Source organism: Aythya fuligula, chromosome 10, assembly GCF_009819795.1.
Source record: "Aythya fuligula isolate bAytFul2 chromosome 10, bAytFul2.pri, whole genome shotgun sequence".
Lineage (NCBI taxonomy): Eukaryota > Metazoa > Chordata > Aves > Anseriformes > Anatidae > Aythya > Aythya fuligula.
Window position 1 is genome coordinate 4,178,593 of NC_045568.1, and position 72,089 is coordinate 4,250,681.

General features: G+C 40.2%; 1 protein-coding gene across 1 annotated transcript; it reads left to right on the forward strand.

Moving 5' to 3' along the window:
• The first annotated feature begins 569 nt into the window (after nucleotides 1–569).
• On the forward strand, nucleotides 570–55,533 carry EFCC1 (EF-hand and coiled-coil domain containing 1). Its single transcript, XM_032193864.1, has 8 exons — nucleotides 570–1,262; nucleotides 2,616–3,022; nucleotides 39,330–39,475; nucleotides 41,522–41,654; nucleotides 41,957–42,122; nucleotides 48,027–48,185; nucleotides 51,498–51,567; nucleotides 53,137–55,533. The coding sequence occupies exons 1-8, from the start codon at nucleotides 570–572 to the stop codon at nucleotides 53,268–53,270; spliced, it is 1,908 nt and encodes a 635-aa protein (XP_032049755.1). The 3' UTR covers nucleotides 53,271–55,533.
• Nucleotides 55,534–72,089: the final 16,556 nt, after the last annotated feature.

Sequence of the window (72,089 nt, forward strand, 5' to 3'; positions counted from 1 at the left end):
CCCTGCCCTCGCTCCATGCACGCCCAGCCCAGGCCCCTGCGTGCTGCTGTGGCTGTGCCTGGCTCTGGTCCGTGCCCAGAGCCCTGGCGGCACCTCGGGGCCGCACCGCAGTCCTGGCCCCATCCGCTGCTGCTCTTGACAGGACTTCTTGCGTGGCCCCGGGACCCGGCTCGGCACCGTGCCCTGCCGCCCCACGGCACAGCCAGGACATCCCCGGCCCGTGTCAGTCCCCGCGGAGCTGTCGGGGCTGCGCTCACCGAGAGCCGGCCGCAGGCTGCTGCTCAGGCGGGGCGGGCAGCGACAGCACAGGCGGCTTCCGAGCGCTGGACCAGAGCTGCTGGAGACCGGGCACCCCTTTCGCTCACACCTGGCTTTTAAAGACCCCGAAGGGGACGGACACCCCGCGGGACGGCCGCCCTGCTTTGGAGAGCTCGCTCCTCCGCGCCCCGCTAACTTTTGATGAACTTGGCGGGGGCGGGCGGGGGCGGGCCCGGGGCGGGGGCAGCGGCGGCGGCAGGGAGCGGGGCCGGGGCCGGGTTGGGGCCGGTGCTCGGCGGGCTGCGGGCGCGATGGAGCCGCCCGAGGGCTGGGACCCGTACGGGCGGCCGGCCCGGAGGACGCAGTGGCTGGTGAGCGCCCTGGCTTACCACTACGGGCTGGACCGCGGCGTGGAGAACGAGATCGTGGTGCTGGCCACCGGGCTGGACCAGTACCTGCAGGAGATCTTCCACCACCTGGACTGCGCCGGCGAGGGCCGCATCCCCGGCGAGGATTTCCGCACGCTGTGCCAGGTGCTGGGGCTGGGCGAGGAGGCGGCGGCCGACCCCGAGGAGCGGCTGGCGCTGCGGGAGGGGCTGGCGGCCGAGCTCACCTTCCGCCAGTTCCACGCCCGCCTCTGCGGCTACTTCAGCACCCGGGCGGGCAGCGCCCCGCGCCGCGCCGTGCCCCGCCTGCCGCTGGGCCGGGAGAGCGAGCACATCGAGACCCAGATCCGGCTGCGCAGCCCCCGCCGCCGCCGCCGGGACGCGACCGGGACCGGGGCCGGGCAGGGCTCTGCGGGGCGGCGGGGAGGCGGCGGGGGCTCGGCGGAGCGGCGGCCGGCGGCGCCCTGCTCGCGGGAGTGCTACGAGGAGATCGTGGCGCTGGAGCAGGCCGAGGACCGCATCGCCAAGCTGGAGGAGGAGAACGGCAGCCTGCGGGAGCTGGTGGAGGACATGCGGGCCGCCCTGCAGAGCAGCGACGCCCGCTGCCTGGCCCTGCAGGTGAGTGCCCGGGGCCGCCCCCCAGCCCCCAAAGCCCTCCGGGCCCGGAGGGAGCGGGGCGAGGAGCCCGGGGCAGAGCTGCGCTGCTCCTCTTCGGCGTTAACCCGTGAGCCAAGTTAAGAGCCAAGGTGGCTCTTAACGTTTCTCCGGGACTCCTCAAGCAGAAGTGCTGTGCTTTCACTGCTGTGCCAGGGGCTGCTTCTGGTACAGGTGGTCAGGGCATTGATTCAATGCCTTGATTTAATTGATCAGATGGTAATAGCGTTTAACTGATATTATTCATTCAGTGCATGTGGGGAAGCACTGGAAACCATCCTGCTCAAACTGCAAAAGCCTTACAAGGCTTCAGTGTAACACCACTAAGTGTGACACGTTGCTTTTTGCTGCTGCACATCAGTCAGGCAGTTACGTAGCAATCACACGCTGCTGGGGTTTCTCTCCAAAGAAAAAACTTGTGGATGCTTACCCACACACACACAGCACAGGTGGTTACTCACTCTTACACGCTTCGGAGCTTTACCTCAGAAACACTGGCAGGCGGTGTGTTTCCTTCTGAGTGCAGCTGGTAGAGCCCAGGGCAGGAGCCAGGTCTGTCACGGGCTGACAGGCCGTCCCTGGCTCCTCGGCAGGGCCTCTCTAGTTGTGTGGTCTCTTTCTGCTGTATTGGCTTGGGTGAAACAAGAATATACTTAACTGCAGTTAAACCACTCTGGCATGAAATAGCATGGACCAGGCAAAACACTGAAGGCTGTTTCCCAGTTGTTCTGGTGCCTCTAGTCAGGTTGGCTTTAACATAACACAGCACCCATGGAAATTTGCTCCACGTGTGCCATTGCCACTTGGTGTTAGCTGTCTGTCTTTACAATGCCAGCATGGCAGGTAAACGATACTTTTACCAATTTCAACTGGGATCACCAGTCAAAGACCCCAGAAAGAATGAGAAGAGGACAGAGGTCAGGGCTCCAGAACACCACCAGCCGCTCTCTGTCCTCTTCTACTGAACACAACTTTAAAAAATGTAATCAGAGGTATTTTTCAGAATAGTATTTGCCTTTTGAGAACAGACTAAGATAATGATGTTACAGCTATACAGAAACTTGTGCAAGTAACAAATTTTCCTTTTGAACAATTCAGAAAAGTAAATTTATAGATACATATTTAAAAAACTCTTTTCAAGAGGTTTCTTTGTCTCTGTATTTTGCAAAGGTAACCAGTATATTAATTGCTGTTCAACCATATGTAATTAATAACCGTAACAACAACAACACAATCCAACCATTCAATCTTGATTAAAATGTCATTTGTTTTAAAATACATTAATTTGTCCCTGCTTTATGCTCCCGTTCAATATAGGTAGGACTGCGGAAAAGCCACGCTAACCATAAGGAAGAAGGGACCTGTTTTATAGGGAGTAAGAGACAGTTAACACAGGACAACTCCCAGACCAAGTGCCTTCAGAGTGTCCTGAAAGAAGTGGAACTCATCCGGAGCTCCAGGGATGGGCAAATTGAAGAAGCCATTAGGTTCAACCAAGAACTGGAACGAGAGCTGAAGAGCTCTCAGGAAGCATTAGTCAATCTGGAAGACTGCAACCGTAACCTGAAGAGGGAACAAGCAGAAATGAGGAAGAAGGTTGAAGAGGCCAGACATGCAGTCCTTAACAGTCTGGGCAAAGTGAAGGAGCTAGAAGTGAAGGCTAACGAAGTGCCACACTTGCAAATATACATTCAGCAGCTAGAATCAGAACTGCAGCACTACAGGTAAGTTTGAGTCTGCCAAGTAACGGCTACCAAATCACGGTATGTCACCACATTTTAGCTTGAAGATCACTGGTTATAGCTTAATGAGTGTTCCCAAATACATCTTCTAAAGTACAGGTAGAGGAAAAATAGGAGCTACTTATCAGTCGTGTTGATAGGGATCCCAACTGGAACCTGCACGTTTAGTAGAAGGTAGGTTAAAATAAGGGAGAACAGACAGCTGAAGTCACTCCTCAAACATGGGTAATAGGACTCAACGTAGTAATACTTCAAGAAAATTTCAACAGAAATTGCTAATGGTCCTTCAGAATCTGTTTCCAAAACACTTACTTTTGACTTTAACTAACCATGATAAATTCAGTCTTTTCCCATTAGTTAAGTCACACATACAGAAACAGCTGCTACCAGGCAGCTGATGCTCCGTTTCTTATTGAAGTTGTTCAATTTGTCATATGAATTGGAGAAAAATGCACAAGGCCAGCTTCTGCTCAGCTGGCTTAAACTCTGCTGTGACGTTATCACTTGTTTACTCATTAGAATATGGAATGCTCCAGAAGAAAAGTTAAAACACTTCCATTAAACCATGCAATAATGTAGTGGAAGTCTCTAGCATAAACTGTATCATCCAACTAGAAACCACTTTTGTGCAAGCATAAATAAACGTTTCCAAGATTAAGAAAGTTGGCCACAAATTTAATGATACACTGGTTTTGTTGCTTTTTATCTCAAACTTGAAGCCATTGATGGAGTGCTAGGTAGGCAATTCTGCCCCAGTTTTCAAATTGACCTGTGGAATGAAATGTTGTTTAGATTTTTACTGACCCAAAGTAAAGCTAATATTTATATTTTTTTCAACGGTACTAAAAGTAGTGTTTTAATACATTGTCTATTCTGATCTCCTTGTCTCTTCCTAAACTGATACTTCCTCTGTTTGCTTATAAGAAGAATTCGTAGTGAGTTATTTGTAGCATCATGGCTATTGTACTGTTTTATGAAGTGAGGAAATTCTAAAAATAATCATTTTATCCGGTGTCTTTCTATAAGCATTGTGTATGTTAATATCTGTGTGGTTGCAGAAGATAAAAGCATTTCTTTAAAAGTCTATAGGATTTTAAAAACACCATCGAGGCACGTAATGTCCCGGATGACTGTCATTTACAGGGATATCTGGATGAATGACACTACTACCCATGCTTCTGAGATTGCACTATTTATCTAGTTTATCAAGTTCTCCTTGGCATGAGCAGAAAAGGCTTAAGATGAGCTCTTGTCCTGCAGAATTGCTTTTCCAAAGTATGATGAAACATTAAAAATCACTTTTGAACTGGTAAAAATAAACTAATTGAAGACAATAAGAAATGCCAGCTGGGCCTTGCAGAGCAGGAACTTTTACAGGTCACACCAAAACAAATAGAGGGAGTTAAAAAATGGAAATTTTAGGGGTTTGTCTTTTTTTTTTTTCTTCCACATGCAAGACCCTTTAATGGTTCTTGATTCCATATCAGTAGCCATAAAGCATTCCCATCTCCCTGTCTATGTAATATGGCTCCTGACTTAAACAGCTTAAGGACAGAGCCACCTAATAATGACTGTGACTTGCATGCCTGGGATCATATTCCCCAGTGTGTGGAATTCTCTAATAAGAGCAGTGCAGGGATGCCCATGCAAGCAGAGAACCAGGTAAATGAAGCAGTGCAGAGCTCTGAGTTACTGCGATGGAAGAGCTTACCACTAGCTTGGCTGTCTCCACCCTCTGTAGCCATTGGCATCAAAGCTTGTCCCACTCACTGTACTTGCTCACAGGTGCGCTACAAAAGGCAGAATACTTCTGCTCATACAAAATCACATTCTCCTGTTGTGCAGCAGTCCAAAACCCACAAGCATAAGTTCAGGTGAGGTGCAAGGAAGCACATGTTGAGGGTAAGACAATGAGTTGGCCAAAACATAGAGATGGAGAAACAGCTGCTACATCCTGCAGGTTTCTCAGACTGTCAATGGACAAATGGATTTCTTGTAATTTTATTCAAGTTACTACTCCAATGAGCGGTTTCTCCATTTCTATGTGCCACAAAAAGTTTGTAAGCATAAGAGCAGGATATCTAGGTTTGGCAAGAATTAATGCTGCAAGGCAGCAGCACAGAGAAATGCATGGGGATTTGAGTACTGCAAAAAGCACGTAAGGTTGCAGATTTGTCTCCTGAGAATTCACCTTAATTGGCTTGGTGTGACCACTATTTTACTCCAGGCAAAGCCTAATTTCTTTCAGAGAGGATCATGTGCAGGAGTGAGACTTTTCTATGACTTTTATGTGCTACTCCTCTTTATACTTTCATATTTCTAAAGTGAAGAATAAAGTAATTCCTCCTTCAGGTTCAGATTTCAAAGATCTATAAACATCTAAATCCCACTTCTAGAGTGGGATCTTACACTAATTCACTATCAGTGAAGCCTGGAGCCCCATCAACCCTAAATTATAATGCCTAATTCAGGAAACAACTTCAATCCTGAAACACTTTCTTGAATAGATGCAAACTTTAAAGTACCACCAAGTGTTTAAATGTTTTTCTGAATTGTTATAAACAACTGCCCTTTCTGCCTACAGATCCATATTGCTGTAAATTTAATGCAAAAACTTACTATGAATCTGTTTGGTAAAAATTTGCTAACCTGTGTGACAAACTTCTGATTTGTATAGTTGCCTGTATCACTGTTTAAAATGATCCTATCGTGTTACAAGGTTCCTAAGCCAACCTAGTAGACCAAAGACTTTTCTTGCCTTAAGTTGCACAATGTATTCTTACAACACTCCATGCAGGCCTCAGGTTTTAGTCCACTGTTTCCTCCACCACTATAAATTTTTACTAGCTTTTATTTTTAAATGCCTATCAATTTAATGAGTCAGTTGAAACAATATAAAGGTAAATTTTGAGAAAATTCCTTACTGAAAAGCATCAGTTAAATTCATTTCAGAGGAAAAAAAAAAAAGTCATAAGAAATTGTATTCTTTATCATTTGGTATTATGTCAAAAATGTGTAATTCAGAAGGCCAGTACACAGGAAAGTTTACAAAGTTAGGTGGGCCTCATTTCTTAAGCAGTGCTGTTCAGAGTTACTCTCATTTTGTACTGGCACACTTGATTCCATCTTCCTAGGTATAGGACATTTCATTAGTTATTACTGACGCTCAGCTCTTTTGGTTTTGCACTGCTTTCCCGGTTTCTAACGATGACGCTGAGACTAACCTCCAAACACTCATTCCCTCTCAGCCTGATGTCAGCTGCACACCTGCAAGTTAAATGCATAAATGAAGGTACTGACTAGAGCCCAGGACAGACTAGTTACCTCCACCTGATATATCCTCTTAATCAGAGAGCAAATCATTAACAGGTATTCCCTAATTTTTTTCCCAGTAAACTTTGTTCCTCCTCAAGGTGACACCATCTGTGTATTCGAATATAGTTTTATGATTTATAAATATTATTTATAGGAGTGTCACATATAAAAATGTTACTACAATAAAACTGTCACATCTACTACTCCTAGTTATCCATTCAGCCGTTTTCCCTGTCAGAGAAGGAAATGAGATTGGTTTGACATGAATTGTTCTTGCCAAATATAAGTCGTCTCTGTTTTCTACACTACATTGTAGGTGGCTTAAAAATTGATCACTTAATAAAGTTTACAGATTTTTTTTCCAGTTAATAGCGTTAGTGGGAATAATGGAATTTAACAACCTTTTTCTTTAATCCCAATGTAGCACATAAAAGGAGAGGTCATTTAGAATTGAAACAGACTTCATAATGGAGATGTTCACAGAGGTTTTATGTTGCTCTGCTAGACAGCAGGACAGTAATTACATAGGTCAGAGAAAGGGGTCATAAAATACCAAAAATGCTTCCCATACATATGGTCTGTCTCCCAAATTACTTAATTATCCATCAGCATTTATATGTGTTAATGAGCAGGAATCCTTTTTACTTGGAATGCAAAGTTGCTTGTTTTATTCCCTCATTCTCTTAGCATTATGAAAATGAAGGCCTCCAGCATTATCTCCCCCATCTATTTCTCTGACAGTCAGCAATGGTAGTTTTTCTGAATAGTTATGCTATATGTTATCCTACAACAGCAGTAGTTCAAATTTTCTTCTCTTCCAGGAGACAGTGTCCTGCTCTTTTCAATAACTTCTCTGATTATCATTACTCTCTAAAGTGTAGCAAGATGGAGCAAACAGATCCAAATCAATAATCCAAGAAAAGGGGAGGAATATGGAAATGTTCCTACCCGATACAGAATCGGCTCTGTTAAGTGAAGAACGAAAGGCTCTAGGAAAGAAACAGTATCCACAAAAGAAGGTATATGTAGAAGTATATACAGTAGGTTATTTCCAATCTGAATGATAATGCACGTCTTATATTTAGGCATTCTAGAACTGTTCTTTTATTTAAAAATTAGACATTAAATAAAGAAAAACTGGACAACTTTTTGCTTGAGTAGTGTCATCAATGTCAACTACTTGCTGATTGTAAAGTGAATTGCACTTTGGAAATTTATCAGATGGCACAAAAATTGAATGGAGCCTGTGTGTGTATATATGCTGGACTACACAAAAGACTGCATAGATCCACAAACAATAAGTACATCCTTGGACAAGAGCAGTGACGGCCAGGGAACAATGACTGATGACAGTCAATAAGAACAGTGACAGGAAACTGAACTCAAGAAGTTCAGAGACATTAAATAAACTTTTTTTTTTTTTTTTTTTATAGCCCTCATCTGTAAGAACACTTTAACAGATAGCTTTAGATGAACTTGTCATCTCATTTTATTTTCTGATTTTGCTTATATCTAATATTCTACTCAAGACTGTGAGAAGTTATAGATTACATAGAAGTTTGCCAACAAATACAGAATTTCAGAAGTTTTTCAAGAAGTTAAAAGTATCAGGCTATTATGTGCTCATCATCTGAACCTTAGGCCACTTGCATATCCCTAGTCATAGAAAAATCATAAGCCGAACAACCAAATCAGATTACTACTCTTTTGAAATACTTTAAAGGAAAATCTTATAATAGAAGGTATTGCTTTATATGGTAGAAAGAACTGTACAGAGCAATTTAAATATTTTAACTTTACACTGAAGAAAATGTGTAGCACCTGGTTCTATGGAAGTATTTGTTTTATTTCAAACTCAGTGGTTTTTGTTTTTGTTTGTGGTTGCGTTTTTTTTTTTTTTTTTTTTTTTTTTTTTACAATAATATTTGCTTCCCCTTGTAATAGCAAAACCTTTACTTCATATCCATTCAAATTAATGCAAGTGCACTTATCCACACAGAACTTTGTCTGCTAATTCTGACAGTTGAAATGTAGCCAGTTTTCTGGCCTTTTTCAGTGCTGGGATCATAGTTACAGTACACTTGTCCTTGGAAAACTTTCCCTGGTTTCTCACTAGATCCTCCCTTTCATCTGGCTTGCCTTATTTGCTGTGTTTGGAGTAATTCATTGTGAGCACAATAGCAGTGGCACATCTGTGGCCACCGTGCATTCACTTGGGTGGACATGCTTTCGCCATGTCCGAGGCTTCTCTGTAGCTCTGAGGAGCTACATGTGTTGAACTCGCTGGAGCTGTCACTTGGCAACCCCCATTGTACGTCCCTTCCTAGAGACTGAGATGGTAAAGTGTGCCACAAGCCTTGCTGTAGTCAACAGTAACAACAAGGTAGTCCCTGCCAAAGGAATTTGGTCAGAAAACCAATGCCTTCTACTGCCCAAACATCCTAGGTGATGTTACGTATTAGCCATCTTGGGTTATGCTAGCAAAAATCAGTGATTAATTTCATACACTAAGACAACTCCTTAAATAAAAATAACTACTTTCCCATACGTACACCTTTCAAATCATTTTGTGAAAATGCACTCCCTTCCAGAGGCAGCGTGCACCTCTCTGAACGCACTGTTACTGCACTCCCTCTTACTGCAGCAATCAAAAATAAGGAGAAACGAACCTAGATCATGAATGGCTCGGCTGCACCCCTCTGGATTGCTGGGGTCAGCTCCTGTCCTGCACCTTTCTATGCCAAACAGTGGCAGTGTGTCACCTTCTGCCACGAAGGCTTCTGCCTGGTGGCTGTCTGGCCAGTGACAGGACGTCGCTGCCCTGTGCTGCTGTCGTGCTTACAGCCCTTAGAGTTGACCTCGGTACAGTCTGGCTCACAGACACTGACACTTCAGATCCTGCTGCGTACAGATAAAGGCACAAAAAACTCGATGCATCAGGGTTATTCTGGGACTGGAGTTCTCAGCTTGACAAGACTGGAATTTATGCATCTTTCTTGACCTAAAAGCAAGCTTGCATCAGTGTATGAGAGCCATGTAATAAGAACAATTATATATTACCAATAAAAATACACATTGCAGCCTCCTGTCACAAAGTGCTGCAGCTCATGAACCTCACTGGGGAGTGAGGAGGACTGTGGCACCTGCATAGTCGCTCACCTTGACTCTCACGTGCATCCTAAGCAAATCTGACAAGTTTTTAAGCTGCTTTTATGCAAAAAAAAGGAAAGGAAACTGGCCCAAGCATTTCAGTTGTTCCCCATCTCCCTATGTTCTGTGTGAGTGGGTTGCCCTGTGCTGTGCCCTGCTCATACACTTATGTGGCCAGACCTGCTGAACTCAGCAGGGGCGTTCCTTTGCTTATAGGACTAATGAGATCATAAGGAGGCAACACAGTTTTTATGGATTGAAATTCTACCAAACCTTCCTAAATGATGCTTTAAGGAGCCAGCAGTGTTTAAAAAATCAGATTTTTCTTCAGGTTCTTAATCCTCAGTTTTGTAAGATATCATAACGCTATATATTAAAGTAATATATAAATAAATATAAATATAAATAAATAAAGCTATATATTAAAGTGTTAAACCTGGGTCTGCTAAGTTCATCTCCCTGGACATCAAAATATTGAAACAAAAATACCAGGGTCTAGGTCCTGAGAGGACCAGAGCATTGGCAAGTACTTCAGGCAGGCCCTTAAACACGTGTGTAGTATAAAGTATTCAACGGCTCCACTAAGCCCTTTCAGAGCCTAAACTGAAACAAACAAGCCAACCGTATCTCAAGTGGTTTTCGTGCATGTCAGTTCTGCCATCAACTCACATAAACTACTCTGAAAATCAAACCAGGCTGTTATCTATACTCAGAAACAAGCAGGGAGTTCTGCATTCCTTTACGCCTTTTACTCCACTGGAGGTAAAAAAAAAAATAATTCCTTCCCTTTTAATTTTCCTCACAAAACCTGAAAATTACTTCATGAAAATGAGGAGAGGAGGAATTCTACTAAACTAGTAAGAACCAATTGTTTACTCTTAGTTCCTCATCTCTCTGTCAGGATACACAGTAGGGTAGTTTGTAAATAGATGCTGATCACCCAAGTTTTCAAACAAATTAAATGAATTTGTTCAGCTAAAATAGTCTGTTCCTGAAATACAGAGGGATCTGCAGGGGAGGAGGCATTATCTCTTGAATAGATCCCCAAAATGACAATGATGTGACAAGATATGAAGTAATCCCAGAACAGTTCAAGGGAGATTTGCACATTGTAGCTAAAAGTAATTTTTAATTTATGTGCCAGGAAAAATCATGGAATCATGAAACTAGAAATGCCAGAGGGAAAAGCCCACTTGAACCTCGCCTTTGATTCGTAAGGAGGACGTTCTGCTTCAGCAGCTTCTGTCAATGGCTGCTGGGGTTAGCCACCAGGGAATGAAATTACCCTAGCCTCTCCATAGGCTCACATGCAACCATTCTGCTTCAATCATTAACTTAAGTTCTCAAAAATCACCTGTATGTAATGTAAATATTAAGTTATCTAGACACCCAGGGAAGTATCTAGAAAGCAAAACTAGTTGACTCCGTGTCTTCATTGAGAACGTGCCATAACAAAAACCCACAGCCCAGCTAAGTTCTTAAACCCCATCCTTGGGATAGGAAAGGCAAAATCAAAGGATCTGGAATACCACTGCGTTGCTTAGCACACTTCAGCAGTACTCGCATAGAGGTGGACACTCATTCTGTGTATAAGTCTGCCCAGACTCTAAGCACACTGGGGGGTGAGCTAACATGTCACTGATGTTAGGAAATACAATATAGGCAATTTCTATATTTTCAATGACAGAATACCATTATTTAGCACCACTGCAAATACTTACTGAGTGCCATGTTCTGTTTGCCTGTCTTCTCATCGTAGTCAGAACTTGTGTTGAATCACTGGCCATAGTTAGCCTATACCATTCTCTTCATTCTCTTGTACGTTTTTTCAACTTTATCAGCACCTTGTCTGCATATCATACAAAGCGATTAAAATCTAGACTGATATTTGCCTTTCTAGTGGCTGGCTGAGGGTCTTCTCTTTGCGATATTTGCCAGATTTACCAGGTATTCTGCATCTTAGCTGCTCAGAACTGTGGCCACTGAACAACCTAAAGAAAAGTGCTGCCCTCAAATTAGAAGAAAAAAAAAAAAAGCTAGAAGTGAATGTTCTGTGCTGTAATTAAAACTTTGACTAAGCAGTCTCTGCATCTAGTCTTAAAGTTTTACATTCTGAAATAATTCCGAACTGAAAAAACAGGAGAAAAAAAAAAAAAAAAAAAAAAAAAAAGGAAATTTCTAACTTGCATTTGAAGGGGAAGAGGGAAAGATGTGGATGAGGCTGATCAACTGGTCAAAGTATTTGATTCAGTCCATTATAGACGGAAAATATTTCCCCAGTTCCAGATGTGTAATTAGCTGCGTGCTCAACTCAGGCAACCTGGAAGGCGTGAGATAGATTAAGAATATAGCTTCCAATTTTATTCACAAAGATAATTCTGTATCTATGGGAAAAGGCACTTGAATACTTTTATATAGCCTTCCGTATTGCTCCTCTGAAAAGCTGAAAAATTTGATAAAAATGAATAGATATGTGCGTCCTTATAGGATCACAAAGTTTTGGATCAACTTCAAAGACATGAAAACTTAAAGCAAGGAGCAAAATTTGTTCATTATTGCAGGTATCCGCATGGCAGGATACTGACTGTATTCTGTCCACAAATGCCATTTCATTCAGTACCCTCACAGGAACATTATAAAAAAAATAGGTCAGAAAATAAATGTCAAATGTAAGCTTTGAGCATGACACATCTTTAGAAATATACTTCTGTAAAACAAGTAACTTCAGCCTTCATAGCATAGTCCTTAAATCTCCTTGAAAAGAAAAAACCACAGCGTAAGGGCTGTGACTGGCTGTTGCAGTCCCTCCTTGTTTGTGGAAAAAAAGCCCTCCAAAGGGTGCCTGAGTTTCTAGTGCTAATTGCCGTCACATTACACACCATCCATTTCAAGAGAAGAGGTGCCAAGTGTTGGGAATCAGCTTACATCAGAAAGACCCCAAAGCTGTCAATAAATCCACAGAACAAAATCGGGCTCTGTGCTCTGCTTTGTGAGAAGTCTCTTCCCCACATAGTGTTTCAGTGCAGGTCCACGATGTCACATTAATCATAACCCTAAAAAGCTGGTATGCACAGCACATCTGCTCCGCTTTTATTCTCCGTACTTGACCCCAGCACATGTCCTTGGCATTAGTTCACGTAACATCAAAGTATCTGGTACTGCGTATGGTGAGCTCAGCCAAGTCAAAAGCACAACTTGGTCAGGTTTAAGCTGGGCTGGGAACGCAGCATTTCCACGCTGCTGAAGCTCTAGGTCTAGAGCAGCACTCTGCTTCGCTGAAATTCAAACAATCAAGACAAAGCCAATGCTTATGAAAACCACAGAACAGTAGGTTCTGTTATCCCTGTGTGTCAGCAAATATCCAAGGTGGGGTTTCCAGCAGGACACATGCAGCTGGGGGTACGTCCATACTTTGGGGCACAGCAGTGTGTTGACTCCCAGTGAGTCTTCTCTGGAGCAGAGGACAATGTGGCATCAGCACATCCAAACACCAGCTCTCTTGAATTAATTCAAGTGATTTTTACACCATACAACATCGCAACACCCTTAAAACCATAAGTCTGATAGATGGTCTCTGCTGCAGAACCAAGGGGAAATGAGGGGGCTGTTTGCAGTGGTTTAATTTAGTGACAGATCTGGCGTGAGTGAGGTAAACAGATGGACTGCTCTGACAGCAAGTGCTCCGAGTTAATTCAGACCCTGGTTGTGATGAGATTGGCTCTGCAGTAAGGGAAGTCTTCTGGCTGTGAAATATTGCCACCACTAGAGGAATATTCATGGGTGAATGCACTGGCTTTGAACAAAAGACCTTTCAGGGTAGCCAGAGTGTTGATATCTTTCAGAAAAGTTATGATTGATCTCCATACAACAGAGTTATCCTGGGGACATCAGTCTTGTACTTGCTACTTTTTGTCCCTTGTCAAAACAAGCAGTTTCTGCAGCATGGTGTCCTTCATAGAGGTTCTGCAGTATTTTCTCTTGTTCTCTCCCCTTTTGTTACCTCCTTGCTTTGCTCTGATTTTTTTCAGTTTCCAAGTGATGTTTTCAAATGCATAAAGTAGGAAACTTTAAAAAGTACATAAATTTAAAGCTTTTTAGATATACAGTATGCAGTACGTGAATTATTCAATGGGCAACTATATGATGCTTTGGTTAGAAAGGTCCCTCATTTGATGTTCTATAACAGAAATCACGGCTTCCAGCCATCCACCACAGAACCAGTGGGGCACTTCGTTAGTCAGTCACATAACATTAACACACAACAGAGAACCCTCCTAGCCCATCAGGAGCTTACAGCTCACAGCATGGGAGCCCCACGCATGTCTCATTCAGTAGTTCTCTGCCTACCCCCTTGATCTCACCCCTCAAGGTTAAAGAAATAAAGCTCTCAGCCTCCTCTAGTAATAAATAAGCTGAGGGACATGAGAGAGCTCCTGACTTCCCAGGTCCAGGTGCAAACACCAGTTACATTCCTGGTCCATAACACAGGCATGACTACAGAGGATAAAATATTTCTTCCCTCTCTGTGCTTGTGCCAGAAACCTGGCAGGTTGGATGAAAACAGTCTGTGGCATGCTGGGGCTGATGCTCAGCAAGGTGCCTGAGAAAGCACAGGCACTTGGATGTGTCATGCTGATGTGCACCCGCTGCTTGCTCTAAATGTGGCTTCCAGAAGGGAGGAGGAACCATGTCTCACATTGCTTTTCAAGTTTTCTTCACTAGTTGTCAGAACAGGCAAGGAGTTCTGCTGCTCCGTCAACACTCAGGCATCTACACCAAATCTCAGCAGAGAGAATCTCTCCATCTTCCCTTTCTTCCTCAGCCCTAAAATCTGGCAGTGGCCAAGAACATCCTGTGCTACAACACCATACAAATGATAATAGAATAATAATAGAAAATCACAACCTTGATCTCAACTTGAACGTTAGTAAAAGGGATGCAAAGCTGTCACTTCAGTGCCTAAACATGGAGTATGGTGGTTCCCTAGTGTCTCTGGCAGACCCAAAGGCCAATCTGTGGAAAAAAAACCACAGTATTTGAGAATACTTTGCTGTGCTCATGGCTAGAAGTTGTTTTCCTGTTCTCAGATGTCCCGGTGGTCTTAATGAGAAGAGTAATAATAGCGTGTTTTGTTTTCTGTTCTATTGGATTCTCACTCGATTTAAAACAGGTAGATCAAGGTAATGAGAATAATTACTTTTGTTTATGTTTAAGGTGTAAAACACTGAATTATTAATTTAGTATATATAACAAGCACCAATGTCTAGAAGCTGTACAAAATAACTTTTATATCCATCAATATATGCCAAAGAACAAGTAAATTTCATAACTAAATTAAAAGAAATGCTAACTCAAAAAATACTTGCTGCCCACCCATTAAGGCTTAAAGTGCAACAGTGTAGTTCTAGTCTTAACTGCATTATGTAGAATCCTTCTGCAGTTGCCTTCACAGATCAACAAAAACCACGAAGCGAGTTGGCTAGCTCTGGACTGGGACAGAGCTGCTCCAGTTCAAACAACACAGAATCAGAATTAGAGCTTGCCAGTGGATTTTGGTTTTTATGGTCTAGGATCTGAATTCACATCAAGTAATCATGATTTAAGATCTGAAATCCTGAAAGCTTGGAGGCATTTAGATGTGTACCCTCCATAAATCAGATAAATGGTCAATCCCTAAGGCTTGGCACTTGTTGTGAAGTAATAAAAGTCATTTATATTTAAAATAGATTGTTGCAGTTCTCCAGCCTTATCAGTTAAGGCTGTAGTTTTGAAAACAGCATAGTCTTGCATCAAACAAGCATTTTCTTCTAGTTAAGATAAAGGTTGCTTATAATCTACACTGTTATTAGTCATAATAAATTAATAATAATGACCTCTTATATCAAATGAAGTTCTTTTTAGGACAGAAGATTATTAATGCTGGAAAGGGAAATGATTATTTTTTCTGCTTCCAAGCAAAGTGCATCTGTGGCAGCCTCCCTTGGGCTACCTAAATCAATGGTGCTGTTTTAGGAGCAAGCATGACGCACAATACAGAAGTCACTGGGAAGCAATTGCTGCTTTGCTGCTCCACGTACTCATGTTGTAATTTCAATTCTATTAATCTGCGTTTACCTGTCAGTACATACAGCAAACACAGAAAATAACCCTGAACACAGCAATGACTCCACAGCACACAGCAGAGCTCACAAAAGGCCCCCAGAACCCTCCAGTTTATCTAGTCAGTCCCTGAAGGCAGAGCCGAACTGACAATTTCTTTCCTTCGTGTGGCTCTGTAAAGAAAAGGCCATGGTGAGCAGGAGCGGAGGGAAGAAAGAGCAGTTTTGCTCATTACCGTGAAAAAGGAGCTGTCAAAGTGTCACCTTCTTTCCTCCTTCCTCCCTCACCAGCCTCTTTTTGACCCAGGGAATGGAAGCCTAAATCAAACAGTCAGGATGAATGATGGAACTGCACGGTCTGTACTAAACAAAAAGGGAGGCTGTTGAGGGTGGTAAAAAGGGGGCCCATCCGAAGGCAGCAGACAACACTCAGCTGTTTGTTTCCTCCATTTCATTATGACAGAGGCTGGTGCTGAAACAGCCGTGGTGGGAAGCTAGGCCCCCTTCGTTCTGTATCCATAAACAGTGTCTGTAAGGTTCCCGCATGCATAAAATGAACTGTAAGGCATGGATATTTATTTTGTGGTCAAAGGGAACAGGATTAGTAGGAGGATCGGTGTAACAAAGACCTATTCTATCAGTCAGGCTTCAGAAAGGGTCAGAGTGCTGGTTTGCAATAAAATTTTAATACCGGCAATACAAATGGCTAATTTTACTGAGGTTCTGCATTGCAGGGAGAATAGTGTCACGGCTCACAGCAGGCAAGATGAATGTGAACTGGGAGAGCGGCTGAAACACAGAAAGAATGCTAGGTACTGTATTGCTTTTAAAATCGAGTCTTTGAATTATCCATCGGTTCAACATGCAGATGGCCTAATTCACTGTCACAGCTTTATTATGTTGGTGAAGTTAAACCAATGCTTCAGAATGTTTGTTTAGTGTTTTAACCAACCTCAAAATAAGCACGCCTTTCCAAAGACAAGAATCTTCACAGGACTCAGAGCACATGCTTCTTTGTTGTGCTACATAAATTACAGACATTTTCCATCACTTCATAAACAAAACTGTAAAAACAGGATCTGGCCCAGAATATAGTTACATGGTTTAGCCTGCATATCCTTAAAGAACGTTCTTCCCCACCTCTCAATCAAACAAATGCATACTGCATACATCACTAATATATGTAGTGAGTGATACGCATTATACATTTTTTATTTTAAAAATAGTAAAATGCATTAAAAGAAAGGGTGTCCTGTTATATGTTAACAAACATGATATCTCAAGATATTTGTCTCTTATTAAAAATGCTGCAGAAGATACCATAGTTCAGAGGCAAGTCTGAATTCATCTCTGGAACTGAAAGCAGTGAGGTTCCACCTCAGTAACTTGATTCATCTCTTCACTGAAAAGCACACTTCAGTCACAAAGCTTGGATTCAGATCAGAATATCCGCTGAGGGGGAGCTGGAAACAGAAGTTCTGTTTCTTCCCAATTCTAATCATGACTGGTAGTCTGCCTTGGTTTAGTTCTTGAAAACATTTTTTGCTTAGTCTGTATTTTAGTTGGAAAGACACGCTGCTTTATATCACATGGTAAGGAAAGCTACAACAATGTGGTTATCGTTTGATTTTTATAGAAAAGAGTAATGAAACTTAAATAAAAATGACTGTAATATTCATGATGTTAAAAAGAAGGACCAGCTGAAGACAAGCTGAATGATCTTAGGATATTGAGCAACTGGATGATAAAATGGCAGGTGACACTTGCCATGTTTATAAAAACTGAGGCACTTTAGGAAAAAAACAGTTCCAGCTTCACAGATACAGTGACGGACTCTGAGTTCATTATAACCATTCAGGAATATCTTTCACTCTAGGAGCGTATCAGTTCAGTTGCTGAGTTGCATTGAGGACAGCAAATACAATATTAAAATTTATTAGGAAAGGAATAGGGAACAAAAATATTACGCAAGCTCATAAAAACACCAGCAGACAGAATTATGACCCTTGCATCTAAAAAAGATGCACAGAAAAGGCAACAAGTACAAAAAAGGGCATGGAAACTATTTTGTCCAACTGCAAATTTCAGCCTGAAAAAGAAATAGCTGAGAAACGCGATGAAGGTCTGTAAAATTTTAATCAAGGAGGTGAGTAGGGGACAATTGTTCAGTCTCTCCCAGTGCCAGAACTATGGGCCGTCATATGAAAGCAGGAGGTAGATTCAAAGCAAACTACAAAAAAGTGGTTCTTGCCTGGCAGGTGAAGCAGGTGTGGAATTCCTTGACACTTAATTTGATGAAAGGTTGCATGGATTAAAATAGTAACTAAAATATTGATTTTTAAAATTCTTCACAAGTATTAAATAGAAAGATGACATCTCTACATGAGTCACCAAGCAAGTCCACACACATACTACAGCATAACAATGCAACAGAGTATGTGATTTTTAGGGGAAAACTATGTGGAAATATTCTCTTTGAACTTTTAATACACATAAAATGACAAAACATAGTTTGATTTTAAGGGTGTCTCTAACATCGCCCTGTATTCATCTGGAAGAATTCCAGGTTATTGCTCTACAAATCATGCATACCTCACACATCTGCAATTTAAGAGGGCCTAATCTCTAAGCTTAGCCTTGACTCACCCTTCAGACCATAGTTTTGGAAGAATCATTGAAATTCTTTCCTTTCCATCAGTTTCTCAAAAAAAAAAAAAAAAAAATATATATATATATATATAATGACCGCAGTTATAGGCAGCTATTACCCACATTATTTAATGGTTCTAAAGTTTCCTTTATGTTGAAAAAGATGAACAGCAGATTTACAGATGCTGTTCAATCATTTGTGCAACTGAATGCGAGGTGGTTCCAAGTATATTTCTGAAGTAGTGTTGCTACCAAATATCACTGATACCTGGAGATTACCAGGATTAAAATGAACTACTGCTCTGATAAGAACTTCTGAGTTACAGTAATAAATATTAGCTATAATTTTGGAAAAATCTGTCCCCTTTATTTCAGTGTGTTAGCCAGACGCTGACTTTCAGCTTTAGTTGAAATTTTCCCATTAACAATCTATCTTGGGATGTCTTGCACAGTCCTCATAAGTACCTGTCTGTGGGACATAATGAATAGGATATAGGATTAGATAGCTGAAGAGTCCCACCAAAATCTATTATGACAAAACCCAGCAGAAGTCCCTGCCTCCAGGTCATGCTTTCACACTCCAGACTCGGCTTGACGGATGCCTATTGTCCAGTCTCAAATCGCTTAATTCATTTCCATTCAAATCGTAGAAGTTCCCCACTGAGCTGGAAACCAGCATACACTATTCAATGGAGTTGTCAGGTTTTGTGTAGGAGACAACCATACCAATATTGCAAAGCTCCTCTTTATCCGTTCATGCACACAGCAAAATTTAATCCGAAAATCTAGGCTTAGAGTTTCTGCCATGCTGGCACAGCAAATATTTTCCTGCATGTAGCCAAATAATTGGAAAGGATCATTTGTAGGAGTGTCAGCCCACTGATCATCATCATAGTCTAAGAGCTGAGGGCAAGCAGAGCATTTTCAAAATACTGTATCTTTATCAGAAATAGAATATGTGCTTGGAAAATAGGGAAATATGTTTATTTGGCCTTTGTGCTGTTTGCAGCTGTCCTATTAGCATGTTGTTATTGCTATGCTGACATTTTCTCACTTATTCCTGGTTGCTTATTATGCACATACGTATGTGTTGGTAATGATTCTCTTCAGTAATTTAAAGGCCTTTGCAGTACCTTACACTCACCGTGCATATGTGAATGTATCACCTGTACCTGCCCATAACTGCATGTCTGACTTGGTTTCTCTCATGCTGCCACAGACAGTCAAGGGGACAAAATGGTGTTCTATAGGTCTGAAAGAGGGATTATTTCAGGACTATCTGGACTAGAAATGAGAAATAGAAGAAATACAACATTATAACTAATTGAAAAAGGAACAAAGAGGTTCTAAAATGCATTAATGGGGAATCCTCTCCCCCTTAAGAGCTCCTACAAGAATATAAGAACAGGCTGACTACACAAATGGAAGAGGATCAGATAGCTGTCCCATAAAATGCAAAGCTGAATGAGATTACCTGATACAAATTATTAAATACATGGCACACCTTCAGACCACCTGATAATTCACTTCTGTCTTTAATATTCTTTAGTGAAGAACTAATTCCAAACTGAGACTAATATCGCTGCTTAGGAACACAATGAATTTAATTTTAAATAGTACTGCTCCAATACCATTAGGCTTCTGTTAAATATATACTGAGACCACTCAAACTGTACCATTGAACTTATTTCAGCCATTGAAATAATTCACATCACCAGAATAGTAACTATTACATTGTACACAGATAAGAAAGAAACTTTGCATAATAGATCTTATTACTTTGTTCTGTACAAAGGTGGCCAAGGATATTTGCATGTTTTGAAATCAGATTATAATGTTTGTTATTTCAGAGATCTGTTATTATAGAGGACACTGTATCTGTTAAACTAGAAGATATGAAAACACAGGCCATACACAGTAAAGGATGCAGTTCTATTTGGAGTGTGACAAAGTGATAATTAAATTAATACAAGAAATACCTCATCTAAGATCTGTTCCTGTCAGTGTATGCCTTGAGGAAGGCTGCGTGCCATGAATTCTGGAGAACTCCCAGCATGAATTTCAAAATACACATTTTTTAAAGTGAGTAATACTTTAGAAGAATTCCAAGGATAATTCATCAATTTTGCTGAACTGTAGTTTTCCCCTTTTGGTAACTTAATTCTTAAAAATTAAAAATATGTCACAGGGATGCAAATCTATTATCCACAGTTTAGAGTTCTTGTATGCTTAGAGAACTTTATCCCATTGTTATAGGTGCTGTGCTGACAAATACATATAAATACATAACATCATACACTGCTTTCCTAAAATATTTTAATAGGTTTTATATCTAATGTTAAAATTGAGTTCTAGAGCAATTTTCAGATGGCCACAGACCCATAGGTAAAGAAAAAGCATTCAATTAAACTAACCTAAACTTGGATTCCAGTGTTGTTGCTCAGGAAATGAAGCCATGCACTAGATGAGACTGGATTGATGGCAGTTTGAGATCTGTATTGGCATTACACTCAAAGTTTCTGTTCTGTTTTTATACAGCTTGTAGAAGAATTAAGTCAAATATATCATCTCAAAATGATGTTACTCTGATTTCAGCATTTCTTACATAGGATTAGAGAATCTCTTAAAGAATATCAGGCATCATTTGGAGAGGTGCTAATCGTCCTCAGAGCCTGCTGGTACTTGCAGTTCAGTGACTGCCAAGAGAACGGGCACCTCTCAGCTGCCTGTGGCAAACGCATTAGCCACAGGAGGTGAGGCAATCCAAACATGTCCACAGAAGACACAGCCACTAGAGACAGGATGATCTTTATGCTTACTATTTACAGATTAAGAAAACAAACAAACAAAATCTTTAGGAGGTTTTTAAGGCATAGAAAGCATAGAAAGAGTATCTTTCAAGCTGGCCTCTCACGAATGCGTTAAGATTTGTGAGCTTATGTTTTTTTCTGTAATAATGTCACGAGATGACAGATCGGTAACAGGAAGAGCACCGAACAGGGCAGCACCATAGCTACAGCTCGAAATCCAATTTTCCTAATAGAAACTGACAAAACCTACCAACTAATCCCACCCTTGGGGGGGGTGGGGGAAGAAGAAAAGAAACAACACTGTTCTGCAAGCAAGATACCATGTGCTCAGATGCAGTCTTTAAAATTCAATTGGAGCTTGGAAACAGTAAATGGGATTTCTTCCTTAAGTCTTCTGTGAGACCTCTGGAGCCTTCCCACCCACTGTACATAAGCGCAGTTGGGTTTTATTGTGCCTCGAGCAGTGGAAGCAGTCTGTCTGCTCAGCATGAGTTGCTGTCACCTGTCTGCCCACTGTTGTGAAGTACCATGAAGTTTAAGAACAATAAATTCTTGTTAGGCTTACATTTTATCCAGCTTTCTGTAACTTGTTATTGTATTAGACAGTGATGTAACATCATGACTACTACTTAAGTCAGGCTCCAGGAGGCTTAAATGGAGCCACTAATATCATTTTATGATAGGAAATTTGGATTCGATGTTATGAAGCTCCCAATTGGTGGGCTTATCTCTGTTTAAGAAGGTATGGAATTCAGATTACCATTTTTATTCAGTAGCAGCTGAAAATCTCAGTGCTAGCTGGGCCCTTAAATCAATTTTACAAACAACCTCTGCTTCGGGACACTTCCATAGTTCCATTCAGTCCCTCACACAACTATTTTTTGCTTCATAAACAAGCCATAGGAAACAGGCCAAGAGGAATATCACATCATTCTGGGCTTCTCTATGAACATCACACCATTTTTTCCTACACAAGCTTGTGTCTGCTTCACATGCATTATGGTGGGCAGAGCAACAAGGACACCTTGGGTGCCCAAATACTCTGAATGCACAAGTTTAGGGAGCAGTTCTGTCACGTTACAGGGGTGTCTCTGGTATTAGAATTGTACAGTCCTCAGTCCTTCCACAACTTGTGCTACAATTTTTTGCATCTAGTTCATATAAAATACAGGAAAATTATGTTTCTTTGAAGCGGCAGCCCTAGAAGAAAGGAGATAAAGCCTTACTTGATCTCTCAGGTTTTGAGCCAAAAGAGTACAACAGCAGAATTCAATTACAATTTTCTACACACCGAGACATCACTGATGCTAGCACGATTCAGTCATGTAAATCCTGTCCACACCAGTAGCACACATCCCTCAGACTGTGATTTGCTGGAACAGCCTCATTATTCCAGGAGCAACAGCATCATTGCAGGCTCTGTGCCAGTACTGACACCAAATACAGTTAGCTCCAGCAGCAAGAGACCCCAGATTTGCAGATCTGATGGAGTGGCTCCACTGAGTTGCCGTGTCAGTACTGGAAGGGTAAGATGCACTGAACAATATTCCAGTTTTCTCCATCTAATAACCAGCACAACATGCACAAAGCAGACATGTTGAACAAGCAGCTCTTGTTTTACCAGCAGCTATCAGAGCCCTACATCTAAGTGTCATTAGCAACAGGAAAGTTGTAACAAAATCAAGTGGAATATTAATGTCAAATTGCACGTGACTAGCAAACAAAAAACAACTATTTCCTAGATTCTTGCACAGTGTAGTTTGGAAAATACACTAATGGAAACACCTCCACAGATTCAAAGTGCCTGGACTTCATTAAAAGGCTGCATGCAAGAAACTCTTTGGAAACAACAGCAGGCATTGAAGTTCTGCCATAAGTGACGATGTTGCTAAAACCTCTGCTACCCAGTAACGATACACGCTGAAGTAACCTTTGATCCAGCATGGCCTTTCTAAGAAAGGAAGTAAACGATGGTCTTAAGGGATCCCGGGAACTTGTATACATGCCTTCATGGCTTTCCTACTGCTCTGAACCCAGAAAGCCCAATTCTCATTATTCTGAGGAGTGTATTTAAATAACACTTTTTAAGACAGCTGCCAGGAATCTCACCTCAAGATATTTCCTGTCATCACCAGTACAAGCACCCAAAGGCTGCTTCAGGCAGGCATGCATGACATGATTTTGAAGTCACCTGAGCTAGATCTGCATGTGATATATCCGTTCTGTCTGTTATTAATGATGTATTTCAGTTTTAACTACAGAACCGAGAATGAAGGGCTTCGCTTCTCACTTTTAAACAAATGCTTCTGCTAGAAAATGAAGTTTATGTACAAGTTTTTGGAGGGATGTTTTTCCCACCTCACTCCTCCAGCCTAGACCTTTCATCTAATCTGGAGCCAATCACTTCTCAAACAAGCATTAATGGTGGCCCTTACATCTGAAACTAAGGTCACTTCTATTCCCAGTAGGATGTGGGCCTGCAAACAAGCTGTATTTATCCTAAATATCCCAGTTCTGGCCAGGATTAATGCAAATCAGTGAACCCTTGCTAATGCAAACCAGACTTCTGCATACTCATGAGCTGCTGTCGTTAATCCTTCAAGGACATAAATGTACAGCTGGCTTAGTTTACTGCTAGCATCTTTTTCTTTAATGACCCTCCAGATATATGACATTTATGTACTCATGCCCTATTTCAAAGAATTTATAACCAAAAGTCCAGGCAGAGCATGTTAAATTCTGCCATTAGCTGTTATTGCCAGCCTAATCACCAGAGAGTATAAAAATTTGCTGGTAGAGGATTATTAGCATCTCTGTTACTGAACAACAGGGTACACTACACAGCAACAAATCACCATATAATGAAAGACTGTTGCAAGTTCCTTCAAGAAATAAGTACAATCAAGATAATTTTAATAACTATAAGTCATATATATATATATGAGGGTTTGGAGGGAGAGGAAGTGTCTACTTAAAAGATTCAGGATGAATGACACAAGCTTGGTACTTGGCACTGTATTGATTTTCCCCTATTTAGTTTTTTAAAGCATCTACAGAGAACAAAACCAAGAAAAATCTGCATTCACTGCAGAGATACACTACAGAAAAGCAGTAGTAGATCTGAACACAAATGGTATCTTTAGGTTCTGTGTGAAGTGTACAGACAAACTCCGGTCTGTTCAATAGCTTTAACTCCAACACATAAATAAAAACAGCAGGCTTTGTTGTGGCACTGAGCTGAGAGAAACATGAAAACACTGCAGCATATCAGGCCTGTTTCTGCTCTGATTTCAATGAGACTGTTTCAGATCTACAAAGCCTCTTTCACTCAAACAGAAATTTTAAGGAGTGTAATGCCATGCCTGAAATGCTTCATGAAGTTCTGGTATGTAGGTAGGACAGCTTTAATATTTAAAATAGCAGCATTGCCAGCTAAATGGCATGGATAAAAGGCTGGGGTTTGTGTCTGGTTTTTGTTTTGTTTTGGGGAGGTGTTAAATTCTTTTGGATTGTGAAAATTTTGAACTTTATGTCATATAGATCTTGAAACATGATGCTTTTAGTTACTAAAAATCTGTCAATAAAACTCAGGAACATATTCTGCTTTCATTTTTAGCCATTTGTGTGTTGTTATTATGTATTAAATTAGCACTGAATATTTTATCCCTAATGTTCTCATATACAAACACCACACTGTGAAGGCCAAACCTAACTTTTAAGGTGGAGAGCTACAGAAAATCTTCCCTATCCCTTTTCAGTGCTTGCAGCAAATGTTAGAACAACTTCTCCAAGACATTTGAACTCTAAGGGAGTTTGAGGATGGATCAGGAAGGAACTTTGATGTGAAATCTATAGATGATTTTCTTTTTCAAATATTTCTGCATGTCAGAATTCATCCTAACCTGTCATAATACAGCCACGAATCCCAGGATACAAAATTATATTGTAGGATGTGAAAAAGCTGAGGGGAAAAAATTAGGTCTCGTATTGGATGCAAGAGAGATGGATCAGCATTAGGAGTGTGGGATCCCTTCCAAGGCTAAGGCATATGAGAAATTTCCAAAAGAGTTGCCCAAGGCAATAAAGTAGAAAATATGGTATAAAAACCTGGCCCCAGAAGTTTAAATATTAGTCATCTACTAAGAACTAAAGTGAAAGGCTAACCATATTTTTTTTTGTAAATACCGAGGATTTTTATTTTACTATAACCCTGTAATGTTAAATTTAATCATTGTTTTTACAGTAAGATAATACAAGTGGTATCACCTACGGTTTCAAACAACTGCATTTATTTTAAGTCTTCCTTCTAGTGCTGTGTTACAGTTGTCTGCTTCTAAAAACTCTTTCCTGTTTTTCATACAGATTTCCCTCTTTTCCTGTGTAAATCTATTGAGGAAACTCTATGAAAACAAAAGGAAGTATCTGCTTCCAAATACCTGTAAGACTGTCCAAATTAATCGTCTTTGCCCACTACGGGGCTCCTGTTGCAAGTAGGGGCTGACTGTGCTGCGAGTAGCACCGCGTCCCACGGAGGTAACTGGCAGTCCAGTCTATGTGAACAGCCCCCGTCTAGCTGATGCAGCAGGGCACTGCAGGCAGGAGAATCCAATAAAAGGGAAAACCTTGCACTTAACTACTGTTGTCTTTAAAAAAAAAAAAAAAAAACCAAAAAAAAAAAACAAGAAGCCAAAGCCTTTTGTTAAAATAATCTGGAGTAACATTGACTGGGAAAACATGAATCATGGTTACCCAACCTTCCTACGAAAAATTTTCCTAGCAACACATTCCATCTGGCCCCTCTCCTTCACCTCATTTATTAGCTCTCCTGCTTGAGAACTGCAGTGCTGCACTAAGGTCTGTGACGTCCACTTCCAACCATACATTTTTCAATAGTAAGACAGTAGCACTGAGTCCTGCATGATTAGAGATCCTACCTAAATAATGCACCTTTTAAATACCGTAATGTTAGCAAGTTCTGTAATACCTTAAGTATGCAGCAGCTGAAATTGAATCACTGTCAGAATCATTTTTGCATCACTTCAATTATCTTTAATGTAGCTCTGATTTGCTTTAGACAAATCTTTCAGACTGCAGAGCTAGAAAATCCAAAACAAAAGTAGAAAATATATTTCAACCTAATTTAGTGTGTTTCTGGTTTCTGATAGTCTTCTAGGCTCCACAGAACCTGATGATATTTGTGACTTAAGCACTGCAGTTCTGGTGGATGTATGCGTATTGCAAAGAGAAGCAGAGCAGCAGGCACTGCGAAAGGATGGAAGGTGGATTTGTTTCAACTTTTCATACCCTTTTTAAATAATCTATATACAACTTCCAGCTCAGCTCTTATTTCGATCAAGTTTTCTATTTGTTCATTTATAATGTAGCTGAAAAAACAGGGAGGAAAAAATCAGTTATTTTAAGTTACTAATAAAATCTACCTGATCCTTTCTCCCCAAAAAGGAAGTCCTTTTATCATTTACATTATAAATAATTCTACTCAAGGGCTCCTGTCAGGATTTCATTGGGCTTTTGTCCTAATAAAAAGGGAACACGTCTCACCTGGGTAGCTCTGAAGGGTCTACATGCAATTTTAGAATATTATCACAATCATATGATATCAGTGCTGGATAAGGTACAAGAACACTAGGTTTTGCTCTTGCTAATAAAAACATTATTAATCTAGTCTTTATCCCAGTAGGGTGTACTGATTTCAAACAGATTGGGTCATGATTTCCTTACACTGACACAATCTAAACACAAGTAACATCGTTTACATCATGTGGCACCAGTCCTGTGGTCTGAAAACAGTCACTTTTTATAAACCCACACACATGAGGAGAGTATCAGAAAACCAGCCTTAACAGTGTAATGACATTTCAAGAAGTGAGAAACCTTGAAGATCCAGCCAATAACCTATACATTTCAAGCAACACTGTCTGCTTCTAGGGACTCAACCAATGCTAATATGACCATGATCACATTTTCAGTCCCCATCTTTGCTGTCTTGTCACACACCCAAGTTACACCTCTTAAGCATCTTTTAATGTATGCTTATTCCATAGCCTATTTGTTTAACCATTTTAGCTCACAGTACCATGAAATTCCACATTTTGCCTACTGAAGTCATCCATAAAGCCTAGAATTTTGACATACACTCATATTAACCTATCTTACATATATGACATCTATTTTTTTCCTGAAAGAGACAAAAAAGTTCACCATACTTTTTTTCCTCCATTAAATATTTGTAGTAATTTATGTTGAATTTCTGATAAACTGATAGAAGAGAGCTTTTCCTGGAGGAGTACTAAGCATTGCCTATGCCCCATGTGAATCCCAATACTACGTTATTGAACAGCTGAACAGTATGGAAATTAATGCCTTATAACCATATCACAGAAACTGCAGAACAGCTTGTAAAGCAAAAGCTTGAGGAATACTTGTCTAACTAATAACCTCAACCTGGTCAGGTCAATTGTTTGAAAATGGCAATAATGAAATTTTAGCAAAACATTTACAGAAACATAACTAATTATGTAAGGATTGCAAATGATACCGTGAAATTAAACTGTAACTTTAGTTTGTTTTGTGTCAATGAGACTACATATTTGGTTGAAATTACACAACCGCTCAAGTGCTTTGCAGTTGTGGGAATAGGTATCATGTAAATATAAATTTAGATGACCTTTAAGTAAACTTGACAATAAATACAATACAAGCGTACTTGGCCTGAGGTTCCTCAGATGAAGAAATGCATCTATCCGTTGAGGTTACACTGGGATAAGCAGAGATCCACCCATGGATAATGCAGCCAAGCCAGAGTGCTAAACATGCAAAGTCAGAAATCAGTTCTTACACAGAGGGAGCAGCTGTGTACAGTTATGTTGCATTTCTGTCATTGGTATTTCTGTTTCCTAATCACATTTCTTATACAGCTATATAACCAATAAAAGACTACATAGAAGCTGATATATTTGTTGTCAGAACGTGTCTAATAGTGCAGGAATAACAGGCAATCTTTTCAGATCTCTCTGAACTGGCAAATAACTTACAAACATTTAGGAAGGAAAGTAATTATTTGGAGATTACTGTAAAGGCAGTGTTATTTTTTGCAAGTCACCTACCCGAACATGAAAGCTCAAAGGAAGCAATGGGCATGCTGCTTTCAGGAAACTTAAAACCGTTTCAAAAAAAAAGCATCAGAATAGCAGGCACAGAGCTCAAATACGAAGGAGCTTGGATAATTAAACAGTATCTAGTAAAGAAATAGCCCTCTCTAAAGATCTAAGGATGTTTTGAAAACATTAGTGGGATAGAAAACACAACGTGGTGAGGTAATTGTTATTCTTGTTTCCTGATACAGGATCTGAGAAATATGGAAGCTGTGACTTCCCCACGGTCACAGCAGAAAGTTGCTGGCACCAAAGCTTCATGCTCAGGTCTCAGGCCAGCTGCTCCCTTTGCTCTCCGGGCTCAGCATTCACCACAGGACAGCTCCTGTTTGTGGGGCACCTGCAGGGACCAAACGACTACACAGGACAGCATGTAATTTCCCCATGAGAGCTTAAGTATCTGAGATACAACGCTGATGGTCGCTGCTCCTCCTGTTAATGTACATTAACATGATGTTTTCCTAAATGCTTATTAAGAATTAGTCAGCAATAACTTGCAGCCAGCTTAAGGCACATCTTCCTTTTCTGCCTCTCCAAACCCATGAGGCTGTAAGTCTACAAAGCTCTGAGATAAGAACCAAAGGAACTTACGTGCCAGTAAATACAGATCTTCAGAGTTTCTACCACTTTAGGTGGTACAGTCTTGCATGCATCAAACAGAAGTGAAAAAACAATGTTTTATCAAATGTTTTAAGCTCTAAAAGCTGAACTCAGTAGGATCTCCACCCTACTGATAAGGACTCCCTGACTCTTCTTAGGAAGAAGACTTTTCTTTATCTAGCAGACACTAAAAGGATCACAGGATATTTGATCTTTACTGACATACACTGTAGCACTTGGGAGATAAGAGGAGGATTCTTTGGGATTAAATAGTACATGTCTAAGTGATGGAATACGTGAGGTCTTTTTTGTTGTTGTTATACAAGCAATGGCAGAAGATAATTATCTACAGCACACAGCTCTGCTGCTCTTGTTTATCTGCTTTATATCAAGTATCTTTCTTATATCTGTCAGTGTGTTAGAATTTTGTCATATTTTAGTTACTATTGTTGGTTGTAGGCTTTCAAGAACCTGTAAAATATGAGTCAGGACACCAAGAGAGAGAAAAAGAATTCTGAAAATTAAGGGTTGCAGATGAGGAAGGAAGAACAGACTTAGCAGAACACATCCACAACTCATCTACGTGCAGTTATGTAACTGCCTTTTGTTTTTACATGCCTCCACTGCTTTTTGTATGGGCTGGACTGAAAGGAGATATCAGAAGAGTCCAGCAAGAGGTTTTACCGAGGGGACTGTCTGTCTGACTAGAAGCAAAGAGGACTGTAAATCTTGCATGAGAACTTGTTCTCAGACAGGCTTCAGCCTCATTTCAGACCAATACTTCCTGGTTACAAAGAAGTAAGTTTACTTGCACTGCTTCTCTGAAATGGAGTTGTAACATACTGCCAGGAAAGCATCTTCAGCAAACTCTAGGCAGAATAATCTATGTCCTATGAACCTAGCTGAGAGTATGGTTGAAGGATGTTGACCTGAGGAAGGGCAACCCATAAGATGCAACATCTATTAAAGGATGAAGCCTGGCTCAGATTCAAGTGCTGAAGTGACAGCCAGCAGGATGGATCCACACCCATGGGCAATACCATCCGGCCCTCTTTTCTGCGTGAGGACCAACTGCAGAAGTCTTCTTAATGCACCTGCACATAGCCTGGTGCTCCTAAGTCCTAATGTACCCTCTCTACTGAGTCTTGTGGGTTTGGGGAGTAATTCTAACACTGCCAGCATAACACAAACTACAGTTATACTAAATTAATTGCTCCAGTACAAAAGGAAAGGAAACTCAGAGCTGCATGCAAGATAAGAAAAATGGAGTAATGGATCTATGACCTCCATTTCCATGCCTAGTTGGAAAGCTGAATCCAGGTTTTCACTCAGATTTCCAAGTTTTGGGGAGGCTTTAGCAAATAGCTATTGTTGTAATGGTTCAATCAAGGACAAGTGATACTTGAGTTTTTCCAGCTTTAATTAAACTTGTGTTGTGTGCATCCAAGCTCCTGAAATTCAGATATTTACACTGTCTCGCTAGCAGGGTGTGGCAATAGAGATCTTTATTCCAGTGGATCAACATCTGGAAATCATTTCCTTTATTTTGTCACAAAAGAATTCCTTAAGGGGGCAGCAGTATCTGAATGACATAATTCCAAAGTGATGAATGCTTCTCCTGGATAATTCAGTAACGATTAATCATAAAATACCTCACGCAGAACAAGAAAGCCATATTCATCTTTATATATATATACTCAGAACTACCACCACATGATATAGTTCCTTGCTAGGTATAGAATTTATAAGAGCACCATAATTACCTCATCTGTTTAGCCTAATTATCAAATATATCTTCCATTCAGCAGCCCAAATGACTAACAGTTTATTAAGATTGTTAAGATTCAAAGTCAAACAAGGTTAAGGAAATATCAAACAGTGAGACTCGGCTCTCAGGCTGCATTTCAGAGCTGAAAGGAATGTATTCTGCAAGTCACAAGAAGAAATCTGTCCGTGCAGTTTTAACTCAGCTTCCTTATTCATTTATTTGTAATAAATATAAGAATGCGTGTGTATCCATGCATAAAAACATCCATTTTGTGCTTTGGTGGGTCTTGCTTAATGCTTAATTCATCTTTACTATGAAAGTGGACTGAAATGCTACCCTGAAAACAAATGACTAGTTCCTCATCACAGTATAAGATAATAGACAAATATTACCATAGAAGTCTTCAGGTAATTTTAGGTGCTCACTCTGACATATAAATGTTCACAGTACCCACTACTTTAGAGCAAAACACATGAATTATAGCTTCAGTGATTCCATGTTTCAAATACAGTTTGCATACCCCATAGTCTTAAATTTCACTGACAAAAAAATCAGGATCCAATTATTATCTGTGCATACTAACACAGTAATTACGTGTAAAAAGCCTAAAGTAATTTGCCTAGTATTACACAGGGTCTCCAGCAGAGGCAGGAATAGAATCAGCTTCAAAGGAGCATTGATTGCTGTAACAATGGCACTAACCATTCTGTTCCTGCCTGTCTCACCTGACTTGCTACTTACACCTCTGCAATAGGAGAGAAAGCAACCTCCTGTCAGAAGTTTCCTTCTTTTCACAGTTGTTGTCCATCCATAGAAGTCATTTATCCCCTGCCTTGAATGAGCCAAGGGTCACGTAGGAAAAGCAGACACTGATTTTATAAATAATCATAACGTAATGGATGTGCTCCTGGGGTTAAGGCAACCTTCTGACATCTTGTAAACCAAGAGCTTTCCAAGAGAAAAAAAAAAAAAAACACAACACACACACACAAGCAAAATAACAGATCTGCTTAAAACATAAGACTGTGTCAGATAGCACCACCATGGGCTACCTGACGTCTGTGTTTTCCACCACCAGGGTCAGATTCTCCACATTCTCTGCATAGATTTCTTCTCTAGGATAACCGAACAGCTGACAGCACAGTAAATTACCATCCTCCAGGTTGACCTGCAGTCAGGGAGGAGAAGCTAAATTGTGGATGCTTATCCCAAACATTTACTGATAGGAGAGTAGTGGCGAGACTTCAAGAACTTGAATACCATACCAAACTTTATCAGGGAGCATGCCTGACCCTTAAGCACCTTTTTCTACACATATCATTTTCTGTGCCTTTCTATCTCTACCTATCTCCTTCATGGAGAAGTAGCTGTTGTAATTTCACTTTTATATTATCTTCACCTTAATCACTGTGCCTGTTCAAGGAGTAATTCAACTGCATATATCTTTCAGCAGTAAAACCTGATTGAAAGGTCTCTCCCCAGCCTGCTCACTCCTGTCACAGCCCTGCATTTTTGCACCTCCTGAAAGACACAGCTCTTAGGATGTTGATCCAAATTTTAAACTTGTCTCCAAAAGTCAGAGGAAGGAGATACTTTAATACACCTTATTTCAGGAATCCTGTTCATAGCAGCACAAGCACTTGCACAACTCATGAACATTATGATAAGGAATGAGAATATGGAGAATGGGAACAAGGTGTTAGGGGTACAAGACTGAAAGAAAGGGAGATGATTTTTTTTTCTGAATTTATCTTGGGCTACTCCATCAGGCCTATGCAGCTTCTATGGTCTTCCCTGCATCAAAGCCACCACCCCCTGTGCCAGCAGCTTTAGCAGAGAGAGCAGCAGGAGTGCAAAAGGGACAATCTTCCTGATCTCATTCTTGGCAGATAATGACATCTTGCTTAAGGTAAACTAAAGTAAACACAAATGTTGGCAAAGTTTATATATTTCTTCGTGGCTACGGGCTGGAACACTTTCAGTACTTCAGAGTTCTTAAGAACAGTCACTGCTCCAGACAAGGGAGGTATGAGGCCTTTTAGGAATGTCTTTAATTCTGTTGTTCTTGCTTACCTGAAACCTGAAAGATCAGCATAAGAAATGTTTGGATTGGGAGAAATTCAACTCAAATGGCATAGGACAACAATATGCAACTGAAGAACTTGGCATCTGGATCTTTGAGAACCCAAAGTGTCGGGAAACACCCACGTACCGCCCAGAAAATCTAGTTTTCTAATGTGATCTCAGATTGTAAGTAGTGGAATAGCAAGAGAACAACTGACAAATGAACAATAAAAGACCTGTACTAAGAGCAGCTGATTTCCAAAAAACAGCTTCCCTCAAACAGTCTGAGCTTACACAAGTTGCTCTTTGGAATGGGACAGTACAGACAACAAAAGATATGTTTCTTTTCAATAATTCCATTATGTCTGCACAAAAGTTTGATTTGTCTCAAAAACGCTTGAAATCATCACAGGAAGAGCTGCATGACAGCAAGGAATAACTCTGTTACCCTCTGCTAGTGGCAGATTTGCCTGGTTATATGCACTGTGCAGAAGATGGAAACATTCAGTGATAAAACACATTGCCATCAGTGAGATGATTTTTCCTAGAGGACAGTGATTTTGGCAAGAAATTTAAAGTCATCAGCTGATAACAGGAAACCTCTCCAAACTTTAGCCAGCATTGCAGAGGCTCTTAAGTTACAATTTTGTTCTTATTTCAGCACAAATCAGGGATATTTAGTTATCTTTATTATTTATAACAAATTCATACTTGTAAAGTTTTATGTTTAATGCCTTACAGACCAAGCATTTTAAAACCTAAACTGTTCATAGAAAGTTCTTTCAATATGATTTCTGTTGAAGAGAGATCCACAGCTTAAAGTGCCAACCAAAACCAGATGTATTCAGTAAGCCTACAGACACTTCAATACACTGTGAAAACAGATTTAACCCACATGATGTATGAGAAGTCATAAATAAATCAAAATATGCATACCCCATGAGCTCTGCAGTTCCCTGTCGGTGATGAGCCAGAATTGAAACTGTTCCAGGTTCCCTAACTCTGTACTATTTTTACCCAAACTGTCAAAGATAAAACCACACCTGATTTTAGATGAAAAGACCAGTCATCCACTTTAAAAATGAAGTATAGCTTAGCTTGGCTAACTATACTTTAGGCCATGTACATACCTTGTTGACACAGTTGCCTGATCTGCTCTAAATAAGCCTGTAAAAGGGACTAGTTAAAGACCTATAAACATGAAGCTAAATAATTCCTCAGAGTTATTTCATGATTAGTCAGGAATTCTAGAAGTTAAAGACTTGTTCATCCCCAGAAGCAGGTGGTTTTTGCTGCAGTTTGAAGTTTCCATAACAATAACAGGAGTACCAATTAAAAGCCAATTAGTCACGGACGTTACGTTAAGGTCCAGTACTTTCCAACTCTCCACTCTTGATTTTCCCTCTCTGGAGCTGCCCATTATTCTCAGCACAAAGGCTTGAAAATGCATGTGGGCTGCTGGCCTGTCACCACGGAAACGTCGCCACACTGCACCGCGCACAGATGCTTCCCAGGCATCTTCCGAACTACTTCCCCTCTGATCTTTGCCCTAAGCAAACGTGCTGTTTATTCACTCCTCTCATTTATGAAGACTCATTATATGTTGTATGAATACTAATGAGAAAAGAATTAAATCTATGGTTAAGAATGAGTGGAGATTCCCCTTCTAAGAACCTCCCGTGACAGTGAAGGCATGACAGTTGGCATGTTTCATTATGCTCGTCTTTAAATCCTGAAGTTTCTGCCAGTTCAAAATTAGGAGTCTGGATTGGGCACTAAATTTTGCTGAACAATAAAAAGCTCCCAGATAGGAAAAAATGACCTAGTGGTTAAAGGACTTGATGAGAAATCAGGAGATCAGGGTGTTTCAGTGTTCCACCACCAAAAAGCATCACTATGCCTCCATTCATGCCTCCACCACCTCACTTTGGGATGATGAATTGCTGGGTACTCCAGCAATGAGAACTGAGAAGCATGAAGCAACCTTCTGTTCTGGTTGGTTTCCATCTGCTTTTAAGTCAAAACCAAAATTGTTAGAATCCAGCCAGAGAAATTTACTGTCTTCTTGAAACATTCTCCAAAGTTAATGTGGGATCCTATGTCCATGCAAAATTGTTTATATATATACATGTATGTATGTATACATAGACACACACACAACCTTTATTCCAATAGACAGCAAAGATTCACTACTATTGTCCATTTACTCAGCTAACTCTTCTGTGCCCAGTCTCAGATGAGAACCTTCTTTGATCCAGCTCATATTCAGTTTCTACTTATAAATGAACGGCATGCTTCCCCTTTATGTGAGCAGTAACAGCAACTCCCCCTCCAAAGCATACCAAAACTACAAATTTCCAGTGTATTTATTTCCAACAGATCCTTGACATTAAGTATTGTAGCTCTGCAAACAAAGTCTCTTTGGTGTTGGGTGCGTGTATTTGCTTGCTTTTAAAAACATCCATATTTACTCATCTTGCTGCTTGCATTTTTCCTTCATTTTTATCTGGCACAGAAGAGCTCTGGAATTCCAGCTTGTCTGGCCATATGTTCCTTCATATATGTTTAAAATATGTCCCATTTTCAGATACCTTGAAATAATTGTACTTGCTATGTTTGGTTCTAGAAATCAAGGTTTAATTTGTGCCCTTTAGTGCATAACGAATTATAATTTCACTGTATTCCTGTTGGAGAAACCAAGGCACAATGTGATTTGATGCAAATGGCAGAGCCTGTGCCAGCACTAAGATCTTAGTTCTGGAGCACCTGGGTCTGAAAACTCTTGCTCAAAATTCCTCCCCCCCCTCCCCCCGCCCCCAGTTTCCCAGATGAATATCTCTAGAGAGGAATGGAGGAATGATATGGCTGTCTTTAATCATATATTGAGTGGGAAGACCTAACAAAACACACCATCTGAATGACCCCCTTAATTTCCCCACAATCAAAGAGCGCTGATGACTTCCTCTCAGGAAAATTACTATAGAATGAATAATCACAGTTTGTGCTTTGGACCTGATCAACTAATTTTAAGTTCTCTTATAAGACCTACAGAGAGGTAAAAGCACTCTTTAGGCCTGTTCTGAATCTTGTCCAAGTGGATACAGTCTATTATTTTAAGTCCTGCCAGAGTGCACTGAATTTTATGGGAAGGACTTAAAATTTTATTTTATTTTTTTAAACTGAGCTTCTCAATGTTATTTGGACTGCAAGAAACAGGTTGCCAGGTGTAAGACATTAATACCACCATCAACAGATCAAATTAAACATTACAGCACTAACCCACTGTTAATAGAGAAGATTTTAATGATACTTGAATATTCTCAGTCTTTTTATGGGTTGAAACCTTAACCAACTTTGAAACTACAGTTAGAATTCAATGAAATCTCAGTATTGCTATAATATGCAACCTAACTCTAGAAATCTCTAAAATCCACGCAGGTGTAACTTACGCCATTGCTCAAGTTTAAAAGAACAATCCACCGAATACTGGATAGACATCAGAAACTGTAAACAAATCCTACTGAGTATAAGGACCCAAATTAGTTTTCTTTAAAAATGAAGAAAAAGTACCGCATTTCAGAAAAATAAGATGTGATATCCTTTTTAAAGGAAATACTCCATTCCACAGTACTGTCCAGAACACTGAAGCACAGCAAAACTCTGCAGAGATCTCAGGAGCTTCCGTTTTGAATGCCCAAGCTTGCTGCGTAAGGTAGCTTTGGAGGCCACCATATGATTCCGCCAGAACTAATGCAAGCTAAATGAAGCCAGGCTTAATGCCAGAGCTGCTGTTTCCTTTGACTGAACAGGAAATCCAACTGTTGCTAAGTAATGGCACAAACTGTAAACAAAATACATCATTAATTTTCATGCAGTCAGTGCTACCTGAGGCAGTAAAGAGCAGTGATGATTCCTATGCAAGGTTTGCCTCACTTTGTGTCCCTACAGATTTTTGAAACACTGACATTTAAAAAAATAAATCATGATCGATCATATTCACTTAGTGCACATATACTTTCAGAAACACCAAGGAAACTAATATTGGTGTGGTTCTTCAGGAACTGAGAGCAGCTGTGTTAGATTAAACAAAAGCTCTTAGCAATACTTATCTCGAACTTGGCACCAGCTCTTCTATTACTACATCTAAAGTCCCCTTTCTAGCAGTAGTTGAATTTACTGGCAGGAAGCATTTAGAAGATTTGTACAAAATGGTATTATGCAACTTGTTTCAGTAGAATCAATTTCCCAAGTGTTTTAACTCTCATTTTATGTTGATGAATATTTACTGTGTTAAGTGCAACAAATACTCATCAAACCAAAACTAATCTTAGGAAGAGTTCAGAAGGAGATTAATTTACTGTAAAGCCCCTGAAATTGGTTTGCTTTCTTCTGCATGTAGATTCTTTGTGAACTATATGATGGCTCCTACAGGGAAAACAATATAATCATGCTATTATACGGTCTAAGTGGGAAAATATCCTGATGTAACTACTGAAAGTAAACAGGAAAGCAAAGGAAAAACACTCTGTATGAAGTACACTAGTACTTCACATACAGCATACATGTGAAAAGTACAAGATCTTGTAATGGACTGAATCCTGTTCATTTAGCTCCATACCTGAGAGGTTGCTTATTCCTAGCTCTGAAAATAGTTGATATAAATTTTACATATGGGGACTGATACTCCAATTTTCCATTTATCCAATGTGAGGGTTTTTTTTTTTAATTACAAGTGTCTGATTTTATAAAACCTTCATAGCTCTAATTTCCCTAACATTTTATGGAATAAAGTTACATATATACAGTGAAAAAATGAATGCTAAAAATTAATTCACTGTTATACTTAATGAAACTGAGATACAATTTTTTTTTTTTTTTTTTTTTTTTACTGTTTTATATGTAAAAATAATTTCCTTTGTCTCCTATATTGCAAACTATTTTGTCTAAAATACCAATGCTGTCTTCCAGTATATTTATAAGAAAGCATAGGTAGGAAAGCCAAACTGAACCAAACCAAATGTCCTGCAATGAGAAGAGAGAAATTCACATGTACTTCACATTATGGTCATCTCACATTCCATTTCCATTCTTTCCAATACAGGATATTTTATTTTATTTTATTTTAGAAAATAAATTGAATCTATGTGAGTACACTTGTTAAACTTTGCTTCATGTACAGCAAAATTCTCCATTTTACTACACAGAATGTTCTTTAACTCTTAGATGCCTGGGTCATCTTCTTGATTGGATAAAAACATTTAAAACTCAACTACATGAAAATACACTCTAGATTATTCCTCCAATACACGTTACTTCAAATTTCATCACAAGTACTGCCCCAATGCTCTCCATTTAGGTAACTATCAATTCCTCAGTCTGAACAATCATTGTCCTTCACATTGAGTTAAATTACTTTTTTTAAAAAATAGTTTTGATGGACAAGTTTAAGGACTTGAATTCATCAGATTTTTTTTTTAATCCAAAAATAATTCTACTCATCTCTAATGTAGCTGATATCAAAGTATTTTGCAATCTTTCTTTTTTAATCTGAGTACCACATCTTGAAAATTGTTTCCTTTAAGAAATGGAGAATACTATATTCCTCTCAAGAAAAAAAAAATACGCGATTTCAAATGAGATCGTTAGTAATTCAGAAGCACAGTGCTCACCGGTTTGCAGGTGCAAGACTCCATTCACATATCATTCTTTTTGACTTTCCAGTAAAAACAGCACTTGGGAAACTTAGACCTAAACCACCTAAAAGACATCTCCCTGATGTCTTTTGTTATAAATAACTGAGCAGAGAATTCAAAGACAGAAGTACTGAATACTAATCTTTGTTTTTGAATTAACTACATAATCTTGGTAAAAGGTCTTGATTTGGTCTTGAAAACAAAGTAATTCTGAAACCTTGGTCTCACTGAAATAAACAGAGCCAAGTTTCCTATCTCTCTCTGTGAACACAGACCATAAGCTTTGTATTTTTACGTCTGTAAAATAAGAGGTGTACTTAAATGCCTCATAAGGGCAGTATGAAAACCAGTAAGTCAATATGTATGTGGCGTTTGAAGCTGTGAAACACAACACCGCTGGCTATTAGGGCCGTCCTCTTCTTGCATCCTAGAACATGACAAACCATGTAAAGGGGCCACAAAAAGTCTTTAATACTGTTCTTTAGACTAAACTGAAGCTTGGTTCAATGCTGAACCAGGCAAGTAGCCTGATACTTGTAAATCTGAACACTGCCCTAGGTGACAGGATGCAGGACATGCTACCCTAGCTATAGCTGTGTCCATGGTAAGAAGTTAGCACGCACTCCAACACTGTCAGCTGAAAACAGAGAGACTCCGAGAGACATGGCCAGACTACACCGTTTCCACATATATTGTCCAGATGTCTTTGAGATGAACTAAAAGCTAGTAATATTTAGTTCTTATTACTTAACTCTAAGAAGAAAATCTACCTTCCTTTGATTCTCAGCAAAACCAATGAAAGGCAGCCCTTGGCAGTTTGATTTCACAGGCACAGAAGGTAAATGACCCTGTTCTTTTGTGGCACGCCTAAACAATTTCTATTATATGCTACACCATGCACATTCATCTTTCTTTTTTGTTTCCTTTCAAATTTGGTTCAAGTCCACTTTATTTTACCTTTCTTTTCCAGATCAGGATTTGTGAAGTTTCAGCTTCCCTCAGGGAGCAGCCCAGAGCAGAAGGATGCAGCAGCTTCAGCAGATGGAAGATATTGCTCATCCGTTGTGCAGCAAGATCGAAGATCTCCCACTGGCGGAGCTGGGATTTCTGAAAACGGTATTAAGCCTAGTATCCAAATATTTTATTTCCTCACTGATTTGTAAGATCCTCAGAAGAAAAATAATATAGATATTAGTCCACCAAAGCTGCTAATATATGTCTTAATACATCTTGAAACCCCAGATATTAATAAGGGGTTAAATAAATAAATAAATAAGGGGTTAAAATCTCAGTTTTTTACTTCTTCTTTACTTCTTCTTCCCCACATACTACATACTACTTTACTTCTACTTCCCCACATACAGAGCTAAGGTTCAGAACAACTGTGGATTTTTGTTGTTTGTTTTATATTCACCATACCAAAACATTTTTCCTGTCTTAAGAATACAAAGTTTTTGTTGTTGTCATTTGTTTAATACAAAACTCATAAGTTCAGCTGAAGTCATTTCCAAAGAAACCATTTGCAGTTGATATTCTGTACAATGACAATCTTTGGAAACATTCTGGCTGCTTCACAGCTCTGAAGAGATCCAACCTGCTTTGCACATGGAGCCCTAACCACTGGCATAGCATCACTCACTTCTGATTTCTCATGGGACTGCATGAAGCATTCTTTGAAATTCTTCTAAAGTCACAGAGTTTGCCTGGACTAGCTCTAATTTAAAATGACCTAGACTACAATTCACTGGTACTAGAGCTTTCAAAGCAATGACAACTTTTGGTGGATCATTTAGCTGCTTTAACGATGAGAGGCATTACAATAGTTATCTTAGAAGCCAAACACCTTCTCTCCCTTTGGTTTTCTTGACCATTCTTGAGCGACTGCTAAGTATGTTCAGTAAAACTGACTTACCTTCAATGAATTTTTGAGATCTCATTCAAAGGAGACCAAAAAAGTTACCTGACATTAACTGTAAGTAACAACACATCTTTACTACAGACTAGAGAACTATATATACTGACATAAAATTTGATTTTGTGTATTTATTGAACAGAGCTGACAAACAGATGCTCAGGAATTAAAAAAATAATGATATTTAAATATAGTTTACTTTGCAGCATGTTCTGCATTTGGTTAGACTTACAAAATTGAGCTACTTTCACAAATACGTTATTCAATCAAGCACTTTTGCCAGCTCAAAGACAGATCCCATGTCTAATCTATGTTACCCATATTTCAAGTTCAAACAGCTTTTTAGCACAAATTACTCAAACATATTAACTGTGGGGAGTTTTTTCAATCTTAAAATGGGAAGAAGCGTTCCATCAAATGCAAATAGAAAAAAGGATTAGTTACACAGAAAAGAAAAGAAACTGCAAAATTGAATGACTGCAAAACTGTGTGCACATTTGGGATAAACCTAGATAAGCTATATATATAAATCTAGGTACAAATTTATTTATAAAATCTTTAGGTAAAAATTAATAAATATTAATTCTTTAGAGCAGAAGAGTCATTGCATCAAAGGAATATTGTAAATTATTCTGCATTAGCCAGATGACCTCTTACTTAGCACATGAGGAGATGTGAGGTTTACAGTAGACAGGTAAAACTAAGCATGAGATACCTCTAGGTCTAATAATACAGTTCTATGTAAAAACCAGCATCCCTTCAAAGCACAGTAAGTGAATGAATCAGAGAGTATTAAAATTAAATTTCTGAACTCTGAATGCATGTTTGGCTGGTTCAGTGACTACACAAAAAGCCCTAACACAGTACAGGAGTTTCTTATTCCTGTTGAAAAGTGTATATTCAATTGCATACATGAAGAACAATTGTGCTAATAATACGTTGTTCCTTCACACTTATCCTTGCATTTGACTAAGTTAAACGAAAATAAAGAAAACAGCTCTACATTAACTGCAAGAAGGTGCTGAGATGTTCAAGGTTCTTTATAAAAAAAAAAAAAAAAAAAAAAAAAAATTACCTTTCCTGAGACTACCCTGCCCTAGATTCAGAGCCCCCTTTCCACAGGTGATGTTTCACTGGGGAGTTTAAAAGCTCACCTGGTGCTTTCTGGGTCTCACTGGTTTCAATCAGCACAGCTGCAGCACATCAGGGTGGCTGTTTGGGTGCTGAGTGGCTGTTGATTTCTCAAGCAGATGACCAGCTGTTCCGCTCTGTGGAGGGCCAGGCTGCCTCTGATGAAGAGGAGGAGAAGTGGGCAGGAGACCAGCAATCCCAGGCGGCCCAGGTGAAGAAAATACTGACCAAGCTCCCTTGCTGTGGCAGCGGGTATGTTTCTGAAACAAATGCTACCTGAGCCCTTTGAGAATATTTCTTCATGACCTGAGGGCATCATGACTTCTGTGTAATATAAGCTGTAATTCTACCTGGCAACATCAGCAGGCCCAGCCTTTACAGCAGGTGGGAAGCAATGGCTTAAATACCCACACTTAATCCTAATCAGCATCAGCTGGGACACCAAATTATTATCTCTGCTGACAAAAGTTTGGTGGGAAAGCAGGCTTTGTTTTATTTTTTAACATAAACATTATGAGTGATATGAACTTTTTTTTCTTCCCATATATACATAGATGTGACGAAAAACTGCAGAAGAAGTTGATGTCCTACTTGGAGATCACGGATGCTGATGGCTCTGAGGCAGCCCCTGCAGAGCTGGAGGAGAGAATCACACAGCTGACAGAGCAGCTGGAGCTTAAGGGAAATGAAGTGAAAAAACTGGAAACAAACATGGAAGAGGTAACAGGTGCCAAGCATAGTGTGAAGGAGTTATTTATGCAACTTGAAGTGGCTACAGCTACATCCATATGCATTTACGTGTATTTTTGTTCGGGCCTTCCCATGTTCTGTCGCTGGTATTTCTCACTGTGCCATGAATGTGTTAGCAAAACCACACCACACTTTCCTGTAACACCTGCACTGCCAGTGTGGCTCCTGCCTGAACCTTTGTTTATTTGGAGGGTGAGATGTGCACCAGCTGCAGTCAAACCCAGGCTCTTGAAACACCACCCTTTATTTTAATGGCTGAGGGCATTCACTGATGCCATGTTTGGGATTGGTACTATTGCTGACCAAAGAGCTGCCACACACGCTAACTCTAGGGTTGTAACGTACAACTTTGGTTCCTCAGCTCTGGATGGCACGCTCCTCAGGTCCTAAGACCTCCAGCCCCTGCAACAACTCTTTGAGAAATCCCCCCAGTTGCTCATCATTTTGCAGTCCTTAAGAGGAAATCATCCGGTTTACTTTGGTTGGTTCTGAGGATTAAACCAAGATATTTTTAATGAAAAAAATAGTTCTCAGGTTTAGCAGCATGCTCATCTTTGCTTCAGCAGGGGTTAAAACTACAGTAGTTAAAAGTCTCAGTGCAGTATCCTAGTAGTCTTGTGTGATATTACCGCTTAAATACTGCAAACGTCATCCATTGATGGCCATAGATCTAAATGCTGCCAATCTTTCTACAGAAGAAGATAGAGTGCCAATTGACTGCAAGGTGAATTTAAAATCAGAAAGATGAATCCTTTTGAGCCTGATAGAAATTTATTCTTATCCTCCCTTACTTTTATTTACCTACTATTTATATTGCATGTGCAGTGTTTGGTATTTCTATTTGCTGCAAAACAGACAAGTAGCAAGTGATTCCTTTCAAAAGGGTGACTGTTTTCGTAATCAACATCAAACAAATTGAAAGATTGAGAAATTTACTCTTTCTCTAACTTGTAAATAAGTCTATTGGTTTAATAAACTACCAAGAATACTTTCTCTGATGACCTGACAAATGTACTTTATACGTTACCCTTTATGCTTCTGTCTGGACTTGCTCAGTGCTGAAAGATGAGACGTCAACAAAGCTAACAAGTAACAAACCCAGCAGGCAAGTGAAAAGCAACAGTCTCAAATACTGATTTACTAATTGATTTCATCTAAGACTGTAAAACCAGGGGATAAAACAGCTGTGAAATTTTTTATGTCTTGAAAGTTCTGCTTTCCAAAAACTGAACATTTAAAAATACTTTCTACTGAAGAGAGGAGGAGGAAGATGTCAGGACTGGGGGATAAAAGATGGAGAAAGCATGAGCAAATTCTAAAAACAAAGCAAGATGCTGCCAAGTGTAGTGTTGCAAAGAAATGATTATCGTTTTCTATAAAAACTCACATACAAACTCTCAGCTTAATTAAAGACAACTAGTTCATGACCTGTCACGCAGGGTCAGACGAAAAGTTCATCCTAATATCACGTGCTTGATGACAACAAGCAGCTGTTACTCAGAGAAAAGGAATGAGAAGCAGTCCAGAGAACTTTCCTCTTGGTACTACTCACCTGGTTTCCAATAAAAGACGGGTAGATACATCTTGAACTGGACATTGCATAGAGACCATCGCCTTTAATGGTCAGCACTGGAGCTATTTAACATGGGTTTAACATGAGTTTCCCATTCCTTTAGTTAGCAATGTTTTGGTATCTCAGGGCAAGAACTCCCACAAACTGGTTACAGAGGAACAGGTTTTGAGGATTTGCTTTTGTTTGCTTTAAATCTGTTGCCTGACCATCCACTGTCACTCAGTTCTTTTGCTTGGGACAAAAGTTTACAGGCTCTTACTCCAGAAATACTGCCTCACTTATAGTCACTCTGCTTCAGCTCTCTTGGTATAGAAACAGTTACTTCTGTTATTCTGCTTTATTCTTTATTCTAAAATACTTTTCAAGCTCTGTTACTCTTTTTGAATGAGAAGAGCTGAAAATGTACTTAGAATTCAAATGTAAACTCATCATGGTGTAATTGTAATTTCTGTTTTGTCCCCAGTTCCTTTTCTAGTAGAGTCTAGCAGGTATCGTTTTGATCTCTGCTGACCATGGAGCTATTTCCCAGAGATTACTGCTCTCCTAGATCCGATCTCCTTGTTGAGCTGCAGTCATAATCACTGCATAGATATGACGTGCCCTTTTCCAACATACCTTATTCTGCATTAGCAACAATTTCATCTGCTCTATTATTGCCCAGTTATTCAGTCTTGTGCAATCCAGTTATAATTCTTCACAGGCAGGTCTAATTTTGATTACCCCCCCCAAAATTGTATTGACAGCAAACTTCAACATTTTGACATTCACCCTTTCTAAAAATCATTTCTGAAAATGATGACTAGGTCTTAATCCAGACCCTAAGGATTATCTCCCTTCCCTGTGAAAACTCACCCTTCAGTGCTGCCTGCCTGCCTATCAGTCACGCTGTGCTCTGCCCCCTCTTTTAACCAGCTGTAGGTCCAGGATCTGCAGGATCTGCACTACTGTCCTGTGGCAGTTACATTTTATGAGTCTTTGTCTCTGCATCTTACCAAAGCTTTATGCACATTCAAAATACATTCTGTCAGCTGAATTAACACTCTCCACACATAATCAGAGATGCTCTCAAAGAAATTGAATAGATTCTTCACTACGTTCGTCCATGTGTTCACCAAGTCCTTTCTCCATTACAATTTCTATCAATTTGCCTGACAGCATTGCTGGAACTCCTCAGGTGGTTTGGTGTTCCTCAGAACACCTCTGCGGCATCTATTACAAACTGGTGCTACGTTTGCCACCCTCCATTCCTCTGAGGGTGAATTGATCTAAGACAATTTGTGCAGCACGGTTCAGCACTCAGTGCCAGAGTCCTGATACTGTTTTCTTCCTGTTCTGAAAAAGTTTCTCAGCGTCACTGCTTGTAAACAAGACTCTAAAATGAGCTCCTCCTTCACTTCTGTAGAAAACACAATAGAGTGTTTTTCTCTTACATCCTTAAGGGACTTTTATACTAATTACTTTGATACTAATTATTCATTGTCCTAGATGTTTTTGTGCACTTTACTCCAGAGCCCAGATTTTCCCCTTGGCATCCCCCCTGTTATAAGAGGGCTGCCTATCAGCAACTCCCTTACTCTCAATACTAATGTGTAGGAAGGCAGTGTTTCCATTTCACAGATCCCAAATCAGGCTATGCTGAGGGACTGGGCAGAGCTAAGAACATAGTCCACTCCTCTGAGCCCTGTGGCCTAACTACTGACCATCCCTCCTCATTATCCATGTTTTAAAAATAGGTCATGCTGAACTATTGTCATTAGCTTATTTGCAAATGTTAAGGTACGAACAGGTGCTAGATGTAACCAGTCTCAGGAAATCCATCTGGGAGAATGCTTTAATGCTACACTGAGACACTGCCTTAAAGCACAGTCAGATGAGAAGAATAGAAAAAAAAAAAAAGAAAAAAAAAAAAGAAAGATCTTCCATGTTCATACATATAAATGTATGTAAATATGAAGGTATCCAGAAGCTAGCATCCTTCCATATGACAGGGACTATTATAGTACAGCTGCTGTGGGAAGTGGTTTGCTACTTGCCGTAGCCTAGGAAATACAAACAAAAAGGGATTTGTAGGAGCAGTCAAAATGAAGAAGAAAAGAGGCAGCAGCAGCAACAAATGCTACAGCCAGATACCGCCAGGGGTGCTCTCAGCTAAGCATATTGCCTGTGCTCTCTGTAAAAACTGAGCAGCTGGTCATGACAGCAGCCAGCGATGGGGAACTCAAGTGGCACGCACACTGAAGAGCCAAGTTAGTGCCTCTCTATTCACGCCTGTGTAGGAGACCTGCTGCTCAGCCTGCAGCATTTCAGGAGCAGCCAGCAGAGGACAGAGGAGGCTCTGTGCAGCTTTGCGATGTCGGTGGCTCTGCCAACATGACCGAAGCAGCAGCTAAAAGCAGCAGCCGCGTGACATTGTGGGCACAGGGACAGGGTGCAGGACCAGGATAGATGGGCACCGGTTATGAATTTCCATGAGCATCTGTCTAACTGCATGTTGGGAAAGTCCATTTTAGACATAAAAATAATGACCTTTTTTCCTCTGTTATTTGGTCTGACACTGCTTCAGCTGTGCAGGGGAGCAGAAGTGCTGCCTGTGTTCCGTACATCTCTCTGGTGGGTGGCATTTACGATGCGGAGGCATTCTGCAGTGTAACAGAGGCGACCCCATGGTTAATTATCTGCAGACCTCACGCAGCCCCTGGAGCAGTTGTTTGCCTCAGCTGGACTGCTGCCGCAGTGGTGCTAACAAAGGTGGCTCCACATACAGGAAAACATTACCTTATTCATCTAAAAGGAGCGTTCAGGCAGGGATGCTGAAATCACTGGCAGATGGAGCAGATTCAGTGGTCCACGCTTTTGTAGCTGTTGGACAGCTCAGAGGAGCCAGAAAGCCTCACAGAGCAAAGCTCAAGGAGAGTTAATGTAATGACAGTTTCCATATGGTGGGGGAATTAATACATACTTTTAGCTCTGTCAGAAACTAAAACAACCTTCTAGAAGGTTCAATGTGGATCAAGGTTTATTTTCTTTTTCCACTCTGATGACATTTCTGTTTTAAGGAACTGAAACTCCTTCCCATATACATGTATTAAAAATGCACTAGGATACAGATTTCCAAAAATAAAATCTATTAAATACCACATATACTAAGGACTGCAGTTCTCTAGATCAGTTCTCTCTAAAACTAAATAAAACTGCAATAAAGATAAAAGAAAACAACAAAAAGGGCCTAACAGAGCCAGTGAAATTCTCATCTACCCAACATAATTTTGGTTTCCAGTGTAATACAAATAAATATATTTACATTTTGTTTTCAACAAGAAATTGCAAAAAAGGGTAACATTTCAGAATGCTGGGCACAGAATGAGAAATGAAGTTTATTAATAAAATGGAAATCTGTCAGTGCTCACGAAGATCCAAAATTAATATATATATATATATGTATATATATATATATGTGATACATTTTCCAGAGGATGCTTTTCATGCTCTTTTTAGCTACTTAGTCATGTATCAGCAACAGGCCTGGGTCTGTGACAAGCAAAGACACTTTTGCAAATGGTGTGGCAGCTTTCTAGTACAGCATCAGTCACTTAAGCATAGTATGGAAACAAAAGCAACATTTCACATTCTTAACATTCTTCCACAGGTAGGTCTAAGAAAACCAAGTGGGTCAGTTCAGCTTCAGAAGTATGAGGAGATCGCTCCTGCCTAGAATTTCTGTAGTCTTCAGATCTTGGTGAATCTGGGCCTTTTTGTGCTTAGCTGCAAACCAGTGCTTCAGCAAGCAAGCAGGCCAGTATTGGGCAGAACCAGAATCTTACAGATCATTCTGTAAAACTTAAAAAGAAACCAAACAAACAAAAAAACAGCTTAGAAGAAATAGCTAATTACCTTCTTGTTTCAGCAAATACACGGATGATTGATATGTAGAGCTGCAAGACAAAAATACGGTAACATTGCTGAGGACACACAGTTCTGTATAGAACAGTTATGTTCTATAGAGGAATACAGGGGTGCAATGGGTTAGAAAAGTAGAGAGGACTGCTAGTACTTAACATTTCTGAACGATCTGCTTGTACCCAGTGTTGAGTGAACTGCCATTATGTGTGAGCGTGAAGCATGCACTTCCTGGCAACTATTGATTCTTTGCTTTATATAGTACGTTAAAGAAATGTACTTTTCAAGATAATTTTCTGGAGGGAACTGACATTTACCAGATAGAGAGGAAAACTGAGCTTTGCAATTGTTCAACAAGAAAGTGAAAAGCTCGAGTGCTCTTAATGCCCTGTGTCATTATCCAGATGAAAGGCCCGTTGCTGACTGAACTGCAGCAAAAGGTGGAGGAGACCGAAATGCTGAAGATGGAGCTACAGATGTTGGAGACTGAGAGAGTTAGGCTGTCGCTGGTGGAAGAAAAGCTCATGGATGTTTTGCAGCTTCTTCAACAGCTTCGAGACTTGGTATGACAAAGCAGTGACTTAGGACTGTTTTTGACAGTGTCCTTTCCAAACCCCAAATGGTGTTTATACATTCATTCAGTGCAAAGTCCTTTACACCAAGAAACATTTTTACGTGTGTTTGCGCTTGGAACTGCCCAGCAATTGCAGAAAACTTTCAAGTCCCCATGGATAACTTTACAAAAGAAGCCTAGAGATCTCCTTGGATCTAGATCTTGAAGGTCTCGTTATCTTCCAAATAAAAAGTTGGAGGAAACAAGGAAAACAAAAGTGCTAGTAATCAGAAAGATTCTAGAAGATTATTTTTCCTTCTTGAAGATACTTTTTGCTGTCAAATTGTACTCAAATTGTAAATTGATTTTATGTCAATTTACCAAGTTTTAGATGTAGGCAGCATTCTTCATGTGCTGTTTCACAGCATAGTTTGTATGCTCACATCATACAAATCCAAGAGTAGCTGGGCTACAACATGACATTTTCATGAAGACTTCGAATAAGGCTCTCTTTATATTTATTTATTGCAAAGCCCTGTAAGCGAGCCTTTCCCCAGAAAATGAATTATCTGCTCATGGTCACAGAACTCAAAGCTGGCACTTCCAATTTCGGGTGCACACAGCTGGTGCTGCTGCAGGGGGTTGGGGTGGAGAGGTTCCCCATGTGGTACCTCTCCAGTTCCTGTTCCCTGCCATGGTACCACTTGTCTTCACAGCCCAGCGATCCAGCCTCTCCCCCCCTTCTCACAGAGGCCACAGGGCGGTGCTGGGAACGCACCCTGGCACGGCACGGGGCGATGGCAGCACGACCTCCCTCACGGCAGCAGAGGGGCTGCAGCGGGGCACAGAGGCCAGGCTATGCAGTCAGAGAGGTGGGGAAATGCAGCAGCAACACAGTGCTCTTCAGTATGGTACACGAAGTATAATATAGAAGTAGGGAGAAAACAGCTGCCCAGGCAGGAATTGGGCTAAAATTTAGAGTTAACGCTGCAGTCTCTTATTTCAGTAAGATGATAAAGTCTCACACGCTTTAAGGTACCATTTTTCTAGTCGAAGATGTAGAAAACTACGGGGCACACCTCCCATCACAGGCAGCACCAGGAGGGCTAGCATGGCCATGATACCAGGACACGGAGCCGAGGCTCAGGCCCTGCCTTTTGTACAGCGCCTGCAGTCAGCAGCAGCTGCCAGAGGCACCCTGCCCTTGCAAGGCACTGCCTCCCAGTACCTGCCGAGCTCAAAGACCCAGGCTGAGCCCACAGTCAGCGTTTCACAGATGGACAAGAGTCCGCCTTCTCCTTGTGCAAACAGAAAGAGGGGTGCAACAAAATAATAAGGATAAAAAAGCTGGGAACCTTTAACGGCATCCTGCAGCAGCATTGAGTCAGTATTAAAAGCAAAATACCCTTCCTATAGGGGAATATACCCTAAATAAGGTATTTTTCTGTGAGAAGCTTCTTACGCAATTAATAATCCAAACATGGATTTACAAGAGCTGATACAATAACATCCCAGAAGTACACGGCCAGTATAGCAGTCCTTTAGAAAATAAGGTTAAATCTCCTGCTTGGGGACTGATAATGGAACAGGGTGGCCAAAAGACAGGCTAATTGGGTAATCTGCAGGACATGCTGGATGCTGGGAGCCAGGCTGCACTGCTGGGAGCTGATTTCTCCGGTAATGACTCAGGATTCTCCTCAATTTTCAGCTAAGCTTTGCCTAATCTGTGTGAGATGAGAATGCTTCCTCAGATGCTCACTTTGCTCTGTTTGAAGTGTGCTCATGTTCCACTGATGACTTGAGGGAACAAGTGCAATATCTGCTAATTTGGTAACTTGTTTTAGCACTTGATGTGGAAATTCTGCTTTCACATCGGAAGTCTGACACATGCATCAATAATGATCAGTGCAGGATTAAGCTGGGAAAGACTCTGACTGGCAGCAAGCGTAACAAACTTCTGTGTCAAGATTTCAGCATGTCTTTCCCTGGTCAGTCACACTATCACACATCGTCTCTGCTCAGGAGACAGTCCCTCACCCCAAGTGCCGTGTCTCCGTGATGGTAGCACGTAATGCCAAGCACTGCTGGAAACGCCACAGAAAGCTGCCAGCCTCCATAGCACAGACACAGGCAGTGACGCTGTCACGAGCAAGGGAATTCCCAGCATTCCCAGCAGAGTTTAGCAAGGATCCCCTAAATCCCTAACGGGATATACTTCAGGCAAGAGAAAGCCTATTCAACCGTAACTGTGGTTTTAAGTGTCATTTCACCAGTGTATTCACCTTCATGTTAGAAATACCCCAAGTATGTAATTTGCAACAGAATCTACTGCAAAGCAATGGCTGTCCAAAGGCAAAAGCACTTTGTCAGGACTATGAAAACCTCACAAGGTGTTGCAGAGGTCATTCATAAACCCAGCCCACCACAAACTGCTTTCCACTGTGCCCCCCCGGGGGCAGGGGAGCAGGAGGCGGGCGAGAGGCAGCAGTGAGCAAGGCAGAGCTGCTGAGCTGCTGCCTGGTGCCTCAGCTGCTTCCCAGTGGCCTCCACCCATTTCCCTTTCTGCAAGTTATAACCAGAACATCCTCTCCCTACAGATACAGGGCCTCAAAGTGCTAATTAAACTGATTGCACGACCATCTCCCAGAAAGCATGCATTAGTGTCTAGACAGCAAATTAAGAGTGTTTGTTTTCCAGAGGCGTTATGGAACATCCCCACAGATCTCTGATATAAAACTCCCACTGAAACAGAACATCCAAACCCGAAGCAGTTTTACAGCCCTCTCTGGATGGTATTTATTACATCTAAATATATAGCTAAGAGTGGGCCTGCTGCATGGTATATACAATCTCTTCTAATTTGGCTGCACCTAAAATGGAACCCAATGGACCCCAGATGGGTCTGAGAAGCCCCCTCCTGAGGTAACACCACAAAATGTGCCCATTTATCTTTCAGCACAGGCTTAGCAGAGACCTGAACAAGCTTTCATCATGCTTGCCCTACTTATACTTCTTGCCATCTAGATTTGTTTAGGCACAAGCTTTGGAAAACTGTATTTTCCACTGAGTAACTACAGGTTCTCTTGTTACAGACACACTGAGCAACTGGGACCCTCTACAAACTGCTGTTATTTGAGCAGAATCTATGTTAAAAATTTGAAAATAAAGCCACATCAGCCAATATAGGGTCTTGGGTTACCAGGATTGGGTTTTGTTTTCTTTCTGTTTTCAAATGCAAATACATTGTGCATAGATTTTGTTTGCATACATTTAAACTGGTGAAGAACATACCTGTGCCATAATATTGTTTTATTTTTTGAAGAACATATCTAAACGAGCCTTGGGGAAAATCCTGCTGAGCACTTTGGAATCCTGCCGTGACCCCCAGCACGGTAAGAAAGGAAATCATATATTAAGACCAAGAATCATGAAAAGTTAAAGGGAAAAAGACTAGATAATGAACAAACTAGTAGGAAAAATATTTCAAATACTGGGGGACAGGATGGAGAGAAAGAAGTACTATACAACAAGATTACCAATAGAAAGTGATGCTTTCTAGCCTGCAACACTTCAGAAATAAAAACATCCAGGGCTTCTTTAGCTAGATTTTAATTAGAATCTGGCATTAGGGGAACGATTCAGTACCCTACTTTTGTCTGTAGGGCTTCATTGATACAAAAACATGTCACTGAGAATGCAAGCCACCTATTTATCAAGTTACTGTCCTGGTGTATGTTGTATTCCTCTTCTGCAACACAAACAATATTTCTGTAAAGGAACTTGTTCAACCTTGCACTCTTCTAATAATAACCTTTCACATTCCCCTTATGAAAATTAAACTTGCAATCTCCTCTCCCTTGACAATGGTCCAGTGTGCCAGAGCTGCCTCTGTAGGAACCAAAGAGGGATCACAGCCTGGAGGTTTAGATTTGATTACTTTGTTCCTATTAGCAGAGCATTTGTACTTACCTTCAAGAAATGAACATCCTGTACCAGGCCAAGAACAGGGCTTATAGGTGCTTTTAATAGCAGACCACATTCAAATACAAGATTATAGAAGAGCAGATGTGGCCTGAGGGCTTGGTTTTGGAGAATATTAATAACAGTGATTTAGAAAGAATAACATTCAAACCATTCTGGTTTTTCCTGTTCCAAAGCCTTGTTGTTATTAGTGTGCAGCAACTGAGGGCACAGGCAGCCCAAAGCTACGCTGTGCTGTTCCAGCATGGCTGCAAAGCAAGGGAAAAGAGGGCAAAGAAAGACCTTTATTGGCTCCAAGACACCAGCACAGAGAGAAACTATGCCTGACCTATGAGTCAGATACTTTCTTGTCAAAAACAAGAGAAAAGGAGCCTGTTAGAATACACATGATGCCAGGCAGTGCTAGTACTTATACTGTGGAGAACACTGACTCCAAGTGATGCTGCTGAAACAAATTACCTCCTGCAGTAACCGCAACACACGTCAGCTTCCTAAAACATCACCAAGGAGTTAAATAGTAAAGTAGCTTTGTAAACTGCCTGACCATTCTGCATCACCATTGCCATAAACTGTTCATCTTCTCTGCTTTTAATTTGCTGGCTGTGAACTTGATGTGAAGTAAGCAGCTTTCTTAAGTCTTTGTAATCAATCATTTTCTTCCTGTTTGACAAAACTAAGCAAGGGAATGGTTGAATTAGCAATTTTTTGTTGTGATATGAAGTAATCTTTGGTACACATGTATGTGAGAACTCAATAGGTAGTGAATGAAGCAAAAGAAACAGTAAGGAAAACAGGCCTTGTACCCAGTTCTACTCTCATTTTTACAGGAAAATAAATTCATTATTTGTTCTCAACATTTAGGCATTTTATGTTAATTACTTGCAATGGCACCTATGGAGAAGAGAGCTCATGTTATGATTGTTAAACTGCAAATTTCTGTCTTTGTTCAAATTATAACATTTGCGATTTTATTTTAAAAGGAAAAGCCCACCTATTTGAAGTCCTAGATACTCTCTACCAGGAGCTGACAGCCTGTGAACTCTTACGAAGCCAGCCCCTGGAGAAGGCGCAGAGTTGCCAGTCCTTGTCCAACCCACTGGTCATCTCATGCTGAGCGGCACTGCCAGCTGCAGCCTGCACGACGAGCTGAATGCCGGCCCTCATTCACTCACCACGCGATGGATGACTGAGGCTTGTCCACTTCAAAGGAGCTCAGTAATGGAGAAGAGCAATAGAATAATTAAGCCAGGCTGTCAAAGGTATGCTGCTTCCAGGAGGGGCGCCAGTTCCTCAGCTGACAGCAGCCCGCCCTGACGTGCACAAGCTTTCAGGTTACGTGAGCATTACGCAGCAATGCCCGTCTGACAGCAGCCTAACCATCCTTGCACGGCCCTGGGACTGTACTGGTTAGCCAAATAAGCCAAATACTCCGACCTGACCTGTGTAGATTTACAGCCCCGGTTACATGCTGCCTGGGCACAATTTCTAGCTTTTGTGATAGCTCTGCTCAAAAGCAAAAGGCAGCCTATGTATTCACTGGCGAGTAAACTGCTTCTCTAACATACAGGTAACAAAGTGAGTGCATTATAAACATAGGCACGGCTCTATGCCAGTAGTGAACGCTTTAAGGACTCATGTATAAAATGTATGTGCGTGCGTCTGTATATGTGATTCAATTATTCATCTTATTTAAAGATAGATTTGTTATTGCTCTGCTGAATTTTATATTTGCAATTATAGAGATGCCTTAGAAATCTGCAAGAGCCTTTGCCAATTATAGGTTTGGATTTTATATTAAAATTTACATTTCACTTCTTGGAAAAGGTACAATGCAACCTTCCTCCCAGGGAAGGACTGACAAATTCACTTTGCAACAGCTGCCATTGCTGCATTAGCAAACGCCATGTGCAGTACCTGACTTCTCTCACTGGCTTTCCCTCAGTGCAACTGGACACAAAGCTGGGCCCCACTTGCAAACACACTGAAGTAAAACACTGGGCCTAATCATGGTGCCACGTAACATCTTAATCAGCAACAGAATAATTCCTGGAGGCAAAAATAAAAAACCATGGGCTGCTTCCCAGATGCTTTCACTGTTTCATTCAACTATCAAACACAGAAACTGAAGGAGCAGAGTTCTGAAATCATCCAGATGGATTTATGTTATTAAAAAGATGCACTGGGGAGCTTTTAAGAATGTGAAATGATTTGCCAGCAATGAAATAAGACCAGACAATTCAGAACTGTGCATGTATGATTTTGTTCCATGAAAATGGATTTCTTACTAGAAAAAGATCCTTACTACAATCCAATCTGGGGAGGAAGAGGATTTCTATTCCCTTTTATTCAGAAAATGTTATATATGTTTTACATGCCTCCATCCAAAATTGCACTACATGACTTAGCATCTGGAAACTCAAAAGTCTATAATATATATTTTCATTTCATTTTAGAGGGGGAATAAAGATGTTTTGCAAGCAGTGGAACAGACTCTAGTCAACAGAGTTTTACCCAGGATTTTTTCTGGTTTAATAGAAGATTAAAAAATAGATATATATTTTTAATGTAGATTTTTCATATAGATAAGTTAGACATGACAGACAGATTTAGTGCAATATTCACTCTGTAAGAAAGAAAACGTATACTAATACTAAGTACAATACTAACATAATACTAAGCATAAGATACTATTACTTAGTTTATACCAGACTTATGCTACAAAAACCATACACTAAATGTGCAACAAATAAAGGTTAAAATGAGAGCGCAGTTCCCTGCTGGAGTTCATTTTCTCCCAAATCAAGAACAAGTATCTGCCTTTGTGCAGCTCTCTTGGACTTTTCCAGGAACATATAAAGAGAGAAAATGTCAGCAAATCATTAAATAAGCATGATCTATGTGTATATTTGGCAGTAGGGGCACCTCAGGAATAGGTTTGTAATGCAAGTACATGCTGATGATGGCTACCTTCATGTACTGCAGGATTCTTTCAACACTCAAATCAATATTACTTACTGCATCCACTCCAGATATACACATAAATGTCAGCTCGTATTATATACACTTATGTATGCCTTAACAGAGCTATGCTAACTGTGTATTTTTAGTATCTTTTTCATCACTGAATTTCTACTTCTAATATATTTCTGGAAATCTAAACTTAAGTAGAGTGCCGTGCTAATGACAAAGCAGGGGAGGAGCAATGGAATCTGAGGGAGCAGTGCCCAGCTTACCCAAGCTGCAGTTGAGCTGCATTTGGAAACTGGAACATGTCACTGGCAACCTGAGCTGCTGTTAAGGGAGAAGCAAACAGCTGAGGTAAAAGGAAGCTTTTGTGAATAAATAAATATTTAACTGATATAAGGAAAAAAAAAAAAAAAAAAAAAAAAAAAAAAAAAAGCCCATACCTTGTTAAATTAGTTAGTTACTAACATTTGTATTTCTTTACAAAATGGCTATATCAGAATGATTTTTGATACATCAGCATATCCTGATTAATCTTTTGAATTGGATTGGTGTTTTTTTTTTGTGTGTTTTGTTTTGCTTTGTTTTGGCGTAACTGAAGAGAATGTTTCAGTGTGGCAGCAATCCAGGTGCATCCAAAAAAAGATGTTTATTTTAACTTCAAAGAGCAATTAATGTGAAGGAAGTCAGACTTGCAGTATTTGTGTGAGAAAAATGGATCTTCAGGATGGATCAAGAGGCAGCCTTCAGTCAAATCCTTGCTGGAAATCAGAGGCAGAGCAAGGCATTGTACTTTGAAAGACCTCCTTTGTTTTATACTGTAGCCTCAGTGTAGCTGTGGCTGATAAATATTTAATATGAAGCTGTATAAAGTGACTTTAAATCAATGTAATTGAGAAATTTCTAGCTCTGCCTCAAAAGCAGGTAGGCTTCAACAGTTTGATCTATTATTTGGAACCCATTCAAATGAGACTGCACAGTAATCTTGGGAAGCAAACCCAAATCCCTCTGTTTTCTGTAGACCCTAGTTCCTTCAGTCTAGTGACTACAGTGGATTTCAGCTACTTGTTATTAAATAAATAGATAAACCTTGCCTTTTTGAGTATTGGAATTTTTCCCAAATAAGCAGCTAACAGAAACACCCGACCAAGTCTCCTTAATAGCTTCACTGTATTTCAAACAATAACGGAGAAGCAGTTATTACCCCCAGTGTTGACTGCATTAAAAAACTCCTCCTTTGACTAGTCCTCACAGTAACATACCATGCAATTGCCCACCAAGCACAAACTTGGTGTTAGATTTGCACAAAGCAGTACTTCATGTTACAGGGAACACATTTTGTAAAACAAACTTCCCTGTATGGCAAAAACTGAAGAGATAACAGCGCACACTGAGCCCTCCATTCAAAGGGTACAACCACAAACCCAGCACCCCACATCTCTGCAAACACTTTTTTTCATTGTATGCTTACCACAAAGTAAGAAATGACCCTTTGCTTCCATGTTGACGTATCAGTAAAGTAAAAGATCACAGGGAGAGTGCATGTGCAGTAAACACAGCAAGTGTGATTGCCCTCCTAAAACTGCTTAAGAAGCCCAAGCCCATCGGAGCGTGCCTTCCCAGTGCTTCTTCGGCCAGTCAGCAAATCATGTTGGGGGAGCACATGTGCCAAGTTACCAGATGAGAGCAGAGCCCTGCTGTACCGTTCTGGTGGGGGTCACTTAGGTCTTGTCTGCAGAAGAGAAGCACACTGCTCTGATTTTCAGTTAAAAAGCCCATGGGCATCTACAAAAGGGATAAAGAAACTTAATTATGCTGGTTTCAAGGCATTGTGGTTGAACTCTGGCCTTACACCATGCTTGAGATCTTATCCTCTCCCCAGCATGCTCATTCCAAATTCTAGAAGGTTTTTTTTTTTTTTTTGCTTTATTTTATTTTAATGTATTTTATTTTTAACACCAGATAATAATTCTGTTCTTACAGGAAGGACAGTTTGTTTCCTCCCAGTTACATCTGCTGGGACTCCCTAATTAAGTCACCCCAGAGGAAAAGTTACTCTTTGTCACCTTTCCATATGGCCTTTCTTTCTATTCCTTCTTCACCACTATCTGCGGAGCAGTAAACCCTCAGGTGCCCAGATTTGTACTTTAACACAGGTTTGCAGTCTTTCCTTCGGAGAGCTGCCAGCAGAGCTCTCAGCACTCCCAACCCTCGCTCCTGCGAGTCTCCGGGCAGGTGCTGCTCACACGGCAGCAGGACTGGGCCCTCTGCCCTGCTCACACGTCCCCCAGGCCTGGTGGGTTAGTTCTCACCGACTCTGCTCACGTAGCATGTTTGCACTTCATTAGCCTTAGCAGAGCTCCACAAACTGTGATCGGCCTCACTTTCTTAGCAGCTACCATCATGTATCTGGTACAATTTATGCTGAAAATGAAACTTGGCCCTAAGAACGAAGCTGGGGTATTTCCTCCACTGATCTCCACAGTGTTCCCACAAAACAACCCTTCTGATCTGACTCCTTCTCAAACTACTGTCTTCTCCCAGTGCCCTTCTCATTTACAGTTTGGCACAACGCTACCTGAGAGAACCTGAGGGTCTGCAACACTCCTAGCACAAGCAGAGTTTCCTCTTCACATTATTATTATATTTTTTATTTTTTACTTTATACAAGGTATTAACTATTAGTGTACAAAATTCCACCTGATATATAAAGGTTGTTCAATAACTGTCCAATTTATTTTCTCTGAACCTCTATCTGCAGCCATGTGGCAGCTTTGACCCTGATTTACAAAACTTCTGCACCAAGTCAGTGTGGCAGTCCCCAGTCTCTAGCCAGAGCTACTCTAAAAGTTTGCTGGTATTTGTGCACATTTTTGGAAGAAAAAAAAATCCTTGGCATTGGCCTGTGTTTGCTGAATTTGCTGAAATTAAATTTTCTATCCTTTATGATACAGTCCATTAATCTACTACGTGGTATATTTCGATGCTGAAAGACTGTTTAGATTTCTTTTTTTGTTTGTTTGTTTTCATCAAACTGCTAAGAAGAAGGGAATGCTTTCAAACAGTGCAGCATGAAATGGAATTGCTAGGTATGAGAATGACAATGAACATTCCCAGCACGTGTGCCACATCGCATTACCAGCCAAAGGGTCTCTCTTAGATTTATAATGCCATGGATTTTAAAGACATTCAATCCTTTAATATTTACATTACCTTATTTGATTAATAATTTTATGTGTAATTCTGCATAATAAAAAAGCAATAGAGTGTGTTTCTGAGCGTGAAATTCAATTGGAAATCATCCCTATTTCCTGAATTACACCTTACTTTCAAAGGGCTGGGATTTTTAGAGTTCCTGTTAGGTTTTCATTCTACTTTTTTTGGCTCTTTTGTAAACAGGTTCCAGCCATCCAAGGCCCACTCTGTGAGAACTACAGGGATAGAGACATTTGTGAGAAAATAGCAGAGGGTAAGCAGTGCAAGGTATGCAACCAGGCTGAAAGCACCACAGGGCTGCTGCTACCAAAAGACAGCCTGTACCAGCTGATCTAAAGCTGGCTACCAAATTTCTCAGATCACACCTTACTCAGTGAGCTCAGCATATGTCAGGCTTATGAAACACTTAATTTAACACACGATGTAGAAACATACTAATGAGATAAGGCCAATGAGCAATGTCTCTGCTGAGGGCATATCTTCCCTACAGACCTATTGCGGGGGCTCAGCAGCAGCACCCCTGCATGCCAGGCAGATTTATCCAAGTGAGAGGGGATAGGCTTCAAAACCTCATTCAAATACTCTATTCTCTGTGGGGTTTTGTATGAATAGTACTTTTGAGAGCACAATACAAATTACACTATAAATGACTATTTTATGATTCTGCCTCAAAGAACTATGAGCTAACTTATCTCTGTCAAGGAGTAAACAAGGGCTGTAGGATGACATTGAAAAATTATCAGCACTCAAGTGGTTTCACCCACATCCTCACTGCAAAGCAAAAAGGTCACTAGAGCTCAGTGTGTGTCCTATTATAGTTGGGGACAATTTCTGCACTTGAAGAAAGTTTTGTTGTTTTAGAGTTCTGGTTTTGCTGACTATTATTGATTTTTTTGCAACTACAAGTTGAAAAAAAGTACTCTGATAAAGCTCATGTTCAGTAGATCATCAAGCATTTTTAGCTCTGAAAGTTAGCAAAAAAAGAGGGGAAAAAGAGAAAATACATGGAGGGTGAGACAAGCTGACCTAAACATACAATTTAGACCCCAAAAACATGATTTTTAGAATAAAGAATATGCAATAACAAGGGGAGGGACTCTCTCTTTCTCTGTGTGTGTGTTTAAACTAACCTGGAGAACAAAGTTCACTATACATTCACAGTGCTAGTCTAGCACATGCAGCAGCACTTCTCTCTTGTCAAGCACTGCAGCTCTAACCAGCTCTGGGGACAACAGGAGCAGTCAGGATGGCTGCTAATTACTTATGAACAAACATCTGTCATGCCCTGGGCTGAGACACACAACCAACTCATCTACCAAAGGATTGATAGTCACCCGAAAATGTCACCCGGTTTTGAGAGTCATTTGAAAGACACTCCTGAATGTGCTCAGATTTTAAACCTAATAGTCCTCCAGGGCCTCCTCCGAGCCCTGCCATCGACAGCACGTAGCACATCCTACTGCCATGGAAACCATTTCTAGGTCACCTTTACATAACAGTGCAGAGAAAACATCTTATCACCAACTCCACCATTACAGCACACTCCTTTTCAATGAAGATTGCAGTAACCAGCTTAACTTTTGCTGTAATTACACCAATAAAAAGACATACTCTCTCCAGGATAAAGATGGGAAGATACATACCATGCTGGAGGTCTTGGCTCAGAGTCTGCTGGTACACTCCTAGTCTTTTAGGGAAGGAAGCAAAATGACTGCCTGATCCTATGCATCCATTTTGTAACTCAAGCTGTATGACAGCTTGTGTTAAACTAATGCTTTAGAGGAAATCATTAACGCTGAGAGAACCTACCAAGAAGGAAAACACAGCTGGAGCTGCTTTGATGTATCTAGCTGGAACTACATATAAATAAAACTGACAGAACCAATAATTTGAGTCACAAAATCAGATTTAAGGAGCCATTCAACTGAACAACAATCTACTGAGTAGAGACAGAAAAGAGACGGGAAGCATTTCAAATCCTGAAACACAGAAATATTTCAGGACATGAGAAATAAGAAATAATTACATATCAGATGCTTTTCTGTTCAGGGAATGCCAAAGGCTTACTGATGCAGGAGGAAGAGACTGAATTTTTACAGTGACTGTCAGTGAACACTCTAACCTGATTATTTTAAGTATAGAATCAGGATGTTCGGATCTGGGAAGGAAGTGCCTTTAGCAAGATGGAATTTGGAAATGGAACCTATTAAGAAAGATAAACAAAGTTTTCATATTACATTGACAAATGTGAACATTTTATTTCTATGGTGAATAATTTTAACAATGGGTTGCTCTCAAGAACTTACACTGCAGGATTTCTAGCTTATGTGCAGGGCACAGTCCTCCATCCCAACAGCTGCCAATCCTCATGAAAGACATTAATATAATAGCTATTGCTTGTTTTCTTTTTTTCCAACTTTTTTTTTGCTTGTTGTTGTTTTTTCCTAAGGAAGAAGCAGAAATGTTTAACTAGCAACCAGTTCATAAATTGAAGTTGTTGCAAGTCATGGTAGACTGACCTGAACTTATCCTATTATTTAATTGAATGTACAAGTCATCCCCAAACTCTTGAAAGTTGAAGCATGACAGAAATAGCAAGCAATTAAAAAATACAAGAAGAGAGGAAAAATAATATGGCTGAGACTCTGAAATAAAACATATTTGACAATGCTGAGACCACAGAAAAGAAAATTCTGCTGACAAGAATTGTACAAGAAAAAGCTCTCAAGAATATGTAGAAGGAAAGGGATAAATCCCTTGTTTCTCATTTTATGTCCTATACAGACAAAGATGTCAGCAGATGTGGAACCATGTTGACAAGGTGGAACTGCAAAAAGCTGAAGGACAACTTCTCAAACAACTGCAAAGTCCCAGCTACCTCAATATTGCATAGAAATGCAGAACTAATTGTTATCTCTAATATTTTAGAAGGCTAGAATATGAACTTCATGATAGGTTAGGATAAAAACCTGTTTGCTCCTTTCCTGAGGAATGTTTCTGAATGCATGTTGGTAGAACTTGGATCAGTATTAGAAAAAGGCTGTGAAAAATCATTAAGGAGAATATATCTCAGTATAATTAAATACAAATTTAAATATAAATTACTGAACACTAAATCGTATGTGAAATAAGGAAAGAGCATGCTTGTTTGTGCTATAAAACCATCCAGAGTCAAGAAATCAAATATTTGAACAATCCATTTAAATATAAATTATAAAATATTCTAAAGCCTATTGAGAGACTGACTTTTCATCAGAGTGGAACAAGTTGAAATGCAAAGATACGGGGTTCTGTCCCAGTGAAGTCCTACACACAAACTGCAACACTGCATCGAGATGCCACCCACCTCCATGCAGCCAGTCTGAACAAGCCAGCAGTCAGGGCAGCCTTCTGGGAAGGGTGGAACTGAACTTCAGGTCTGTGCTTTGAATCAAGAAGGACTTCAATCACAATCTCTTGTAACCGCTATGGAGGCCGAGAGCACCCTGGCAGGTGAGGGGGTCTAATTGATGTGCTACTCCCAGTGATATGGCAAGAGGTCACAGGCACTAACTGACGTACAGGAGATTTAATTTAAACATAAGATTTTTTGTTTGTTTTACTGTAAAGGTGGTCAAGCACTGGCCCCCACTGCCCAGAGAGTTTGTGAAGTCTCCTGCCTCAGAGCTACCCAAAGCCCAGCTGGTGACAGGAGCGATCTACTCCAGCTGGCCCTGCTCTGAGCACAGCAGTTGCTCTGGGCAATCTCCAGAGGATTCCCAGCCCCGGATTCAACTATTTTGTCATTCTGAGAGTCTCTAGTATGTAGAGATGAAGGTCTCTACAGTTTGTGTATTTCATCAATAACATTGTGATTGTGGAGAATATTATAGAAAATATACAATAAGAGGGCAAAATGGCAGCAGAATAGCCACTGACTGTGCCAACGTGGGAAGTCTGTACCCCTCGCTTAACAGAAATCCCAGCCTTGACAAAATGCCTGTTCAAGTTCACTTACCTGCTACACTTCAATTGAATCTCATTTTGTGATGGCAAGAGCTAATGTTGTGAGGAAACCTAATCTGTTTTCTAATTTAGAGGCCTTTAAAACTTAAAGTTTAGCAATACCGAAACCTGGGTTTACTTTATTCTTTCTTTCATGCGGGAAAACAGCAACTCCAAGTTTATTCTGTTTGTAACTTTTAAGGAAAAGGGAACTTAGGGCTAAAAAGTAATAAGACTTCTAAAAGTGCTTTCAAAGCTTTTAAGACATTTGACATTGCCTTATAGGTAGAAACAGAATTAGAAACAAAAATCAGCATATAGGCCCATATGCTGCCACTACTAAAAGTGGAAAGAACCTACTCCAGCAATTTGAATGTAATCTTTGGAAATTCCTTGTTACAGACTGCAGATTCAAGTCACTCCTGCACAGATGAATAAACTCTGTAAATAGTTTTAAAGCTGCACCTGAAGTTGCATGATAACATTATGAACACCTGGTCAGAAATTCTGCTGAAAATAAACTGCTGGAGATCTTGGAAGGATAGTGGAACTATAGCTTAGCCTTTGACTGGCTCATAAATTGTCAGACAAACAAACAGCAAATGCAAGTCACATTTTCTCTTTTTATTTTTCCACTATCTCTCCTTGTCCAGCCAATACCACATAAAAAATTTAAAACACAGCACAGCAGCTGTGGGCACAGGAATGCTGACGTCGTTTTATGGCCCTACTACAACTATGCTGCCATGCAAGTGGGCTAAACAGACCCCCAGCAAGGTCTTTGGAAACATTTTAAATGGTAAGAAAAAATGAACCACAATAGAAAAGTCATTTAGATTCAAGTTTAATTTTCATAGTATTAAGTTATAATAATGGCTCAGACAACATCCCTAGCAATCAGTGTGCTGTGTTTACACACATCTCTGCCATAATTAAACACAAGGTAATTTTGCTATTCAAACAATTTGAGCATTTCATGCTCATATTTGCTCTGTTTAATCACCAATGACAATGTAATAATAAGTTCCTACTCAGTTACATCTAGAGCCACTTGCTGCAATACGCCCTTCCCCAGTTCCAGGTCCTCCAATATTCATTATTTCTTTTGACCTTAGATTTTGTCTTGGAAGAATAAATGATTCTTTATCAAGCAGAAGGCAGACAAGGGATATTTCCCAATAAACAACTTCTGTGTTGTGTGACCATGGCCAGCTACCTGTGTCAGTGCTTTATATTCCCTGCTTGGTTCTTCTAATAACTCTCATTTATCTTAGTGCTCAAAAGTGCACATATTATATATTTTGAACCAATCCATTAAATTCCCACAGACTTCACAATAAGTCCATGGAAAATTGTCTCCTCATGAGTGAAATCCCCATGTTTTATTGTGTTTTACCAGTCGATACTCACATATTTCTCTGAATGAAGCAAATATTGGATATGCAAGAATAAGAGAACATCACTTTTCATACCATGTGCCAAAACAGTGCTTGGTAAGCACGACAGTCAAAGATACTTGCGTTTGAAAAGTCAGTTCAAGAGAAAGTCATCAGGGACATGTCTTTCCTATCAAGAATAACAGACCAGAAACTTTCCAGTGAAATACTTTGGTCAGGAAAAGTGCATGACCTTAAATGAATCCTATTCTGTTGATAGAAGTTGCGTCAAGGGCTCTGCAGCACAACCAGCAGTCAGGGGATACGGTGCTCACCCAGGAGGCAGAAGATGGAATGTAATTGAGTGGGGACTTAACTTTGGTCTCCCATATCAGCACAAATTCTCCAACCGTTGTGTTATTGACCTGCTGGGTTCTCTCAATCTCTCCTGTTGGAGCTGCCCCACTTTGCATAAATAATTGGATGTCATGCAGAGCAAGGAATTAAACCCAGTTCTCCCACATCCTAGATGAAAGCTCTGAAAAATGGGGTGTCCAGTTCAACTTTACGTGCACCCCTCAGGTTAATCCAGTTTAAACCTGCTTTCTGAGTAAGGGATAAGAGTCGTTAGAGCTGAATTAGCTAAATCTTAAACAAATCTGAAATAAGCAATTTATGTCCAGTCTTCCCTTCCTGTCCCCAGAACAAGAAGAACTATTCACACAGACTTTCACCGTCTGAAATAAGACCTTAGATAAGAACAATAGAGAGTGAGAGCACGGAAAAGACCTAATGTGAAGTGAGCTGTCCCTGTCACAAAACCCACGACCAGTCTCTGCAGTTTCTGTGAGCACTGGAACAGGAAGGCTGGGTATGGCATGGGACAGAGAAATGCATTACCCTTCCATCCGACAGCATGGGGGGTTTCTCAGGGAGTGTGCATCACATTGTGTAGGACATAAAAAAGCTCTTTAAATCTCTAATACTTGCCAATGTCAAGCATGCATCCTGAAAAAAAAAGATTTATCTTCCATATATTTTCCTTTTTCTTTCCTTTTTTTTTTTTTTTTTTCCACAGTGATTCTTGTTTCATACATTTCAAATTACTTTTCCACTGCTTCAAATATTTTGAATACTTTTACCTATCACTTAATGCCAGTCTGGTTTTACGCTTCCCCTTACCTATGGCTTACCTGGTATGCTTCAGGGTTAAGCCACAGTAAACAGTCCTAAAAATAGCTAGCCACATACAAATGCAATTTAGATAGCAACTGGGTATTTTCCTTCCCATCAAGGACAAGCTACATATAGAAACACAATAAATACTACAATCTTCAAAAAGGCTATTGTTTTTAGTGTCTTCTTTTTACAAGTCATGATAACTTAAATGCAGTCCCCCTTTAAGAACATTCACTGTCACCTATTCAATAAATGTAAAACTTCAGTACTTAAGATCCAAGAAAGTTATACATTTTCTGATGTGCTTCGATATGTAAAATTAATAGCAAAAATGCTCTAATATAAAATCAATCTACTGTTTTTTTTTCCCCCACAGGTTTAATAAAAAAAAAAACAAAAAACAAAAAATAAACAAAACAAAACAAAACAAAACAAACAAAAAAAACAGATCTTTTTCACCTCAAGCCTGCAAACAATAATGTCAAGAATTTAAAGAGCTGAAGTTGCTTGTGAGTTGCAACATTGGCATCAATGGATTAAGACTGTAAAAGGGATTGAGACCCTGTCACAAAATCTTGGCTGAAGATACCAGTAATGTATTCGTGTTGGTTTGTTGTCAGAGGTATTGCCAAGGTCTAGGTGTGAGGGAAATTTTATTTAGTTTGCTTTGCAGACAGATCATCCTATTCCCACCCATATTCTAGGCACTTATTTTAACGTTCTGAGACAACCTACCTGGTGGGTGAAATGTCAAAAGGCAAAAGATTTAGATCTATTTCAAAAGCCCAGTACAAAACATACTCCTACTCACAGAGCTGTGCTACCTAGCCTCAGTAGTTAATGCCAGGAACTTCACTGAATATTCTACCCCCATCTGACTCTCTTATCTGATTTTATTTTCCTATAACAGAGAGTGCCGTAAGCGCCTAATTTCACCAGTTCTCCATGGCATTACAGCTATTGGGTCATCCAAATTGCAGCACTGGCAAAGCCAAACACCATTCCCTGTGAGGAAAGAAACTGCACACAGGCTTTAAAACATTACAGCGAAGGTCCTTTTTTTCTGCCTTCTGTCTTTGAAGTAAATCCTAAGCTTTGGGATCTTTGTTATCACTGGTACCATTGTCAGCTGAGGGCCAGCACCCATATCTTCTACAGTTGCCTCATGGAGCAGAGCCAGTGCCTTGCTATCCATGGAGCTGTCTTTTGGCCTCTATCTTCCCCCGATTTTGCAAGGTAAACTGCCTCAGTTTAGGCAAGCTAAATTTGGCAAAAATCAGATGATTTCAATGATGGGAGTCAATCCTTGGCTTCTATTCAAAAAGTTCTCTAACACAAATACAGTTCACACTGCCGCAGTTACGTTAGTGAAAGCATGTTGGCTTTGCCCACTTAACTCTAATGTGAAAATAACAGCAGCTGTCTTTTTTGGCTTACAGTCTGGCCAAGCAGAAGTTTTTAAGGAAAGCTACCACATAAAAAGTACCAACTCTCAAGCTGTGATATATTAGGATTCGTGTACAGCAATATGTCGAGTGCATCTCTGTTGATTGTGAGTGAGATATGCTCTGAGAACACAATCCTAGCAACACCATTTTAGCAGGGCTGTAAACCTTGGCTGGTTTTTGGACAGCTATACAGACACACACACACACACACACACACTGCTTAAAAGAATGAAACCACAAAAGACAAAAGACCTGTTCTAGAAAAAGGAGGACGGAACCTGGTTATGAATCAATACAAACCATGGCTCCTCTCCCCAGCAGGAAAGCAGCTGCAGGATAAATCTGCATATTGCATATGTCTGCACTGAAAATAATGGAGTTGTAATGGCTGGAACAGATGGGAGGATGAAAGAGGAAAAAGTAAGCAGTGAAGAACATACATCTATCTCTAGTAGCAGCAAAGTGCTGAAACAAAGACCTGGAGTAGCCAGAAAGAAATGCTTGTAGAAGAAGAAAAATAAACTGCTTGAGAAATGTAAGCTATTCAACTCTCTTATTCTCCCCGAATAAGCACAGATAACTTGCTCTGATCTGTAAATTGTAACTACCCCTGTGCGTGGATATTATTTGGAAATAAGATGCCTTTTTCTTCTTCAGCTTTACTGGATGGTTTTGGGTTCATAGAAAGGAAACAGACACTCACTGCAGTGTGTCCACACACAGAATCTGTCAGCTATTTCTCAGCAGGTTCACGAGCAAACAAGACCTGCATGACACATGTCCATCCTGTTTTTTTTAATGAGGAGAAAATTCTTTACTATCAAAATGTTTGCAATACACTCAAGGCTTTTAGTGGAGTTTGAGTGATTCTCTGCCTCTTGGCACGTGTTGAACTCCATGCTATCACGGCATGGCTGTCTTCTGGAGAAGAACGAGGCGGTAGCTATTCATCTGAGGGCCCCCTCTCACATTGCCAGAGCTGACCACAGAAACCTTCGCCACACCCAGAGCATGCCAGCAGTTCTACGCACTCATCTGATTTTCTGCAGTGGTTGTGCGATGACGTTGCTGTTATTTTTATACTGTGTGAAGTAGCACCCAGACTTTTCATTGTATGTTAAGCATCCTGCCCTTGGGGCTTTTCCGTGTAAACAACAAATGCTGTTAGCAGCTCTGTACTCATGGAAATTCACATCATGTTAGCACCCGCATGAGACCTTTAAAACCTCCCAAAGATGAGTCTCCAGAACATTTGTTCAAAGTCACAAGTATTTTCACCCTCTTCTACTTTAGCTACTTTACGTGCTGACTCTGACCAAAAAAGACAGGTACTGAATTTCAGTTTGCAGACTTCCCTAGAAATAATAGAAGCCCCAAAATCAGGTGACACCTGCACTGTTTGTTAGTTATATCCAATATCCTGGAGGCTGAGAAAATCTCAGTCTTCACTGAATTGAGAATTAGTGCCTGTGCTTCTTTCCTCAGATCTTCAATGTATGTCCGCTGGGAACTTTGCCCCAGGTCACATTGCTGACTGCTCTCTGCGTTCTTTTATCCGCACCATTAATCACAGTCAAAGCAAGAAGCTTCCTGAACAAGTATTTTCAAGCACAGGGTTTTGATGGCCTTACTTGACAAGTCAGGAAAAAAAATGGAATTCTGGAACTCCGGAAATTAACACATTCACATTTTTCTCAAAGAGATTTTTTTCATTGAAGATAATACGCCTATTTGCTGAACCACTTTCATATACAGAAATGGTAAAGTCCTGGCCACTCAAGCCTTAGGTTCTGGCCTTGCAGTTGGTTTATTTTTCTCTTCCAGAAAGCCCTCTTTCAGCCAGGTGTTGGCACACACCATTAAGCTCAAGAAAATGCCTAGGTTACAGAGCCCTCGCGGGCACTGCTTTCTACAGCCAAGCCTTGGGGTGTGAACTCACTAGCCTGAGTACCAATGTCATTGGTTCCTTTTCCATCTACGTATCTAACATTTTTTTATCAAGCACCTGGCTGTAGCGGGGTGGAATTACTGCCTCCCACCTTTTCTTTGACACCAGATGGATGACTAATCTCAGGCAGTGCCTGCAAGCCCCACAGGTGAGGCTCTCTCCATTCTGTCTACCCAGTTAAGCCCTTCAGGCACAGCTTTATTCACAAAAGTGAAATACTCTTTTTCAACCTACTGGTGTTCAGAGCAAGATTAAGAAAGAGTTGATGGAATTTTTATACATTTTTCCCAACTGCTAGAGCTGCAAACTGAGCAAGAGCTAAGATTTGTAATAGAGCTGTTGAACCATAGCAATCTAGCAATAGCAACTAAACTGGAGGTAGTACGTAGACATTTAACTTGCCATGCATTTTGGAAAAGGGTTCTCGTTACTGCACATTGTGTCTCATTGATAGGGATTTATCAGAAATGCCACTGAGTTCAGGGAGGAAGAAAAGGAAAAATAATTGGATTCACTAGGAAAAAGAAAGAAAAAAATGAAAGAAAAGGATTTTTTGTAGTCATAAAACCTGAACAACGTTCTTTAGCTTGTGTTCTAAAGCTGCTGTGGCCAGGTGTGCAGAAAGCAGCCAGGCAAGGTAGGAGACAAATACTGATGTATTTCAGAGGTGTAATCAGGACGAGCTGTTGACCTGAGAGGAGAGCTTTTCTCTCATTCCAACTTCTGTTTCTTCCAGCTAGGGGCTGAGATCCTGCTGGATGTTCTGTGCCTGTCGGCAGGGAGAGAACGACACCATGAGTGTCATTGCAGGACAACATCAAACCACCAAGATTCATCAAAACTGATGTGAAAATTAATTATAAATAACCTCCAACTAGCTTCATTAAATGTAGGAAGTTTCACTACTGTACCATCACTGATGCTGTGAGCTAGAGGGAGCAAATGAGGGCACAGAAAGAATTAGATTATGTGGGAAGAGAGAGCATCTTTAAATGAATTTACAATCCTCCTTAGAGGAACATTGCTTATTTATCCCCCAGTATATGTGGCCGTATCATTAATTCTTCTGCCAGCTTGATAAAACAGACTTCCAAACTGCCAGTATATTAGAATTCAATGATAAGAAGTAATCGGATTAGCACAGCAGCATTTTCAGCTCTTGTGATTTTATCACAGGTCACACTATAGAAAAGATTTCCTTCCAAAACTAACACTTGGCATAAGGTAATAATAGGCAAATCTCTGATTTTATTACTAATAACTTCAGTGTCAGTGAGCAGAACTTGGGAAGTGTGACATCTAATGGCTCAAAAACACCAAACCCATTTAATAAATAAATAAATAAATAAAGATTCAACATATAATATTACTTTACAATGTAAATATCATGCTTTGGGGATGCAATGCAAGAACTGGAATCCCGGGATTGACAATAATGTCACCTTGCATCCTGTTCCTGACAATCCACCTGCTTTGCAGTGGGAATTCAGCCCAAAGTCAGCAAACCCAATGTGACCTGTGGCGACTTTCTGTGGCTCTCAGTGTGATCGGAAGCCTGGGCAGAACTTTCAGCAGTTCACCATGGCACAGAAAACATAACTGGGCAAATGTGCAAGTTTGAGCAACACAGTGTGTAAATACAACTTTAGTATGGAAGGCATAACATGACTCTAGCTGCTCACATCTGGAAAAATAATTCATCATTGAAAATGTATCCAGAATTGACTAACTTATTAAAAACAAAACAAAACAAAACAAAACAAAACAAAACAAAAAACACATAGCTTTATAAAGGGCAATGCAAAAACTAACCATCTAATCAATTAGGAACTGACTTAAACCTACAGTGAACTACCAGGGGAAAGTCATCACTTGAGCTTTTCCAATACAGCCTTTTGCATCAGACACTAATTAATTTCTAATTGATTTTTCCAAGAACAACTGTTCAGTGTGACCGTAAAGTTCAATGCCCTGCCTTCAACATTTCCAACTCTTCAGGCAGAAAATAGCAGGACCTGAGATACTGGGGCTGAAGACTGATTTTGTTTATTACTAAGCTCCTTAAACAAGGACAGCCCTGCAATGCTCAGTGTGCTGCTTGACCTCATACATCTTACAATCTTGCCATAGCCACTGTCCAATAACCTGGGAAAAACGCTTGATATCTTTAGCAGGCTTCACTGCATTTTTACCGGGGAACTGCCTGGCATTCAAGCAAAGCTCAGTTATGGATAGGCTTTGGCTGTCATGCTGACCATGTTCATATCAGCAAACAGAAAAACCTAAAGAGCTAGATGAAACACTCTGCAAACTAAGGACACCACACCCAACCACACGTACCTGGAGCGGCGGTGTTATTCTGGGCTGGTCCCCAGTACTGAGCTTCCTGGAACAAATCAGATGTTTCCAGAGTTCATGTTGCAATTTTGTTTCATCTAAAAGACATGCCTGGAAAAGGGGGAATATGGTGAGATTTGCTCTGAAAGCCTAATCCTGATCCTAAATAAATCATTCCATAAATGCAGCCTTGTGTTTTAACAGTTTGACTGAAACACATTATTGCATTTTCAATAACAGTGTCTGTGGATAAAGAGCTAGAAAACTGATTATTTTTAATTGGAGCAAAATATTTAATTCAACAAAGGAAGCAAGGCAGAGAGTGACATTGCTGACTCCATTTTACCAAGCCCAGCACTTCCCATCAATGCGGCTACACTCAGTTAATGAAATACAGGAAAGAAACACTGAATGCACTGACTGCTGTGAGGATTACTGGGTTCCCTGGTGCATGTTCAGAGCTAATTAACTGAACTGGGAGTGCAGGGAACTGCCAAGGCACAATCCTGTTGCGGGAAATACTGCCCTGACAGTGTGTCTTTTAAAAATGATGCTCTTAGAGTCCCTCTAAAAGCTTCCCCATGTACACTCTACCATTGTTGCAATTTAGCATAACTGATAGCAACATATTCTTGAGGACAGTTTGAACTCAAATCATCTATGAATATTTATTTTCTTTAACAGACTCATGGCCCTAGGAGTTCCATAAAACATGAATATGTGATTAGCTACCTGATTTAGACACATTATGGAATTCACACATTTTGTATGCCTGTCTTGTATGTTATGGAAAAAAAAAATAGTACTTTAAAAGAGTATTTCAGCCTATCTGATAATTATTTTGAATTGGTAAACTATACACAAAGGCTGATTCAGACAGTGTATGCTCCACATTTAACAAAGGAAATAACTTGAATGACACCTAGTGGAAAGATAAGCAATAGCTGAGGATCACACAGCAAGTTTGTATCGTGTTGCACAGTGAAAACAGCAGGGAGAGAGGCTCTTAATGAGAATGGGCAGGCAGAGGACAAAAATATTTGATAAAATCAGTGGAGTACAATTTAGGAGAATTTCCTAAACGACAAGAGTTTATCTGCCCGTGTAATAATCTTCTGAGCAAATGGGATATTTGGTTTGACACAGGCAAAATTAAATCAGGTAAAACCACGGTAAGCATGCCATTGGAAACAATACAAGAAGCAGAATATGTACAGGATGAAACTTAGAGTCCTCCTGTGTATAAATACCAGAATGACTTCAACAACTTAGTCCTCTAGGGTGCAGTAGATGGCAGGAGTACTTTGTCCAAGGGGCTAAAAGTACTCGAGAAGTGAGAGAAGCCACAGAATTTCTTTAATTTCGACAGATGATACTCCTTGATGCATGATTGAATTTCGTGATTAATACCCTTTCTTTTGTTCTTTTTAATTATTTGCATAATTCCTGAATTTCCAGTGACTCTCATCAATTTATAAATA

Bases quoted from the DNA above. Each gene is read 5' to 3' on its own strand.
- EFCC1 (XM_032193864.1), top strand. From the start codon at position 570: ATGGAGCCGCCCGAGGGCTGGGACCCGTACGGGCGGCCGGCCCGGAGG. The intron at 3,023-39,329 runs GTAAGTTTGAGT...TTTCTTTTCCAG, and splicing joins TCAGAACTGCAGCACTACAG to ATCAGGATTTGTGAAGTTTC. The intron at 41,655-41,956 runs GTATGTTTCTGA...ATATATACATAG, and splicing joins CTCCCTTGCTGTGGCAGCGG to ATGTGACGAAAAACTGCAGA.